General features: G+C 39.4%; 1 pseudogene; it reads right to left on the bottom strand.

Moving 5' to 3' along the window:
• Positions 1-13,087: 13,087 nt before the first annotated feature.
• On the bottom strand, positions 13,088-45,672 carry LOC107820114 (pentatricopeptide repeat-containing protein At4g33990-like; annotated as a pseudogene).
• Positions 45,673-72,089: the final 26,417 nt, after the last annotated feature.

The raw sequence follows: 72,089 nt of genomic DNA, 5'->3' as shown, positions 1-72,089 counted from the left end.
ACTTGGAGCTGATTAGGTAATTCTTAATGTACATAATACATGTTGTCTTCTGCATCTACCACGTTCAGATATATTTTTTACCTATATAGTAAGCATCCTTCCATCACATAACACCTCAATAGAACTTCTCCATTTTAACCATCTGATTTTAATCATACGATTAACATCTTTATTCATCATTTCATCCTCTTAAACAATGAATCTAAACATCTGAATTATTTGTATTTTGGCATTGCAATCCCATTTAATCTCACCAAAGTCGCTTGTCTCATATTGACTAAACTTGCAGTTTATGTATTTATCCTTACTTTACTTATCCTAACCCTTACTCTCTAACATGCTTCTTCATAGTTTATGCTTTTGGCAGACACCTTTGCTAGTTTTCGTCAATTGATACAAGGAGGTTGTTTTGACCCGATATTGACGAAGCAGAGTATGAAGAGTTGTCACAAAAGAGAAGGAACTCCCAAATTTTTTAACTTTACTAGTCTCTGAACCAGTGATCCAAAATACACCCAAGCCCATCGGGACCTCAACCAAATATACCAACAAGTCCTAAAACATCATACGAACTTAGTCAAAGCCTCGAATCATATCAAACAACGCTAAAACCACGAATCACACCTCAATTCAAGCCTAATGAACTTTGAACTTTCAAATTCTATATCTTGTGCAGAAATATATCAAATCAATCCGAAATAACTTCAAATTTTGCACACAAGTCATAAATGATATAACGAATCTATTCCAATTTTCAGAATCGAAATCCGACCTCGATATCAAAAAGTCAACCCCCGGTCAAACATCCCAAAAATTTAACTTTCGGCATTTCAAGTCTAATTCCACTACGGACCTCCAATTAATTTTTTGGAAATGCTCCTAAGTCCAAAATCACCATACAGAGCTATTGACATCATCAAAATTTCATTCCGGTGTCATCTTCACACAATTTCGACTACGGTAAAAATCCTAAGACTTAAGCTTCCGTTTTGGGGTCCAAGTGTCCCAAATTACTCCAAATCATCCGGTAACTGAATTCAACCATGCACACAAGTCAATATACATAATAAGAAGCTGCTTAGGGCCTTATACCACCAGACGGGGCTTAAATTCTTAAAACGACAAGTCGGGTCGTTCCAATTAGCAACTTTTAAAAGGAATTGTTCCGAATTGTTCAATAAGTTACAGGTACAATTGTTGTATAGTTCTGCCTATCACCCTGAAACTGATGGGCAAATTGAAAGAGTGAATAAATGCTTAGAAAATTATCTGAGATGCATGTCTCTGCATAAGCCTAAGGAGTGGAACAAATGGCTACATTTGGCTGAATTCTGGTACAACAGTAACTATCACTCATCCTTGAAAATTACTCCCTTTAAGGTAATGTATGGGTATGATCCTCCACAGTTATCATTTGAATTGGTTGATCAATCCCCTATAGCTTCCATTGATCAAGTTTTGAAGGAAAGACAACTGATGACTATGATTTTGAAGGGTAACTTGGAGAAAGCTCAGAACAGAATGAAATTATTAGACAAGAAAAGAACTGAAAGGGACTTTGAGGTAGGAGATTGGGTATTCTTGAAGCTTCAATTATATAGGCAGACTTTAATTGCAATTTGAAAGAGGTTGAAATTAGCTTCCAAATTCTATAGACCTTATCAGATTTCAAAAAATTGATCCAGTGGCCTATAAACTGGAATTGCCTCCTACTGAGAACATACATCCAGTGTTCCATATATCTCAGCTCAAAAAGAAGATAGGATCACATATAGTGCCTGCCATTGACCCTCCAGTTTGCTCTCTTGAAGGACAACAAATTAGTGGAACCTAGAGCTGTACTTGATAGAAGAATGATCAAGAAAGGGAACAAGGCTGCTACTCAAATTTTGGTTCAGTGGGCTAATTTGTTGCCTGAAGAAGCCACTTGGGAAGATTATAACTTCTTCAAGTGCAGTTTTCAGAATTTGAACCTTGAGGACAAGATTCTTAAAGGAAATGGATTTTCACAAGTCAGATTTTAGTATTATTAGAGTTTAATTAGTATTGTATAATCGAGTCCTTTGTTGAGGGCTTTAAATTATCAATTTAGTCCCTTATGTCTAGTTGTATTATTTCAATCAAGTCTCAATAGTTTATTATCAGAATTAGGACAGGTGTCTCGCTAAGGCATAATGCCGTTAGAATCGTAGGATAGATATTTATATAATGACGACTGCCTTGTACTGAATTCTTATCGAAATATGAAATAACATTTTTCCTTTTCTCTCTTATCTTCTCCCTTCTCCTCCTTTCTTATTTTGTGTGCAATCGCCATTGAAGTAACAAAGCTTGACTCTCGTTACACAAGTTTAGACCATAGTGAGGGTATAATTCTTTCGAATACAATATAGTCCTAGAAATTGAGAAAATTAAATTATCTACAATTTTTGCAACTTCTTAAGGTAAAGTGCGGTATAAAATGCATTATAGAAGCAAAGTTAATTATCTAAACACTATGATTCAATATTGAGACGAAAAGTTGACTTCACAATAATTTTTAAAGTTTAATTCAAATTAAATTTAGCTTAATAAAAATAAAAAACCCTAGTCCTCCCCCGCCACAATACCCCCCTCTTCGCCTACTAATTCCAGGTTGCTTGATTACTTATGCATTTTTGACTTATGTTTTGGTTGTTTAAAGTGCTCGGTCTAGATTCTCTGCCTATCCCTTTGAAACTAGAATGGTTCATTTTTCTTTTCTTTTTGGCCGTCAATGATTTTCAATTACAAATTGACCATACGTCTTACTATACTAATTACTAATAGCCTATGCGTTTCTAACTTTCTCTTGGTCTCTTCTCTCTTTGACTTCGTTACATGAAAGATCCGACTTTATCATTCTAAAAAGAATTTCAATTATATTGGAGGATTAGAGAAGAGGAAGAGGGACAATGAGAAATTTTTTTTCATAATAGTGACGATTATATAGGCATTTGTTATAATAGTATAATTGTTAATTACCGGGAAAAACAAGAGAAATGCTTTTTACTTTCAGGTTCTAAGACTAATTCTTTATTAACAAAAATTGATAAACATCGTCCGAGGTCGAAAAGAAAAAAGGAAAAAAAAGAAGAGAGTTTATTAATCACCACCACCGTCACCACAGTTAATAATCACCATTACTAGCTACCATTTACAATCATCACCACAGTTAATAATCACCATCACTAGCTACCATTTACAATCATCACCACTAACCACAATTACTATACAGCCACCAATCTCTATTGATGATCACTATCATGTTCAACCATGAGTCCGGAATCAAAATATGGTCTTTTTTTACTCAAACGACCGAAATGCGTGAAAACAAATTTAGTGACCAAAATACATATAGCGCCCTTTTAAAGGGAGCTATACCTTAACGTCTGTTTTGAACGTATAAAGCCTTTTATACACATGGCGTAGGAAAAGCAGATACATAGAGTTTAATGTATCAAAAAAGTGGCAGACAGCTAGGTGGTGCTATGGTTAAACACTTGATAATAAGTTTGTTTTTGTCCTTGAGGTCCAAGGTTCAATTCCCTCTAGCAACATTATTTAGTTTTCTTATTTCTTTTTTATTTTTCATTTCTTTTCATTATTTGGTTTAAGTATTTAGATATAAATACTTGAATATTTATAATTACTTTTCAATGTAATTAAAATAATTTAATATTTATTAAAAAATAATGATTTTTGAATTCATTTAAAGTAAAAAAAAAAAAAGAGAAGCCTCTTATTATTTCTTTAAAAAATCTTCCGACATTTTTAATAGTTGTTATTTTGTATTATACGTAAAATAAAATTATTTTTTATATTTTTTGATACAAAAAATATATGTATAGTTTAATCTACTTCTTGAATTTTTTTATTTTTTGATATCTTTCTTTTTAAATTTAGTTATTAAAATTTTAGTTATATTTACACTATATGAATTTTATTAATCAAAATTCTAATTATAAATCTTATAACTTTTTTATTATTAAATATAAATTATTATAACTATTTAATCTTTAAAATTATAATCAAAGAATTATTATTATCTAAGTAATGGATTATGATTTTCATATTCTTATCAGGACATTTAATTAAATGATTGTTCATAAACTAAATGGTTATAATATATTTTAGTTTATGAAAATTTAGTATAGAAAAATTAATTAAATAGTCTTCCATAAATTAAATGGTTATATTTAGTTTAGTTTAGGATAATTATTATTAGAAAAAAATTTAATCTATGAGAAACCATTTAATTAATTTTCCTGATAAGAATATAAGAATTATATTCCATTACTTAGCTAATAATAATCCTAATGGATTATAAGAACAACCAGATTCTTATTTAAAAGTTTTAAATGGATAATACAATTACAATAGCCAAGGAATAAAAGGAGAAATAAAAAATACATTTCAGGAAAAATATAAAAAATATAATAAGAATTTTGATTAATAACTAAAATTTTAATAAATAAATTTAAAAATAAAGTTATCAAAAAATAAAAAAAATCAAGCAATAGATTAAACTATAGTATCAAAAAATACAAAAAATAATTTTGCTAAGTAATGGATTATGATTTTCATATTCTTATCAGGACATGTAATTAAGTGATTGTTCATAAACTAAATGGTTATAATACAGTATAGTTTATGAAAATTTAGTATAGAAAAATTAATTAAATAGTCTTTCATAAATTAAATGGTTATATTTAGTTTAGTTTAGAATAATTCTTATTAGAAAAAAATTTAATCTATGAGCAACCATTTAATTAGTTTTCCTAATACGAATATAAGAATTATATTCCATTACTTAGCTAATAATAATTCTAATGGATTATAAGAACAACCATATTCTTATTTAAAAATTTTAAATGGATAATACAATTACAATAGCCAAGGAATAAAAGGAGAAATAAAAAAAAAATACATTTCAGGAAAAATATAAAAAAAATATAATTAGAATTTTGATTAATACTAAAATTTTAATAACTAAATTTAAAAATAAAGATATCAAAAAATAAAAAAAATTCAAGCAATAGATTAAACTATATATATTTTTTGTATCAAAAAATACAAAAATTAATTTTGTTTTACGTATAATACAAAATAACAACTATTAAAAATGTCGGTAGAGTTTTTAAAGAAATAATAAAAGAGTTCCCTTTTTTTTTTTTACTTTAAATGAATTCAAAAATCATAGTAATTTTTTAATAAATATTAAATTATTTTAATTACATTGAAAAGTAATTATAAATATTAGAGTATTTATACTAAATACTTAAACCAAATAATGAAAAGAAATGAAAATTAAAAAAGAAATAGGAAAACAAAATTATGTTGCTAGGAATCAAACCTTGAACCTCAAGGACAAAAACAAGTTATTATCTATCCTTTAACCATTGTACCACCCAACAGCTCCTCATTTGGTACATTAAATTCTATTTATCTGCTTTTTCTGTGCCATGTGTATAAAAGACTTTATACATATAGCGCCCTTTAAAAGGGTGCTATATGTATTTTGGTCGCTAAGTTTTCGTTCCACGCATTTCGATCGTTTGAATAAAAAAAAGACCATATTTTGGTTCCGGTCAACCACCCCTATATATCGTCAATTACTGTTATCAGTCACCATTACCATTAGCAATTGCTATTATCCATGACAATTATTACTTCCACCTGTAGGCATTTAAAATTTGTTGAATATTAGTCAATAAAATAATTTGAACTAGTAGTAGCTACAGAACTAGCCTCAGCCATACCTCCACTGAAACTCTATCTTGGAGCTGGGAAATTATTGTTTGTGTTGCCTTTGACACCACAAGTATATCATGCATCGGTACCATAACATCATACCAAAGTGTCAATTTCCATATTTTTCACAAGGAAGTCGTTACTGTGACTATGTTCCCTCACGACTTTAAACATATAGAGGAGGTGCTATGTTACTCTGACTCTGCCAATAATGGCTCGACTATCTCTGGCTAGGCCCCGATGACCATGTACTGAGAGAAGACTGAGCAGTTGACTGACTTTTCTATACAATTACTTTCCACTGCCACCACCATAAGAACCTCCACAGTTACCTGTAGGCTGAGGTTTTTTGTTTTTCTCCCTTTCCATCCTACTATTTTTCTTGTGCAACTCGATTTTGCGCTAAATCCACCATCTTAGAATATGTCATGTTGGAATTCTAAGGCAGTTGTATATGACTCATTGATAACATTAACCGCTAGCCTCCATTCTAAGCAACATGTAGAGAGCATACCTAGAAAGCTGGGTGAGCTTCAAGTGCTACTCCAACACCCTCATAGTCCCATGCTTTAAATTCTCAACTCTCAATAGGTAAGAATTTATCTATAAAGGCCTCAGTGAATTCATCCTAAGCCCCCGGAGGGGCATAGTTACCATGTGATTCTTCCCACATTTTATACCACGAGGAGGCCACATCTTTCAACCGATAGGAAGCCAGTTCCACAGCTTCAATCTCGGTGGCATGTATAACTCGAAGGGCCTTTCCTATTTCGTCAATAAATTTCTAGGGGTCCTCTTCGGGCTTGGCACCCATGAACACACTAAATGATCTAACTTTAGAAACTTTTCCACTCTATAACTTGCATGTGTAGTTATCTTGGTGAATAGGCGAAGACAATATGACATTAAATTGTTAAGCTTGGGATGCTACAATTTGGGTGAGCAATTGAATAACTCCCGTAAGATCCACATTAGAAGAACTTGGTTCGGAAGAGAAGACTAGAGGTGAATCATGAATGGCATTGGAGGAGATGGAGGAGGCACTTGCTAGAGCATTTCACATGATTCACATAAAGACTAAGAAGTACTAGATCGAGTCCCATGATAGGTTCATTTTATATCTATAAATTCATAACACTTTCTAGATTAAAATTTTGCAAGTTCTCAATGCATTTTACTGGTTTTACTACACGATTTAATATAAATTTTGATCATATAAATTACAAAAACACACTTATTCCGATAATATTGTTAATGACCCAAGAGGGGAAAAAGGGAGCTTTAAGATATATTTCCTGTTGAAGTCGATGCTATTAGTTATAAAGGAAGATCTCCAACAAGTTTTTTAGTATTCAAGTCCTATTAAACAAGTCAGATAAGTCAAAACCTCTAGGGGCTTGTGTATGATGATTGATGCGGTTTGGATAAATTAGAAGTTTCTTACTAATATCCCTCTCATTATGTAAGGTGCGGGGTATCGAACAGTTGTTTGTAAAGGGCTGTGCACCGCAATAGAGATAGTGAAACGTGGAACCTGTGAAGATTAAATGACAACATCACTTAATGACATTCTTGTTAACGTTTTCTTCTATCCTATTGCAACTGTAATTGGAGTTGAAACCCTTGTTTCGACACATTAAACTAATCTAACTTTTTTTATATATACGTACCCAGGAGGTACAAAATATGTAGAATAGGGGAGATAATCAACTCTTATTCAGCTCTTAAGGGGTCAATTAAATACAAAAGGTTCCCTAATTCCTTCACTGTATCCCCCATATTCTAAAAATACAAGTACTAAACATCTATCTTTTACAAATGCAATATGTTGTTTCTTTCCATCAAAACACCTATGATTTCTCTCTAACCAAATAGTCCAGATTATAAGGGAGGAATAGAAAGCCAGATCTTCTGCTTCTTCTTATCCATTCTCTGCCCCTGCTAACTGATGAGAGCTTGCTTCAAAGTACCTGGTACAACCCATTGTACTCCAAAAATGTTCAGGAACATGCTCCAAATTTGCCAAGTCTGACTACAAAGCAGCTAGATGATTTGCAAATTCCAGCGCACTTTCACATAAAAACATCTATTACACAACATGTACCCTCTTGTTTGCAAGTTGTATTTGGTTAAACACACTGTGAGTAGCAATCCATCCAAAACATGTAACTTTTGTAGGGACCCTCACTTTTCCAATCAACTTCCATGGCAATTTATTACTTTTAGTATTATCCTCTTCGAGCAGCCTTGCATAACAAGATTTAACAAAACAAATACCACTATTGCTTGCTGCCTGTCCACACAATGGCATTTTATCATTCCTCCATCAAATTCGCTGCGCCCAGCTTTTGTAAAAGAAGATTGACCCTGTCAATTTCCCAAACGTTAAAGTTCCTTCTAAAATGTGTCAAGAATCTGATCTTCCTCCCATTGCCAACCTTCTATCTGCTATGCCTGTTGAATTTTTTCCCACAAACTTCTAATTGACTTCCACATAGCAAGACCATGAGGAGAGGTAACTGTTTTGGAGCACCAATCCTATATTTCACATTAACGACCTTCTAAAGTTCATTTCTGCTATCATTACATCTCCATAACCACTTGATCAATATGCTTTTATTATGAATTTTTAAGTTATTGTCGTTTTGACTCCCATACCTCCATCTCTCATATCCTTAGTCACAATGGACTACTTCACTAAGTGCATCCATTTCTTTTCAGTATTGCCTTCCCATAAAATATCACTTCTTAACTTACTCAATATCTTCTCAATCTTGGCTGGGATTCGAATCAGTGACATCAAATGTGTTGGCATACCATCAAGTATATTTCAAACCAAAGTAAGCCTTCCTCCCAGAGACAAATACTGTTTTTTTGCACGGAGATAACTTCTTCTCGACCCTCTCCACAACACTTTGCCAAATACAGCAATCTTTATGTTTTGCTCCCAGAGGTAGCCCAAGATATACAATAGGGAACTTCTCAATGTTGCAGCCTCAACATCAGGGCCATATCTTGTACCACATAGTGTACGTTGACTGAGAATATACTGTTTTTGGAAAGATTAACATGAAGACCTGCGACAGCTTCAAAAGCTAAAAGGATTACCTTTAAATGCGGTAGTTGCTCTTATTTTGCTTCACAAAACACTAGTATATCATCAACATACAACATATGTGAATTTACAACCTCATTACCTTCTCTGCTTTACTTTATCACCCTTCAATCCATCCTAGCTCCTCTCTTCTTAACATAAGGCTAAAAGCTTCTGTTACTATTACTAATAGTCTATTAGGAATAGGAAGGGAGAGAGAAGATCTTCCTGTCTAATTCTTCTCTGGGGACTGAAAAAGCCTTCTGGTGAACCATTCACTACTATGGACAATTTAAGTGGATATACAAAACTTAGTCCATGGTATCCACTTCTCTCTGAAACCCATACACTAAGTTTTTTAAGAGAAAAGACCAACTAACGTGGTCGTAGCTTTTTCCTGATCCAATTTACATACTACACCTATTATGCCTTTCTTCAATTTATAATCCAAAGAATCGTTGGCTACCAACATGGCGTTCTCAGTAAGTTTTTTAGCAAGCATGTTGTAAACACTTCCTAAGAGACTGATGGGTCTAAAGTCTTTGATCTGCACAACCCCTTTTCTCTTCGGAATCAGTGTGATGAAAGTGGCGTTAAATGTTTTCAAAAACTTCACTGTGGAAAACCCCCATTGTTCTCAGAATATCACCTTTCACTATATGCCAGCAGGTTTGGAGAAAAAAAAGGCATATTGAACCCATCTGGACCAAGGGCCTTATCGCCCGCTATTGTTTTATAACTGATTCTAATTCCTTCTCATCAAAGGGCCTTTGTAGCCAATCCTTCTCTTCCTCTGTAATTTACGCTAAATTTTCATCGAACCAAACATGCCTCCATACCTCCTTTCCAGTAAAAAGCTTTTCATAGAACTCCAATATATGATCCTTAATCATTTCAGGATCCCCTACCAGAGAACCATCAATCAGCAACTTATCAATATTGTTATATCTTTTATGAGCGCTGACTCTCCGTGACAAAACTTGGTATTTCTATTGCCTTGTTGTAGCCAAGAACACCTAGCTTCCTGGTTCCACAAAAATTTCCTCTGTATTGGCCACCTCTTCAAGCTTACTGAGCAGTGCATCTTTAGTTAGAATTTTTTCATCAGCCAATGCTCTTTCTGGTTCATCATGATCCAATTCAGCTAGCTTATCCAGGATCTTTGTTTTTCTATCTTTGATTCTGCCAAACACTTTCCAATACAACTCCGTTAGTTCATTCTTCAATCTTTTCAACTTTGTGGCAAGAACTTTATCTGCTCTACCTTTTCAATCAAATGAACTCCACCATTTTGCAACCATATCAACAAACTCTTTTTGTTCTAGCCACATATTTTCAAATTTGAAGATAGATTTTGCTTTGACCAATTAACACATTTTAATAAGATGGGACAATGATCCTAAACAGGCATTGGAAGCACTCTTTGTTTCAAAAAACCGAAAGTTCCATCCCAAATGTTAGACACCATAAATCTGTCCAATTTGGAGGCTGCACCATTATTCTTGCCTCTAAACCATGTGAAACTTCCCCCATGTAGTGGGAGACTGGGCGATTCACTAAAGTCAGCTCATTAATTATATTTGTGAAATCCCTCATAGCTCTAGTGTTCCTTGAGCTTCCAAATCTTTCTTCAGCAAACCTGAACATGTTGAAATCACCTCCAACCACCTAATTGTTTCCACCCATCCCTTTAATTGTTGCAAGCTCTTCCCATAGCTCCTTTCCATCTATTCTATCGCAAGGTACATACACCACAGTGAAGTCAAATTTGAAACCTGATATCTCTTACCAAAGTGTCAGCTTGATCTTTTCTCTCTTGTTTTTGTCATTTAACTCTCTTATATTCCAGCTAAGTAACTTTAACTTCATTTCTACTATCAGGATCCCTCCTGTCTTCACCTTTCCCTTCCACACTATCTGAAATTTAACATTGATTTTTAACAAATTTAATTACCTCTGGCAGCACAGTTTTGCAGATGGAGTGGAAATCTTTTTGACTCTTTCATTCTAAATTCTCGACAATAATTCAAGGATATCTTGTTCGCAGCCTTGTGACTGTGCCCTTAACTGCTCGCACATTCTCAACATATGTCTCTTGACCCACTTCAAGATTTTACATTTCTTTGTAGCTCGGCCCTTCCTCATTCCATGGCAACATGAGGATTTCTGTCGGAAGATCTTCCGAATTAATAGATGTACTCTCCTAATTTTTGATTAGGTAGCAAACTTCTAACATCGCACTCTGTTCAGGACCATCAACAATCTCTCCCCGGACTTCTTCAAGCTCTTGCGCATGAGTGTTGACGGTGAGAGCTTCCTCATACTGTAGATCGTAAGTGAAATTTCTTTGTCGCCAATCTGAGTTTTCCCCAAAATCTTCATTAATTCTAAGAGTTCTTTGACTCGTCTGAGCTTCCAATCCATTTGTCATAGCAGGAGATAAATCGATCAACTAACCAAGAAGTTAGCAAAGTTCAAGTATTTCCAATTACAATAAAGGCATACAAATCTGAGAGTCTCTTAATTACATAATTCTAAAATGGTAGATGTACATGAACAGATAACACTTGTACAAAATGAAGCCCTTGACAATAAAGGAAGAAAGAGCACATATACACTTGCACAACATGAAGCCTTGACTATAAAGGAAGAAATAACATAAATAGTACTTGAAAGAAATATCGGGCTCAATCTAAAAGAAGACATCAAAGTTCAATAAGTAAAAGTCCAAGAGTTAACTTCTTCAGAAAAAAGAAAAAAAAAGTCCAAGAGTTAGCTAAAAGGACTCAACAGGTGACAATTGTTATAGGTTAGATTTTTTAATTCTTTTCTTATTCATTTTTGTTTTTTGATTTTGTCGTGAGTAGGTAGTAAAAGGGAAAAATGCCTGGACGTCTCCAGGTGCAACCATTTAAGAACATCAAAAGAAGGCCAGTAAAGCATTTGAGATTACATGTTCGAGACTACAGAATACAAATCCTACATATCAGCTACTTACAGCACAGGGTAAAATCATAAGCAATAAGTTTAGGCTTTAGCCCATTCGCATGACCTAATATCAAATGTTTCATGAGACATACACAAATTCAATGAATGGTTTCAAAAAAACACAGATAGCTTCTTCATACTCAGTAAATCACAAAATTCTTACCACCAAATTCTATTGTATTCTCTTCTGCAGAGCTGGTGAATTGAAGCATAAACAATGTTTGAGTTGGTCGCGAGGACCAGCACAAACAAGGGACGGATATACAGTACATGAATCTGTCCAGTCTGCAACACGAAATATAGAAAGTAATGATATAAGTGAAATCTCAATTTCGTGGTTTTCTTTTTTAATATGCCCCACATTTCTCAGGCACACAAATTCTTAAAAGGTAATTGATAAATTATATATTAGTTTGAAATTGGAAAAAAATGAGCATGTCACTGCCTCACAGTAGACAAGCATATCAATTAATTTTAGAAAACTTAGCTTACTTAGAAATATTTGGTAAGACCTTAAAACTAACAAATAGATACGTACTCTTGTTTCCAAGAGAGAATTTGTTATGGTGATTTAAAAGAGTCTAAAATTTCTAACTTTACTTGCATCAAATGACAGTTATGTAACTACATCCACTAGAGAAAAGTAAATATTTAAAAGAATGAAAGAATTGCCTTCATAAAAATCTCTGTTCCATTACAGAGTTCGGGATTCATCATTCACGGGACAGTACAATAATTTGAGAAGAACAAATAAATTTCCTACAACACCTATCCTTGAACTATGGGCACATGTTACCAGTAACTGTCATTACTGTCCAGAACTATGGGCACATGTTACCAGTAATCCCCACATGAACAAACACCATCCTTGAAGTGATGAAAGCGATTAGAGTCCCTCACAATAATCTCTCTCTCTGTTATCTTAGAAATAAGTTTAGTCACATTGTGGCAGTCTCCACAAACCCGCAAGTTTTTATAGATCCGTAAAGGACTTCTATGAGGAGTGTTAAGAATTCCATAAGCAATAGCCAATCTCTCACTATGACTGGTAAGGATTTGTTCCTTTTCGTCATCCTCAACATCTTGTAATACCAAAGTATAGTCTGGAGTATAACCTAGGGTCTTCATCTTAGCAGTTTAAATACTTAATTCCTTGTATATCTCATGGAACTGCGGATGAGATTGATTTCCTGTGTAAATGACTTCAATCTTATTGTTCAGTTCAATTGAGCTCTATCCAGGAGCTGACAATAGAGATAAAAATGTTACATGATCTGGTTTAACACCTTCACCCAGCATATCATCGAATAGTTTCAGAGAAACCCTGCCATTTACATGAATACCATGACATGATATTATGGCATTCCAAGGGACTGTACTTATCCTAGGCACCTCGTAAATCAAAAACATGGCATCATCCAGTTTTCCACATTTACCATAAAGGTCAATGAGGGAGGTACCAACAAAGACGTCCAAATTAAGAGCTACTCTGAAAACATGCCCATGAGTTCTCATTCCTTCTCGTAACGCACCTAGATGAGCATAAGCTGGCAAAATGCTAACCCAAGTTCCTTGGTTTGGTGCTACATCATCACATTTTTTCATCATGTTGTAAATTTCAATAGCCTCACTTGCAAGACCATTTTGAGAATAACCTGAGATCATTGAGTTCCAGGACACCACATCCTTAACCGGTATCTCGTCAAAAATCTTACGACTACAATGAATAAAACCCAATTTTGCATACATATCCACAACAGCATTACACACAATAACATCCTCCTGAATCCAATATCTTCTCAACATAAATCCTTGAACAGATCTGCAGCAATGGAAACTTTTGGTCTGAGCTGTACTAGAAGCTAAACTCAATATCGTCAACAAGTCAGGCTGAATCTCATTTACCATCATCTCATGAAAGTATTTCAGTGCCTTTTCAGGTACATTATTTTGCTCATACGCAGAAATTAAAGAGTTCCATGATATTAAATCTTTTACAATCATATCATCAAATAATTTTTGTGCATGTCTTAACTCACCAAATCTGGCGTACATGTTTATTAAGGCATTTGATACAAAGACATATAATTTTAGGCCATGCTTTATAACACACAAGTGAATTAACATCCCGTGCATAATATCATCAAGCTGGGCACATATAGGAAGTACTGTTGTGATAGTCACTGAATCCATTTTTATACCCTCTAATCTCATCTCATTCAACAGGCTCAATGCCTCTATAGCATTTCCATTCTAACAAAATCCAGAATTCATAGCATTCCAACAACCCATCTCCCGAAAAGGCATATTCTTAAAAATTTTAAAGGCAAAAGTAGATGATTGGAAACGGCAATACATATGCACCAAGGAGGCAGCTACAAACACATCCCACTTTAAGCCAAGTTTCGAAGCCCAGCAATGTATTCTTGCACCATCAAGTATATTACCGCAAGCTTTCAACACTGGAGGGAAAGTGTAAAAGTCAGGCTTAACATCAGCCGTGGACAACATGTCATTCAAACAATTCAGAGATTCACGGAAATGGCCATTACGAACATAAGATGATATCATGGAATTCCAGGTATAAGCATCTTTATTCTCTATCATGCAAAAAGTCTTCTGAGACAAAGAAACATCACCCAAGTGAGCATAAAGATTCCCAAGTCTAGTGCCGATAAAGATACTCTGAGCCTTCCCTGACACAGCAAGAAGGGCATGAAGGCACTTCAAAATGTTGATTTTGGTACAGGATTTGAATAAATGCTCAAAGTCGATCTCTTTTTTCCTGCCTGCAACACCATTTGATAACACCTCATTGTTGAGTATAACTTGCAACAGAAAGAGGAGAACGGTAGAGATTTTGTGGAACGCCCACCTTTGAACGACAGTAATAATCTGCACAAACAAAGCCAAAAATGAAATCAATATGAAGACCCAAAGATTACATGTTGGAATTCTTCCCCTCTTTGGAAAGTACAATAGGAAGAAGAAAACATCATATCAGTAGTCAAAATGCCATGACAATATAAAGAACAGAATGGTAAGTTGAAGCCACCACTAATGCAAATAGGATAATAAATAAACAATTGAATTATAAGCTCCTCAAGATAACATGCAGAATACCCAAATTGAGGTTAGAGATCACATGGAGCTAATGTACATGCGGTAGATTTTGAGGCTAGACTTAATAGTTACAGCTGGGAGTTCATAATGAATACCTCCTTCAAAAGCTATATCTATTGGGTTAAGTAGTGCAACCAGGTATGCGGACAAATTACCTAAATTAATAGAATTTGAGACAGTAAAATTCTTCTTAGGTGTAAATGAGACATACTTTGTTTGTAAATTAGACTGTAGGCATTTGAATGACTAAAATATTTGCTATCAAAATAACACTAATATCCTTCTATGATCCCAACTTTATCCTAAAGGATACATAAACCATAAATTTCAAGAGGACTCATAGGATGTGCATATTTCTTGACAATCTACATGTTCCGATGCTTCCCAACTTATAAATCTTGGGATATGAATCTTTTTTCTTTCAATTATTCACTTCTTTAAGAACTTAAATGAAAGAGGTGAACAATCTCGGACTCTCTTTGGCTTCTTGAGACCATACCCAACTATCAAGACACTTGCATTTGAAACTCGTATTCGACCAATTCATCACTTCACTATAACGATCCGGCCGGTCATTTCGAGAGTTGTAGCCTCGTTCCCCCATTTACTATTCATTTTGTACTTTATAGCTATTATGTGACTTGTCGGGGTAGTCGGTTCGAGTCAGGTATAATTTCAGAATGAAATGAGACACTTAGTCTCAAGGTTGAAAGCTTAAGTTGAAATGATTCCGCTGATGTTGATCCTTGAGTAAACGACTCCGGAAAGGAGTTTTGATGATTCTGTTAGCTCCGTTAGGTGATTTTGGACTTAGGAGCGAGTTCGGATTGTGATTTAGAGGTCCGTAGTGGAATTAGGCTTGAAATGGCGAAAGTTGAATTTTTGAAAATTTTAACCGGGAGTGAACTTTTTGATATCGGGGTCGGATTCCGATTCCCGAAGTTGGAGTAGGTTTGTAATGTCATTTGTGACTTGTGTGCAAAATTTGGGGTAATCGGATATGATTTGATAGGTTTCGGCATCGTTTGTAGAAATTGAGAGTTTAAAGTTCATTAGGCTTGAATCTATGTGTGATTCGTATTTTTGATGTTGTTCGAGGTGGTTTGAAGGCCCGACTAAGTTCGTATCGTATTTTAGGATCCATTGGTATGTTTGGTTGAGGTCCCGGAGGCCTCGGGTTGATTTCAAATGGTTAGCGGATCGATTTGAAGTTTGAAGGAAGTGCTGAAGCTCACCAGATTCTAGTGTAATCGCATATGCGGAGTGGGAATCGCAGGTGCGATCTCGTAGAAGCGAGAGGTGAACCGCAGAAGAGGCCAGGGAGGAAGTGAGAAGAGGTTTCAGGTGAAAGGTCATTTCCGCACCTGCGATGCTGCAGATACGGTTGGGTTTACGCAAAAGCGGAGCTGGGCTGGCCTGGGTAGGGCGCAGATGCGAGGAATTAACTGCATCTGCGAGCCCGCAGGTCCGAGCGAGGCTCCGCAGATACGGAATCGAGAGAGGGGTCCGTTTCCGCAGAAGCGGATGGAAGGCCGCAGAAGCCGCTCTACAGGTGTGGAACATGGAGCACAGATGCGGGCCTGAGAAATTTAAGTGGCTTCCGCAGAAGCGGGGAATTGACCGCAGAAGAGGTTCCGCAGGTGCGAATATATTGCCGCAGGAGCGAAAAGCCTGGGCAGATTATTTAAACAAGGGTTCGCGATTTTGGCTTCATTTCAAACATTCAAGCACGGTTTAGGCGATTTTTTAGAGGGTTTTCGAGGGGATTCTTGAGGTAAGTCCCTTGTGCTTATTTTTTATCAATAATATTGCTTCCCCGTTGATTTTCCCACCTAGTTGGTATGTATTTAAGGTGTAGATTGGGAGTTTGAGGCTAGGAATTTGGAGAGTTTGATTTGGGAATTTGGGTGATGATTTGGTATCGGATTTTGATAAATTTGATATAGAAAGACTCGTGGTTGAGTGGGCTTTTGCGTTTTATGACTTTTATCGAATTTCGATACGTGGGCTCGGGCGCTGGCTTTTGAGCCGATTTTTTTATTTTGATTAATAACTTAGCATTTTCTTATGGAGTTGATTCCTTTAGCCCGTATTGATTTCATCGCATTATTTATGGCTAGATTCGAGGCATTCAGAGACCGTTTCGCGAGGCAAGGTGTGTTGGAGTAGAGATATTAACCAAATTCGAGTTAGAATCACTTACCCCAATGAATTTCTTGAAAATCCCACGAAACATCGCCACAAACCAAGCTCCCAAAGTCTAAATATGAAATAATTCTCTAACCCTCATTAATATAGTACAAAATCTAAATCCCTCATTATGCTGACCGCAAAAGGTTTGTGCGTTCCGCACATTCCAGGTTCTGCGGCCGCAATCCAAATTGTATGGCCGCACTTCAGCAGCCACTGCACTACCATGCTTCAGTATATTGACTTTCACTTTAGGTAAAAATACCCAAATGATAATTGGTTTAATTTTCTGAAAACTAGACTCAAAGGGCTACAACTTCCATTTTTGGATCATCTCCAAATTCCTTGTAGATCAAAAGATATAAGCTTCTACAGACAGACCATCGAACCTGCAGAATCCTCTTTCTGCGACCGCAAGAGGATTTCTGCGGTCCGCAAGAGGATTTCTGCGGTCCGCAATTCTCCTCTAAGGTCCGCGATTTTCCTCTAAGGTCCGCACATGAGGCTTTGCCTCAGTACTCCAAAAGGTTCCCCCGCACTCCTACTATTCCCAGAACATCATCAGAGTGTCGAAATGCCCAAATTCGTTCAAAACTCGCCCCAGAACACACCCGATCCAATCGGGACCCCATTCGAATATTCCAACAAGTCTCGTAACATAACACGAACCTACTCGTGGTCTCAAATCAAACCTAAAAAAGATTAAAACATGAATCGCTCATCGATTCAAGCCTAAGAACTTATGAACTTCTAAATTTCACATTCGATGCTAAAACCTATCAAAGCACGTCCGATTGACCTCAAATTTTGCACGCAAGTCCTAAATGACACTATGTACATGTTCCAATTTCCGTAATCGGAATCCGACCCCGATATCAAAAAGTCCACTCCCGGTCAAACTCATGAACTTTCCAAACCTTCAAATTTTTAACTTTCGTCGATTGGTATCGAAATATTCTAGAAATATCCAAATGAAATTCCAGGAATATGCCCAAGTCCCAAATCGCCATTCGAGCCTAACGAAATCATCAAAGCTCAATTCCGGAGTCGTTTAAACATAAGTCAATATCCGGTCAACCTTTCTAGTTAAGATTTAAACCTTGAATTTTATTCTTTCAAACTAACTCTGAAATACTTGAAAACCAAAACCGAGAATTCACACAAGTCATAATACATCGTATGAAGCTATTCAAGAATTCAAATAGTAGAAAGGAGCGTAAATTCCCAAAATGGCCGATCGAGTCGTTATAAATACCCAGCTCTGCACAAAAATATGTAGAAGTATAGTATGAGTACACCACGATCGGTACCCAGTAAGTATCAAAACTAACCTCGGTGGAGTAGTGACGAGATACAATCAAGTCACTCACTAGTCAAATATCCTCTGCAATATAGCAGTATATAATAGTACTGGAAACCAACTAGCAATGATAGCAACAAAAATCAACCAATGATATAAACAACAAGGCAACAAGAACACCATAATTATTGCTCAAACCAATAAGGAACACAAGTGCAACCAATTAATCAAGTCCTTCAAATATAAATCTTTCACATATGATTCTTTCGACTAAGTACCTTTCGAATATACTTTTTCAAATAAATATCTTTTAAATATAATTCTTTCCAATAAATATCTTTTGAATATACTTCTTTCAAATAAATAATTTTTGAATATAATTCTATCAAATACATATCTTTCTAATATACTTCTTCAAATAAATATCTTTTGAATATACTTCTTCAAATAAATATCTTTCGAATATAATTCTTTCAAATAAATATCTTTTGAATATAAATTCTTTCAAATAAATATCTTTCGAATATAAATTCTTTCAAATAAAAGTCACTCCATGACATGTCATTTCATAATCATAAAATACGGGTCTCAACCCACTTTTATATTTTCGTAATACGGGTCTCAGCTCACTTTCATATTTTCACGGCACCTCGTGCCCAAATTTCTATCATAACCGCGCGAACAACTCACATGCCAAAATATTAATATATAAGATCCGCACGGATAATTCACGTGCCAATAATAAAATCATCATTTACTCACGGCAACCCATGCCCACATATTATTTCACAAATGCACGGACAACTCACGTGCCAATATCATAATCATTATATACCTACGACACCTCATTCCTACATTTCATATCACAATCGCACGGACAACTCACGTGCCAATAACATATTTCGCCCGACAATAGCCACAAGCTCACAATTTCAACATGTATCAAACTATTATTAAATTTATTGAATTAACAAAACAAGTTGCATAAGGTATAAAAGTAATCACAAGAAAATTACAACATCACGTGAAAATCACCAGCACAATAACCTCACATCATCATATAAAAATTACCAACACAATAACCCCACATCATCACATATTATCCCTGACAATAGCCACACTTATCTCTCCTATAGCCACCCTTATCACTTGTCACGACCAAAATTCAACTAGCTGTGATGACACCTAACCTCACCCGCTAGGTAAGCCAAATAACAACAATCCTATTCAAATAATATTTAACTGGCTCTAATACACTCTCCAAGGACTGGTAGTACAAATCATAAGCTTCTAAGATTAGAATTTACAAAATTGGTATGAAAAAAAATATGTCATGTGTTTGAAATATACATGAATAGATTTAAAAATTCTAAAGCTACCTAGAACAAGAGGCAGTTGTGATTGGATCGCACATACATCTTCAATGCTAGGTCCCGCCATGTACAGTAGCATCAACATCCAAAATCTTCACGCAAGGTGCAGAAGTGTAGTATGAGTACAACCGACCCCATGTACTCAATAAGTAACAAACCTAACCTTAGGTTGAAAGTAGTGACGAGCTTGTTCCAAGGTCAGAGTCCACACCAATAACCAATAACATCTCATAACAGTACAATTTAAAGTAACACAAGTAATAACTCAATAATAAAATGCTTAGCTCCTATACAGTTCTGGAAAATTAAAATTTTCTATTCAAGTATAATAGTAAAACTCAAATCTTTTGCCGAAAGTAACCAAAATATGAGTAAGTCTGAGATCTGTGATTTATTTTTTCTCAAAAAACTTTAACGACAGATAAGAAATTTCATTATCAGATGGCATAAGGAATAATACTTCTCTATGCCTACATATCAAGTATGCATGTCTAATGTAATGCAGCATAGTGATGAACTCATGTACTCACACTCTTAGAGTACTCAATCACTCAGTACTGTATATAGCCAATCCAGCCCAGGGAAGTTCCATCTCATATATATACGTAATAACTGACATTCAGTCACTCAGTACTGTACAGGGCCAATCAGCCTAGAGAACTCCATCTCAAATATAATAAATGATTCAGGCAAGATCCATGCCCAGAGAAGTCCATCCCAAAAATATAAATCAACTGCGCTCACTGTGAGGGGTGCAGACTCCGGAGGGGCTTCTTCAGCCCAAGCGCTATAATCCGCACGGACAACTCACGTGCTATAGTATCAATATCTGGATCCGCACGAAAACTCACGTGCTACACGGACAACTCACGTGCTATAGTATCAATATCTCAAAAACAGGCCGTCGGCCTCACTCAGTCATCAATCTATCCAGTCTCTTGGGCTCACAATGTCATGAAACTAACCCAAAAATGATAATATGATGTATCAATAAATAACAACAATGACTGAGATATTACATGCAATGAATGTATATGACTGAGTACGAAACTACAATTTTAACATGTAATTCGACAATAGAAATGACCTCAGTGGGTCCCAATAATTCAAATATTTGCCTAAGCATGATTTCTAATATGAGTCATAGCTCTGTTTCTCTAACGCATAAAAATACATGGAAAAATACAAATTAATTGACTATACAACTCTACGGAATCAACTGAGTTTCAATTTCTACAGTGCACACCCATACGGCCATCACCTAGCAGGTTCGTCACCTCCAAACAATTCACATAACATGTATAATCAGGGTTCATACCCTCAACTCCAAGTTTAGAAGTGTTACTTACCGCGAACAAGCCGAATCCGATGCCGATCAAGATAAACAATACTCCAAAAATTCCATTCTGCGCCTATCAACCTCCAAGCGCCTTCCTATCTCCTCAATTCAAACCAAACGATATGTATCTATTCAAGCCACGTGCAAATTAATCAACATATACTCCAATACTTACAATTTAAAAATTTATAAAAATTCCCAACTCTACTCGAAAAGTCGGTAGTGGGGCCCACGTCTCGGAATCTAACAGAACTCACAAAATCTGATAACTCATTCAATTACGTGTCCAACCATACTATTTTCACTCAAATACGACTCCGAATCGACATTCAAATCCCAATAATTCATTTTATGAAATTTCTACAATTGTTCCCAAATTTCCATCTCAAAAATACTAATTAAATGATGAAAACAATGATATATTCATGTATATTAACCAAATCCGAGTTAGAATCATTTGCCCCGATGAATTTCTTGAAAATCCCATGAAAATTACCACAAACCGAGCTCTCAAAGTCCAAATATGAAATAATACTCTAACCTTTATTTATAAGGTACAATAATCTGATCTCCCATTGTGCTTACCGCACTGTTTTGTGCAGTCCGCACATTCCAGGTTCCACAACCGCATTCCGAATTATGCGATCGCACTTCAGCAGTGACTGCACTACCAATCTTCAGTAAATTAGCCATAACGTTCGGTACAAATGTCCAAATGATTAATGGTTTACCTTTAGAAAACTAGACTCAAAGGGCTACAACTTTTGTTTTTGGATCATCTCCAAATTCCTTATAGATTAAAAGATATAAGCTTCCGAAGTTAGACTATCAAATCTGCAGATTTTCCTTTTTGTGGCCGCAAGAGGATTTCTACGGTCCGCACATTTTCAATTGCGGTCCACATATTTTTCACTGCCTCCGCACTTTGGGAGTTTGCATCCACACATCCGCACTCCAAAAATGTGCCCTCCGCACTTCAACTGCTCCAGGACATCATCAAAGTGCTGAAATGCACAAACTTGTTCAAAACTCACCCTGAAATACACCCGAGCCGCTCGGGACCCTGTCCGAATATACCAACAAGTATTGTAACATAATACAGACCTACTTGAGGACTCAAATCACACCTAACAATATCAAAATCATGAATCACACCTTAAATCAAACTTAATGAACGTTGAATCTTCCAACTTCCAAAATGCATGCCGAAGCGTATCAAATCAATCCGGAATGACTTCAATTTTTTCACACAATCATAAATGACATAACGAAGCTATGGAAATTTTCGGAACCACAATCCGAACCTGATATCATCAAAGTCAATCCCTGGTCAAACTTATGAACATTCCAAACCTTCAAATTCCTAACTTTCGCCAATTGGTGTCGAAACCTTCTAGAAATATCCAAATGAAATTCCGAGCATACGACCAAGCCCAAAATTTCCATTCAAACCTAACAGAATCATCAAAACTCCGATCCGAGGTTGAATACTAAAAAATTCAAACTTGGTAAACTCTTTCAACATAAAGATTCAAACATGAAATTCATTTTTCTGAACTAATTCCTAAACAGCTGAAAATCAAAACCGACGATTCACACATGTCACAATACATCATATGAAGCTATTCAAGAGTTCAAATAGTTAAAAGGAGCGTAAATACTCAAAACGACCGGTTGGGGCGTTACATCACTCCTGTAATGTCTACGTGTCTTAAATGCTTATTTGAAATCTGTGCGGTATGTTTAGTTGAATTCTTATCTTTACCTAATTTGTATCAAACCTTACTTGTAGAACTCTTGCTGTTAATTGTTGTTCTCCATCGATTCGAGCTGTCTGTTTGCTTTTTAGACTACGAGGCGGTACCTCGGAAGATCTACCTGCATATTTACTTTTGGGACTATGGGGCGGTACCTCGGGAGATCCTCCTACATATTTACTTTTGAGACTACGAGGGGGTACCTCGAGAGATCTCCTTGCACATTTATTTTTGGGACTACGAGACGATTTCTCGAGAGATCCCCTGCTGAGTATTTACTTTTGGGACTATGAGACGGTATATCGGGAGCGCCCTTGTCGTTTATCTCATTGTGCTATGTTGTTATTTCTCCTTGAATTCCTTTTTGTTAAATTATCAGTCTTTTCACCTTATTATATCTTCTGTCTTATTATTATTTCCCAGTAGGGCCCGGACCTGACCTCGTCACTAGTCTACCGAGGTTAGGCTTGGCACTTATTGGGTACCGTTGTGGTGTACTCATACTACCCTTTTGCACATGTTTTGTGTGCAGATCCAGGTACCCCTTACCAGTCCCGCTATTAGCTGAGAGTACTTGTTGTTTCGACGGAGACTTCAAGGTACATCTGCAGTGTCCTCAGACCTCAAAGTCCCCCTCCAATACCTTCTATGTTGTTTTCTTTCTGTATTATCATTAGACTTTGATGTAAAAACACTTAGTTATTCCGCAATTGTTAGGCTAACCTAGTCGTTGCGACTAAGTGTCGTCACGATGCCTTACGGAGGGAGAATTGGGTCGTGACAAGTTGGTATCAGAGCTCTAGGTTCATAGGTGTCATGAGTCACAAGCAGGTTTATTAGAGTCTCGCGGATTGGTACAGAGACGTCTGTACTTATTTTCGGGAGGCTATGGAACTATTAGGAAAATTACACTTCTTGAATTCCTTGTCGTGCAAAATTCTTGACTTCAAAATTCTAAACTTCTGTCTTCTATTCTCTCACAGATGGTGAGGACACGTACAAGCGAATTTGATGACCAGGCACCCGTGCCCTCTGCTACAGCCACGAGAGGGTGAGGCTGGGGTAGAGGCCGAGGACATCCATGTGGTGCACCCAGAGCACCTGCATGAGCTGCTACAAAGGAGCCCTTGGTAGCTCCAGCTGGAGGGTAGGCACTTGAGGTACCTGTTGCTGCACCAGCCCTCCAGGAGACTCTAGCCAAGTTTTTGAGCATGTTCAGCACCTTAGCTCAGGATGGAATGATTCCACTTGCTCATGCCATATCTCAAGCCAGGGGAGGAGCATAGACTCCCGCCGCCCGTAACCTAGAGCAGCGGGTTCAGGTCTACCAGGTTCCATAGATCATATCGATGCAGCCGGTAGCTCCAGTTCAGCCCGTGGTCAAGGCAGCAGTTTCTGAGGCAGAGCAGCTCAGGCTTGAGAGGTATAAGAAGTACCACCCTCCTACATTCAGTGGATTGGCGTCATAGGATGCCAAGGGATTCCTTGAGGAGTGTCATCGTATCCTCCGTACTATGGGTGTAGCGGAGTCGAGTGGGGTTTCTTTTACTACATTCCAGCTTAGAGGAACAACCTATCAGTGGTGGCGTGCTTATGAGTTGGGTAGTCCGGCTGAGGCAGCTTCACTTACATGGACTCAGTTCTCAGATATGTTCTTGATAGAGTATGTTCCCCAGAGTCTCAGAGACGGATGGCGCGCAGAAGTTGCGTCAGGGTTCTAGGAATGTGTCAGAGTATGCAGTCTGCTTCAGTGATTTTGCTAGACATGTACTAACCTTGGTTGCTACAGTTCGAGGGAGGGTCCGTTTATTTATCGAGGGGCTCAACCCAAGTATACGACTTAGCATGGCCCGGGAGTTAGAGATGGATATTACATAGCAGCAGGTTGTGGGTATTGCTAGGAGATTGGAGGGTATACTTGCTCGGGAGAGAGAGGGGAGGGAGGCCAAGAGGTCTCGAGATTCTGGCACTTATAGTGGTACTCGTGCCCCAGCTGAAGTTCCTCATAGTAGGGGCTATGTGAGTCACCCCGTTCATTCATCACTTCCATCCGCTAGTGGTATTGCGGCCCCTTCTTGGCCCAGGAGCCTTATTATGCACTGCCAGTATCTAGTGTACCTCTTGCATGGGGTGCTTGCAGCGGTCAGTCCAACAGACCTGGCCCGAGCCAGCCACAACAGCCACGCCCTCCAAGAGCTTGTTTTGAGTGTGGTGACATACGCCACGTAGTGAAAGATTGCCCCCGACTTAGGAGGTGTGCAACTTCATAGACATCTCAAGCACCGCGTACTCCACCAAGTCCATGGGCTATGATTATAGCACCAGCTACCACTCCACCTGCTCAGCCAACTCAAGGTGAAGGTTGGACAGGTAGAGGTCGCCCTAGAGGGGGAAGCCAGGAAAGATATTATGCTCTTCCTACTCATACAGAGGCAGTTCCTTCCAACTCTGGCATTACAGGTATTGTTCTGGTCTATCATAGAGATACGTCGGTTTTATTTGATCCAGGCTCCACTTATTCCTATGTGTCTTCTTATTTTGCCCCATATTTTGGCGTATCTCGTGAATCTTTGAGTTCTCCTGTTTATGTGTCTACACCTGTGGAAGATTTTATTATTGGTGACCATGTGTATCGGTCGTGCTTGGTGGTTCTAAGACCAGAGCTGATATATTATTGCTCAGTATGGTAGATTCTGATATTATTTTGGGCATGGACTGGTTTTTGCCCCATTATGCTATTCTTGATTGCCACGCCAAGACCATGATGTTGGCTATGCCAGGATTATCATGATTAGAGTGGAAAGGTACCTTAGAGTATACTCCCAGCAGAGTTATTTCCTTTCTTAAAGCTAAACGAATGGTTGAGAAGGGGCATGACGCGTATCTAGCTTATGTGAGAGATGTCAGTATTGATACCCCTACAGTTGAGTTAGTTCCAGTAGTGAGGGATTATCCTTATATGTTTCCAGATGATGTTTTGGGCATGCCGCCTGACAGGAATTTTGACATTGGCATTGATTTGTTGTCGAGCACTCAACCCATCTCTATTCCTCCATATCGTATGGCTCATCCTGATTTGTAGGAATTGAAGGAGTAGTTATAGGAATTCCTTGATAAGGGATTCATTCGGCCCAGTGTGTCACCTTGGGGTGCTCCAGTCTTATTTGTGAAGAAGACGGATGGTTCTATGCGTATGTGAATTGATTATCGCCAGTTGAACAAAGTTACAATGAAGAACATGTATCCATTGCCTCATATTGATGACTTATTTGATTAGTTACAGGGTTCTAGAGTATTTTCCAAGATTGACTTATGTTTAGGCTATCATTAGTTGAAGATTCGGGAGCCAGATATCCCGAACACTGCTTTCAGGACTCAATATGGTCACTACGAGTTCCTTGTGATATCATTTAGGCTGACCAACACCCCAACAACATTTATGCATTTGATGCACAGTGTGTTCCGGCCCTATCTTGACTCTTTTGTCATTGTGTTTCTTGACGACATTCTGGTGTACTCCCGGAATTAGGAGGATCATGGGCAGCACTTGAGGACTATGCTTAAGACCTTGAGATAAAAGAAGTTATATGCAAAATTCTCCAAGTGTGGGTTCTGGCTAGATTTAGTGGCATTTTTGGGTTATGTAATGTCGAGTGAGGGGATCAAGGTGGTTCTGATGAAGGTGGGAGCAGTGCAGAGTTGGCCTAGATTGTCCTCAGCTATGAAGATTCGTAGTTTTCTTGGTTTGGCGGGGTATTACCGTCGATTTGTAGAGGGTTTCTCATCTATTGCAGCACCTATGACCACTCTGACCTAGAAGGGTACTCTGTTCAGGTGGACAAGGGAGTGTGAGGAGAGCTTTCAGAAGCTCAAGACAGCTTTGACTTCATTCCCAGTATTGGTATTGCCTACAGGTTTGGGGTCTTATACTGTATATTGTGATACGTCACGGGTTGGTCTCGTCGCGGTGCTGATGCAGGACGGTAGGGTGATTTCCGATACAGCTGAAGGTGCATGAAAAGAACTATCTTGTCCATGACCTTGAGTTAGCAGCTATTGTTCATGCCGTGAATATTTGGCGGCACTATTTGTATGGTGTCCCTTATGAGATCTACACCGATCACCGGAGTTTGCAACATCTGTTCAAATAGAAGGATATTAACTTGCGTCAGCGGAGGTGGTTGGAGCTGCATAAGGATTATGATATCACCATTTTGTACCATCCAGGGAAGGCCAATGTGGTGGCCGATTCCTTGAGTCGCCGGGCGGAGAGTTTGGGGAGCTTAGCATATCTACCAGTACTAGAGCGGCCATTGGCGTTGGTTATTCAGGCCTTAGCCAACCAGTTTGTTAGATTGGATATTTCTTAGTAGTGTCGAGTGTTGGCTTGTGTGGTCTCTCGGTCTTCTCTTTATGATCGTATCAGGGAGCGTCAGTATGATGACCCACATCTGCTTGTCCTTAGGGACACGACTCAACACGATGATGCTAAGGAGATCACTATTGGAGATGATGGTGCATTGAGGATGCAGGGCAGGCTATCTGTGCCCAATGTAGATGGTTTTCATGAGTTGAATCTCCAGGAGGATCACAGTTCGTTGTACTCCATTCATCTGGGTGTCGCGAAGATATATCAAGACTTGAGGCAACATTATTGGTGGAGGAGAATAAAGAAGGACATCATGGAGTATGTAGCTCATTTTCTAAATTGCCAGAAGGTGAAGTATGATCATCAAGGAACAGGTGGATTACTTTAGAAGTTAGAGATTCCGGAGTGGAAATGGGAGCGGATCACTATGGATTTCGTTGTTGGGCTTCCACGGACTCGGAGGAAGTTTGATGCAGTTTGGGTGATTGTGGATAGGCTGACCAAGTCAGCTCATTTCATTCATGTGATGACTACTTATTCTTCCAAGTAGCTGGCTCGAGTTTATTTCCACGAGATTGTCAGACTTCATGGCATGCCGGTATCTATCATCTCTGACCAGGGAACGCAATTTACATCACGGTTTTGGAGGGTAGTACAACATGAGTTGGGTACTCGGGTTGAGTTGAGCATAACATTTCACCCTCAAATAGACGGACAGTCCGAGCACACTATTTAGATACTGGAGGATATGCTCCGTGCGTGTGTGATGAAGTTTGACAATTCTTGGGATCAGTTCTTTCCACTTACGGAGTTTGCCTACAATAGCAGTTATCAGTCGACCATTCAGATGGCACCATATGAGGCTTTGTATGGTAGGCGGTGTCGGTCTCCAGTGGGTTGGTTCGAGTCGGGCAAGGCTAGATTATTGGGTACGTACTTGGTTCAGGATGCTTTGGAGAAGGTTAAGGTGATTCAGGATTGAATTCGCACCGCCCAGTCCAGACAGAAGAGTTATGCATATTGGAAGGTTCGTGATGTTGCATTCATGGTTGGGGAGCGAGTCTTGCTCCGGGTGTCACCCATGAAGTGTGTTATGAGGTTCGAAAAGAAGGGCAAGCTGAGCCCAAGGTTTATTGGCCAATTCGAGGTGTTGCGACGTGTTGGGGAGGTTGCTTATGAGCTTGCCTTGCCTCCCAGTCTAGCAGGAGTGCATCCAGTATACCATGTTTCTATGGTCCGGAAGTAACACGGCGATCCATCTCATGTGTTGGATTTTAGTTCAGTCCAGTTGGACAAGGATTTATCTTATGTTGAGGAGCCGGTTACTATTTTGGACAGGCAGGTTTGAAAGTTGAGGTCAAAGAACATTGCTTCAGTAAAGGTTCAGTGGAGGGGTCAACCAGTCGAGGAGGCGACTTGGGAGATCGAGCATATTATGTGCAGCCGTTATCCATATCTTTTCACCACTTCAGGTATGTCTCTATACTCGTTCGCGGACGAACGATTATTTTAAGAGGGGGAGGATGTAACGACCCGGCCGGTCGTTTTGAGAGTAATAGCCCAAATCCCGTATTTACTACTTTCCCCATATAGTTTTCTGCTTATGAGACTTGTCGGGAGGTTTTGTCTGTGGTTTCGGAGTTATTTGGGACGCTTAGTCCCTAAAACGGAAGCTTAAGTTCTAGGATTTTGACCGTAGTTGGAACTGTGAGAAGATGGCTCAGGAATGGAGTTTCGGTAGTTCTGTTAGCTACGTTGGGTTATTTTGGACTTAGGAGTGTGTCCGGATTGTGAATTAGAGGTCTGTAGCTGAATTAGGCTTGAAATGGCGAAAGTTGAATTTTTGGGAAGTTTAACCGAAAGTGGACCTTTTGATATCGGGGTCGGATTCCAATTTCAGAAGTTGGAGTAGGTCTGTAATGTCAATTATGACTTGTGTGCAAAATTTGCGGTCAACCGGACGTGATTTGATAGGTTTCGGCGTCGGTTGTAGAAGTTTGAAGTTTCAAAGTTTATTAAGTTTGAATTGGAGTGCGATTTGTGTTTTGTCATTGTTTGATGTGATTTGAAGGCTTGACTAAGTTCGTATGATATTTTAGGACTTGTGGGTATGTTTCGTTGAGGTCCCGGGGGCCTCGGGTGGATTCCAGATGGTTAACGGACTAGTTTGGGACTTGTTGAAGTTATAGAATTTCTGGTGTTTCCAGTTACTGATTTCCTTCTTCGCGTTCGCGAGGGGAATTTGCGTTCACGAAGAGGAACTGGAGGCAGGAGAGGATTTGTGTTTCGCATTCGCAATGAAGGTCCTGCATTCGCGAAGCTCTGAGGTAATAAGTCTACGCGTTCATGGTGAGGATCCCGCGTTTGCTTAGAGAAAGCTGGTCGACTGAGTCTTGAAGCTATTTGCCTATGCGTTCGCGATGATGGTCCCATGTTCGTTTAGGGTCGATCTGAGTAAGCTTCGTGTTTGCGATGAAAAAATTTGAACTGAAGCAATTTTGTGCTTCGCGAACGCGAGGTTTCTTCCGCGTTCGCAAAGAAGGGATCGCCGGGTAGTTATAAACATTTCCAAAACGAGGGTTTAGCTATTTTTATCAAAACTTGAGATAGAGAGCTCGGATTTGGATGAAAATTTGGGGGATATTCAAAGGAAGCTATTAGGTAATGATTCTTGACTCATTTATGGTTATATTCTATTAATCTATAGTTAATTCTATCCTTTAATTTCGGATTTGGGTTGAGAAAGATGGGAAAAAATGGGAAAAGTTCTTGAACCAATTTTTGGGTTTTGATTGAGATCTTGACATCGGATTTGAGTAATTTTGGTACACGTGAACTCGTGATTGAATGGGTATTCATATTTGGTGGCTTTTACCCGATTCCGAGACATGGGCGCGGGTCGACTTTTTGAGGCGAATTTCTAATTTCTTGCTAAAGCCTTGATTTTATTAATTAGATTAGTCTCTTATAGTTATATTTATGGTATGTAATTGCTTTTGGCTAGATTTGGGCCATTCAGAGTCGGAAAATCGTAGAAAAGACATTTTTACTGAGTGATTGAGCTTGGTTCGAGGTAAGTGGATTACCTAACCTTGTGTGGGAGAAGTCCCCTTAGAATTTGGCATTGTTGTAATACTTCTGTGATTTGTGAGCACCGTGTATGTGAGGTGACGAGTGCGTACACAGTCTATTTGTTGTAAAATTCGGTTTTTCACTAAGTAGTAGCCTGTTACATCTTAATTAAGTTATACCAGCATGTGTAGTTATCCTGTTCAGTCTAATGTCGCATGTCTACGTGTCTTAAATGCTTATTTGAAATCTATGCAACATGTTTAGTTGGATTCCTATCTTTACCTGATTTGTATCGACCTTACCTGTAGAACTCTTACTGTTAATTGTTGTTCTCCATTGATTCGAGCTGTGTGTTTGCTTTTCGGACTACGAGGCGGTACCTCGGGAGATCCTCCTTCATATTTACTTTTGAGACTACGAGGTGGTACCTCGGGATATCTCCTTGAACATTTACTTTTGGGACTACGAGACGGTATCTCAGGAGATCCCCTGTTGAGTATTTACTTTTGGGACTACGAGATGGTATCTCGGGAGCGCCCTTGTTGTTTATCTCATTTTACTATGTGGTTATTTCTCCGTGAATTCCTTTTTGCTAAATTCTCAGTCTTTTCACCTTATTATATCTTTTGTCTTATTATTATATCACAGTAGGGCCCGGACCTGACCTCGTCACTACTCTACCGAGGTTAGGATTGGCACTTACCGGGTACCGTTGTGGTGTACTCATGCTACTCTTCTGCACATGTTTTGTGTGCAGATCCAGGTACCTCTTACCAGCCCCCCCTATTAGCTAAGAGTACTTGATGCTTATACAGAGACTTTAAAGTACATCTGTAGGGTCCGCAGACCTTGGAGTCCCCCTCCATTCCCTCTTATGTTGTTTTGTTTTCGTATTATCCTTAGACTTTGATGTAAAAGACACTTAGTTATGTCCTAAAAGCTTGTGACTTATGACTACCGGATTTTGGAAATAGTTGTTATACTCGAGTGTTTGTCTTTCTTGTACATGTCAAGTGGCATTTTATCAGTATATAGTTATCTGTTGAAGTTTAGTTGTTAATTACTGCTTTTATTTCCGTTATTCAGCAATTGTTAGGCTTACCTAGTCGTAGCAACTAGGTGCCGTCACAACGTCTTATGGAGGGAGAATTGGGTTGTGACACATTTGCGACATGACCATACTCACTATTACACGTCTCTTCTAATTCTTTTATCATGAAAAGACAGATATAGGTTGGGAAATGCACCCTCTTCTGTCGGTCTGCTCATAAAAATCATAAAGTTACATAAAAAAACATGACTCATATTTAGGCACTTGTCTCTTGTTTTTCTTTCTCGCAAAAGGTTTAGGGAGATTGAGACTTCCCCTCTCTTTTCTTCTTAGAGTAGATGTACTTCCCTTATAGACCACACATTTATAATATACCACATTTCTCGCAACCTCAATCTCATGGTGTTATTCTTCCACATAGGACTGTTGCTAACCTTTAATCGTTTATATCTAACATTCCTTTTATCTATTTTGGGTCTTAGGATACCACTTATCTTATCAGTTTCTCTATATCAATATGTCCACTCGGCTCTCTGCCCACTTGATTGTTACGAATAGAACTACTTCTAAACTTGTGACAATATCTAACTTTGTGAGTTACATGCTCTACGGATGGGTTATTATCCATCTTCATATAACTTGTGACAAGTGTTGCAACATAAACTCTAGAACATCTATATATATTCTTCATCTTCTCATCTTTTCTAATTTTTGGGAACCACCCAAACACATGATGGTGCTCTTCTGCTATGATTGGGATTACTGCAGTATAACGCCTGCCATGCCCCACTTATTGACACCATTCTCAAGTTTACCATGCAATCCACTGCATGATATACACATGTGAAGGGTACGATATCACATAGCTTAGGCGCACTAGTATACTCTGCTTTAGTTTTTGCACCAAAACTTTTATATACTTGTATGCATCCTCACATAACTCTTTAACGAATAATACTCTAGTGCTATTGTAGCCTCTCATACTATTAACACTTTAAGAACTCCACTCCTTGGTCTTGATCTATATGTGCGCTCATGATATCCCTTTTTTGTGGCATTCCTCATCTGGCTCTCTTAGTCCCTTGATACACTCTAATCTACTACAACTTCCATAGTGCTATTATATTACTTTTTGTATTTAATCTGCACGATACAAGCACCTTCAATATTTGTGTACATACTTCGACCTGTCCTATGTTTCGATGATTGTTTGCTATCCAACGATAAATAACTTTGGCCTTGATCCTTAAAGAGGATGTTAATTCGCTTTCTAGTATGAGACTATATATAGTTCTGACACCACAAACATTACAATTATATGTACTTACTATCTATTGGTTTCTCAGATGGATGAGGTCTTTTCTTGTTGGGACAATCTCATATTGTTTTTACTTATCACGATTCACCTTTGAAAGGATTGTGCTTGTTCTTTACCCTTATTTGTGCTTCATAGGATTCTTCCTTAATTGCATATGTTTCACTTCAGTAACCTAGTAATCAATTACTATTCTCGTAAGGAGATATGCTCTTTCATGCATCCATCTTCTTGGAGAAAATTGCTCTATATTTACTTTGATAATAACCTTGCATATAGTTATGTCGAGTACTAACCATTGGTCTAGATTTATCCTTGTATCATCAACATCTCTTTAAATTTTCTTTCCACGCGCATTTAATCCTTTCAGAATATTCAAGACTTCTTTGAATGCTTTGTAAATAAACCCCTTCCTGATTCATTACTCGTATATCTTAATACCACTAGTTAGTCATGATCTCATATAGTGGCCCTTTTTCTTTTTGTTATCCTTCTCTTTAGGATATATCTTCTTATTTCATAGTCTAGCTCGTACAATACCTCATACCTGACAACTTATTTGATCAATTGGCTCACACATCCTTGGCCCTCTTGGTTCTTATTGAATTCGAACTTTAAGACACTTCAAAACTACTAATCTTATGTCTAAACATCATATACCATCCAATTTATTGTATTAGGTTACACACTTCACATGCAAATCATCGTGAACTATTTCTTGTAATGTTCAATTCTATTTTGAGTCACATTTAGTCGAACTTGAGAAAATGAGTCTCTTCGAGATACTCATATGCCAACTCTCAAAATCTATATTGAATTGATACAACTATTTGTGTTCACCATGGAAAATATATGTTTTATGTAATCTCACCCCTTTGATATCATACATTTACAAAATTTCTTAGGGTATCTCGAAATTAAACTTCTAGCGCGAAGGCTAATATTTATGATATATTTCCCCTTTGGGCTTGACTTTTCTGAATCTTTCTATGATACTATGGTACCTTAGCCAGACTGAACATCTATCTTATTAAAATATATAAAATTATATATTCTTATTATGTATATGCCTACATGCTATAAATTTTGGTCTTAGCTTGTTGACGTGCAATTATTCTCAAGCTCAACCTTAATTCATATTAAGTACATCTGGCGACGATCTAAACATTATATAGTTGAGATTCGAGTCCCTTTATCCAATATATCTGAATATTTCATAACTATGCTAGCTTCAAAATGTTTCGGTATCACTTTAAGAACTCTAGGGCCTTTCACTCTTGTATCTTGTTGGAAGTATATTCTTCACTTCATCCCATTGTCTGTAGCATACGTTCTCTCCATAATGCAAGGATGACTTTCTGAGTTTTGTGAGTTTTATTTTCCCTTATGTAATGACCTGAGTAGTCCGTAATGTTGAATATGATATGTGTGCAAAATTTGGGGTCAATCGGACGTGGTTTGGTTGGTTTCGGCATCGATTGTCGAATTTGGAAGTTTCAAGTTCTTTAAGTTTGAATCGAAGGATAATTTATGATTTTAGCATTGTTTGATGTGGTTTGAGGGATCGACTAAGTTTGTATGGTATTTTAGGATTGGTTGACATGTTTGGTTGAGATCCCGGGGGCCTCGGGTGAGTTTCGGGTGCTTAACGGGTGAAAGCTTAGACTTAGAAGAATTTCTGACATGCTGGTTTCTAGTGTTTTCGCACCTGCAGTGGGAAGTCCGCAGGTGCAGACAAGCAGAAGCGAGGCTGGGATCGCAGGTGCGCCTTTAGGCCTGGGAGTCAGTGGTCGCAGATGCGATGAGTGAGCCGCAGAAGCGGAAGGGTAGTCGCAGGTGCGGAGATGAGAAGGACCCAAGGTTCCGCAGAAGCGGACGAGTAGACGCAGAAGTACATCCGCAGATGCGGACTTAGACGTGCAGGTGCGGACTCTGGAGTTTTAGTGAAAACTCGTAGGCACGGAGTCCTATCCGCAAGAGCGGTACCGTAGGTGCGACGATGAGATCGCAGGAGCGGGTTCACTGGGCAGAAAAGAGAGAATTTTGAGGGCTTGACTCATTCCTCCATTTTTGGACTTGGGAGCTCGGAAATTGGCGATACTTTGAGGGATTTTCAGAGAGAGCTTTGGGGTAACGATTCTTAACTTGATTTTGGTTGTATTTCATTAATCTATAGTTGTTTTCTCCATTTAATTTCGGATTTGGATTGAAAAGTTGGGAAAATGGGGGAAATGTTCCGTAACCGAATTTCTAAGTTTTGATTGGGATTTAGACATTAGATTTTGAAAATTTTGGTACAAGTGAACTCGTGAGTAAATGGGTGTTCGTATTTTGTGACTTTTACCTGATTCTGAGACGTGGGTCTGGGTCGACATTTTTGGGCGAATTTTGGAATTTTTGTTAAAATATTGATTTCATTAATTAGATAAGTCTATTATGGTTGTATTCATTATATGCAATTGTGTTTGGCTAGATTTGGTCCATTCGGAGTCGGATAATCGAGGAAAGGGCATTCTTACCGATTGATTGAGCTTGGTTCGAGGTAAGTGGCTTGCCTAACCTTATGTGTGGGAACTCCTCATAGGATTTGTACTGTTTTGATATATGAGCGCCGTGTACGTGAGGTGACGAGTACGTACACACGACGTCATAAGGAGGGAAAATTTGGATCGTGACAAGTTGGTATCAGAGCTCTAGGTTCGTAGGTGTCGTGAGTCACAAGCCGGTTTATTAGAGTCTCGCGGATCGGTACAGAGACGTTTGTACTTATCTTTGGGAGGCTATGAAAATGTTAGGAAAATTTCACTACTTTGATTCCTTGTCGTACGAAAATTGTTGACTTAAAAAAATTCTAAACTTCTGTATTCTATTCTCTCACAGATGGTGAGGACACGTACAAGCGGATCTGATGACCAGGCACCCGCGCCCCCTGATAGAGCTGTGAGAGGCCAGGGCTGGGGTAGAGGTCGAGGACATCCACATGGTGCAGCCAGAGCACCCGTACGAGCTGCTACAGAGGAGCCCCAAGTAGCTCCAACTGGAGGGCAGACACTTGAGGTACCTGTTTCTGCACCAGCCCTCCAGGAGACTCTAGCCCAGTTTCTGAGCATGTTCAGCACCTTAGCCCAGACTGGATTGATTCCACTTGCTCCTGCCACATCTCAGGCCGGGGGAGGAGCACAGACTCCCATCGCCGGTACTCCAGAGCAGCGGGTTCAGATCGACCAGGTTCCAGAGATTGTACCAATACAGCCGGTAGCTCCAGCTCAGCCCGAAGTTAGGGCAGCAACTTCTGAGGTGGAGCAGCTCAGACTTGAGAGGTACAAGAAGTACCACCCACCTACCTTCAGCGGATTGGCTACAGATGATGCTCAGGGTTTTCTGGAGGAGTGTTATCGTATTCTCCGTACTATGGGCATAACAGAGACGAGTGGGGTTTCTTTTACCACCTTCCATCTTAGAGCAACAACCTATCAGTGGTGGCGTTCTTATGAGTGGAGTAGTCCGGATGAGGTAGTTTTACTTACATGGACTCAGTTCTCAGATATGTTTTTTAGAGATTATGTCCCTCAGAGCCTCAGGGATGCATAGCGCGCGGAGTTTGAGCAGTTGCGCCACGGTTCTATGATTGTGTCAGAGTATGCAATCCGCTGCAGTGATTTGGCCTGACATGCACCGGCCTTGGTTGCCACAGTTCGAGAGAGGGTTCGATGGTTTATTGAGGGACTCCACCCTAGTATCCGGATTAGTATGGCCAGGGAGTTGGAGATGGATATTTCTTATCAGCAGCTTGTGAGTATTGCCAGGAGATTGGAGGGCATGTTTGCCCGGGATAGAGAGGAGAGGGAGGCCAAGAGGTCTCGAGAGACTGGTTATTATTCTGCAGCTCGTGTCCCAGTAGTTCTCCATGGTAGGGGATAATAATATGTAGAGCCTGGGTCAAATAATACCGACGCATCTTTATGACAGACCAGAACAATACCTGTAATGATAGAATCAGAAGCGACTGCCTCTGTATGAGCAGGAAGGGAATAATATTTGGCCTAGCCTCCCCCTCTAGGGTGACCTCTACCTCTCCGACCTCTACCTCGGGCTGGCTGAGTAGGTGGGGTGGCAGATGGTGTTGTAATCATAGCCTGAGGACCCACTGGAGCACGCTGTGCCTAAGAAGTTTGTAGAGGTGCACCCCTCCTAAATCTGGGGCAATCCCTCACCATATGGCGATTGTCGCCACACTCAAAACAAGCACTGGGAGAGTGTGGCTGCTGTGGCTGGCTCGGGCCAGGTCTGTTGGACTGGACTCTAGGAACACCCCATGCAGGAAGCACACTAGATACTAGCGGTGCATAATAAGGCTCCTGGGGCCTAGAAGGAGCTGGAATACCACTGGCGGCTGGAAGAGATGAATGAACGGAGCGATATTTTGCCCCGTATTTGGGCGTATCTCGGGATTCTTTGAGTTTCTCTGTTTATGTATCTACTTCTGTGGGAGATTCTCTTGTTGTGGACCGCGTGTATCGGTCATGTTTGATTGCTCTTAGTGGTTTTGAGAACAGAGCCGATTTATTATTGCTCAGCATGGTGGACTTTTATATTATTTTGGGCATGGACTGGTTGTCGCCCCATTATGCTATTCATGATTGTCACGCTAAATCCGTGACGCTGTCTATGCCAGGTTTACTGCCATTAGAGTGGAGAGGTACCTTGGAGTATACTCCCAGCTGAGTTATTTCATTTCTTAAAGCTCAATGAATGGTTGAGAAAGGGTGTGATGCATATCTAGCTTATGTGAGAGATGTTAGTATTAATACCCCTATAGTTGAGTCAGTTCCAATAGTGAGTGACTTTCCAGATGTGTTTCCAGCTAATCTTCCGGGCATGCCGCCCGACAGAGATATTGATTTTGGCATTGATTTGTTATCGGGCACTCAGCCCATCTCTATTCCTTACAGGAGTTGCTTGATAAGGGCTTCATTCGGCCCAGTGTGTCACCTTGGGGTGCTCATGTCTTATTTGTGAAGAAGAAGGATGGTTCTATGCAGATGTGTATTGATTACCGCCAGTTGAACAAAGTCACAGTGAAGAACAGGTATCCATTACCTCGTATTGATGACTTATTTGATCAGTTACAGGGTGCCAGAGTGTTTTCCAAGATTGACTTGCGTTCAGGTTATCATCAGTCGAAGATTCGGGAGCCAGATATCCCGAATACTGCTTTCAGAACCAGATATGGTCACTATGAGTTTCTTGTTATGTCTTTTGGGCTGACCAATGCCCCAACAAATTTTATGCACTTGATGCACAGTGTGTTCCGGCCTTATCTTGACTCATTCATCATTGTGTTTATTGACGACATTCTGGTATACTCCCGAAGTCGGGAGAATCATGAGCAGCACCTGAGGACTGCGCTTCAGACCTTGAGAGAAAAGAAGTTATATGCAAAATTTTCAAAGTGTGAGTTTTTGCTAGACTCAGTGGAATTCTTGGGTCATATAGTATCGAGTGACGGGATCTAGGTGGATCCGAAAAAGATTGAAGCAATGCAGAGTTGGCCCAGACCGTCCTCAGCTATAGAGATCCAGAGTTTTCCCTGTCTGGCGGGGTATTACCGTCGCTTTGTAGAGGGATTCTCATCTATTGCAACACCTATGACCAGGCTGACCCAGAATGGTGCTCCGTTCAGGTGGACAGAGGAATGTGAGTAGAGCCTTCAGAAGCTCAAGGTAGCTTTGACTACATGCCCAGTATTGGTATTGGCTACAGGTTCGGGGTCTTATACTGTATATTGTGATGCATCGTGGATTGGTCTCGGCGCGGTGTTGATGCGGTACGGTTGGGTGATTGCCTACGCATCTAGATAGTTGCAGGTGCATGAAAAGAACTATCCTGTCCATGACCTTGAATTAGCAGCTATTGTTCATGCCCTGAAGATTTGGCGTCATTATTTGTACGGTGTTCCTTGTGAGATTTGCACTGATCACCGGAGTTTGCAGCATCTATTCAAGCATCCATTTTGTACCACCCTGGGAAGGACAATGTGGTGGACGATACTTTGAGTCACCGGGTAGAGAGTTTGGGGAGCTTAGCATATCTACCAGCAGCAGAGAGGCCCCTGGCATTGGATGTACAGGCCTTAGCCAGCCAGTTTGTGAGATTGGATATTTCTGACCGAGTCGAGTATTGGCTTGTGTGGTCTCTTGGTCTTCTCTTTATGACCGTATCAGGGAGCGTCAGTATGATGACCCCCATCTGCTTGTCCTTAGGGACACGGTCCAGCACGGTGAGGCTAAGGAGGTCAGTATTGGAGATGATGGTGCATTGAGGATGCATGGCAGGCTATGTGTGCCTAATGTAGATGGTTTGCATGAGTTGATTCTCTAGGAGGCTCACAGTTCGCGGTACTCTAATCATCCAGGTGCCGCAAAGATGTATCAAGACTTGAAACAACATTACTGGTGGAGGAGGATGAATAAGGACATAGTAAAGTATGTGGCCCGATGTCTAAATTGCCAGCAGGTGAAGTATGAGCATCAGCGGCCAGGTGGGTTGCTTGAGAAGTTAGAGATTCCGGAATGGAAATGGGAGCGGATCACTATGGATTTTGTTGTTGACTCCCATGTACTCAGTCGAGGTTTGATACAGTTTAGGTAATTGTGGATAGGCTGACCAAGTCGGCTCATTTCATTCATGTGATGACTACTTATTCTTCCGAGCAGTTGGCTGGAATTTATATCCGCGAGATCGTCAGTCTTCATGGCGTACCAGTATCTATCATCTCTGACCGAGGTACGCAGTTTATATCACGGCTCTGGAGAGTTTTATAGTAGGAGTTGGGTACTCGAGTTGAGTTGAGCACAACGTTTCACCCTCAGACAGACGGACAATCCGAGCGCACTATTCAGATACTGGAGGATATGCTCCGCGCTTGTGTGATAGATTTTGGGGGTGTTTGGGACCAGTTTTTGCCACTTGCGGAGTTTGCTTACAACAACAGTTATCAGTCCAGCATTCAGATGGCACCGTATGAGGCTTTTTATGGTAGGCGGTGTCGGTCCCCAGTGGGTTGGTTCGCGCCGGGCGAGGCCAGATTATTGGGTACATACTTTGTTCAGGATTTCTTGGATAAGGTTAAGGTGATTCAGGATAGACTTCGCACAGCCCAGTCCAGACAGAAGAGCTACGTGGACCGAAAAGTTCACGATATTGTATTCATGGTTGGAGAGCGGGTCTTGCTCTGGGTTTCTCCTATGAAGGGCGTTATAAGGTTCGAAAAGAGGGGCAAGCTGAGACCAAGGTTTATTAGTCCCTTTGAGGTGTTTCGGCGAGTTGGGGAAGTTGCTTATGAGCTTGCCTTACCTCCCAGCCTAGCAGGAGTTCATCCGGTATTTCATGTTTCGATGCTCCGGAAGTATCACTGTGATCCGTCTCATGTGTTGGATTTCAGCTCAGTCCAATTGGACAAGTATCTATCTTATGTTGAGGAGTCAGTGGCTATTTTATACAGGCAGGTCAGAAAGCTAAGGTCAAAGAAAGTTGCTTCCGTGAAGGTTTAGTGGATGGGATAACCGGTCGAGGAGGCGACTTAGGAGACCGAGCAGGATATGCGCAGTCGTTATCCTCATCTTTTCACCACTTCAGGTATGTCTCTATACTCGTTCGAGGACGAATTATTGTTTTAAGGGGGAGAATGTAACGACCCGACCGGTCGTTTTGAGAGTAATAACCCTGATCCCCTATTTACTGCTTCTCCCATATCTATTTCTGCTATTGTGACTTGCCGGGAGATTTTATTTTGGTTTTTGGAGTGTTTTGGGACACTTAGTCCCTTAGTGGAGGTTTAAGCCTTAAGATTTGGACCGTAGTCAGAACTATGTGAAAACGACTCCGGAATGGAATTTCGTCGGTTCCGTTAGGTGATTTTGGGTTTAGGGGCATGCCCGGATTGTGTTTTGGAGGTCCGTAGCATATTTAGGCTTGAAATGGTGAAAGTCGAATTTTTGGAGATTTGGACCGGTAGTGGAAATTTTGATATCGGGGTCGGATTCCGATTTTGAAAGTTGGAGAAGGTCCGTAATGTTGAATATGATTTTTGTGCAACATTTGGGGTTAATCAGACGTGGTTTGAGTGGTTTCGGCATCAGTTGTCGAATTTGGAAGTTTCAAGTTCTTTAAGTTTGAATGAGAGGATGATTTGTGATTTTAGCATTGTTTGATATTGTTTAAGATCTCGACTGAGTTCGTATGGTGTTTTAAGATTGGTTGGTATGTTTGATTGAGGTCCCGGGGGCATCGAGTGAGTTTCGGGTACTTAACGGGTGAAAGCTTGGACTTAGAAGAATTTTTGACATGCTGGTTTCTGGTGTTTTCGCACCTGCGGTGAGGAGTCCATAGGTGCGGCTCCGCAGAAGCGAGGCTGGGATTGCAGGTGCGCCTTTAGGCCTGGGAGTCAGTGATCGCAGATGCGGCGAGTGAGCCGCAGGAGCGGGGCCGCATCTGCGGAAGGGTAGTCGCAGGTGCGGAGATGAGAAGGACCCAAGGTTCCGCAGAAGCGGACGAGTAGACGCAGAAGCGCATCCGCATATGCGGACTTAGGCGCGCATGTGCGGACTCTGGAGTTTTAATGAAAACTCATAGGTGTGGAGTCCTAGTTGCAGAAACGGCACCGCAGGAGCGGGTTCGCTGGGCAGAAAAGAGAGAATTTTGAGGGCTTGATTCATTTCTCCATTTTTGGACTTTGGAGCTTGGAAATTGGCGATTCTTTGAGGGATTTTCAGAGAGAGCTTTGGGGTAACGATTCCTAACTCATTTTTGGTTGTATTTCATTAATATATAGTTGTTTTCTCTATTTAATTTCGGATTTGGATTGAAAAGTTGGTAAAATGGGGGGAAAATTCCCTAACCGAATTTCTGAGTTATGATTGGGATTTAGACATCGGATTTGGATAATTTTGGTATGAGTGAACTCGTGAGTGAATGGGTGTTCGTATTTTGTGACTTTTACCCAATTCCGAGACGTGGGTCTGTGTTGACCTTTTAGGGCAAATTTCGGAATCTTTGTTAAAATATTGATTTCATTAATAAGATGAGTCTATTATGGTTTTATTCATGATATGCAATTGTGTTTGGCTAGAGTTGGGTCATTCGGAGTCGGATAATCGAGGAAAGATCATTCTTACCAATGTGGGGGAACTCCCCGTAGGATTTGTACTATTTTGATATCTGAGCATCGTGTACGTGAGTTGACGAGTACGTACACAGGCTAATTGTGGAAAAACCCGATTTTTCTACTAAGTAATAACCTGATTTCCTTCTTATTTAAGTTCCATCAGCATGTGTAGTATCTGGCTAGACTAGAATAGCATGCCAACTTGCCTTTACTATTTACTTGAACTACGTGCAACATGTTTAGTGAATTTACCTGTCTTTCCTTAACTAGTACTTAGGTTGAACTGTAGAATTTTGTGTCGTAACTATTGAATTCTATTGTTTAGCTGCATATTTACTTTGGGACTACCGAACGGTATTTCGGGATATCCCCATGTACTGCATATTTACTTTGGGACTATGGAACAGTATTCCGGGAGATCCCCTTGTACTGTATATTTACTTTGGCACTACAGAACAGTACTCCGGGAGATCCCCCTGTACTGCATATTTACTTTGGGACTACGGTACGGTATTCTGGGATATCCCCCTATACTGCATATTTACTTTGGGACTACGGAATGGTATTCCGGGAGATTCCCCTGCATATTTACGTTTGGGACTACGAGACGGTATCTCGGAAGATCTCCTGTTGTATTTCTATGTACTGGGCTGTTACCTTCTATGAATTCTTTCTTGTTAAATTTCAGTCTTTATTTTACTACAATATTTCATTCCTGCCTTGCATTATTATTATATATACCAGTAGGGTCCTGACCTGACCTCGTCACTACTCGACCGAGTCTAGGCTTGGCACTTACTGGGTACTGATTGTTGTATACTCATGCTACTCTATGCACATGTTTTTCGTGTGCAGATCCAGGTGCTCCTTATCAGCCACACTATCAGTGATCCGGGACAGCTTTGGAGACTTCAAGGTATATCTGCTGCGTCCGCAGACCTCGGAGTCCCCTTTACTCTTTTCCATGTCCATTATCTATTGTATTTGTCTTTTGTTAGATTCTGATGTATTGAGACACTAGATTTTCCTTCTATAGTTTGTGATTCACGATGTTCTGGGTTTTGGGATTACTGTTTATTTTTTAATAGTTGGTTATTGTACATGCCAAGTGGCATGGTACCTAGCCATGTTGTTAAATTTATGTTTTTATTTTATTATTTCACAAATGTTAGGCTTACCTAGTCGTAGAGACTAGGTGTCGTCACGACGTCATAAGGAGGGAAAATTTGGGTCGTGAAACCTTAAGAGGACTCCTTATAATATATATATATATTTCCCCTCTCTTCTATCTCCTCTTGTTCTTTTGTACTCGTGACCATACATCGTATCTTTAAAAGCTTGGTGTTGCTATTCTACCGTGGTTCTCTTCATGGTGGTGATTTATCTCAACTTTCAAATCCTGAGTCATGTCTCTTTGTAACTCTTAAACTCTAGTAGACCATGCATGCGCTTCAAAATATCTATTCATTGTGTTACTCATTGGTTCTCATAAAAATAATAAACTACCCATTTTTTCATACCAACTTCATCATCTAAAGGACATTCTTTGATAGGAGCCACAAAGTACTCGCTGCAACTACCATAAGTTTCATCCTAAGAGTATGTACAATTCTTATCTGACCCCCGTACATAACTTGTTATCCTCGTTGTTTTGAACAAAATTTGATCTCAACTCAAGGACGAAATTCGGATATGTATTTCATCTGCCTAATCTCTCCACATTAATAGTAGCATATGCCATGGCTGACCTCCTTGGTATATAAGTTAAATCTCGACATAACTTAGGGATATAGTCTTTCGTCGTGTTACTGCTAACCTTACTAGTACCAACTCCTCGTGAGTTTCATGATAACTCAGACCTTATTGAAGACATCATCACCTCATCTCTTCAGTATAAAGTCTTTGGCACATTTATGATAGCTCTATTTATTAAATCTTGAATTAGGGCATCTAGGTATTACCTTATTCTCCCTTTTGGGATACACTTTTCTTGGTCAGTTCCCGACTTAGCCTTGAATTAGGTCATCTAGGTATTACCTCATTCTCCCTTTTGGGATACACTTTTCTTGGTCAGTTCCCCACTTAGCCTTCATTCTCCCTTAAAGGCAATTAGCATCGTAAATTACCTCATTTATGGACAACGATGTCTCGCTAGCTTTTCTTCTTAAAGTGTCTAATTGAATCGGTATGTTAATCATTCTATTGATTGACGGAAATAGGAGTCTGATTCTCACATTAAGCTTTAACGCATGATCTAGAGTAAGGAAGAATGGAAAACTTTTCTAAAATATCTGTAGACCCTCATTTATAGAAGTGGGGCCCTCACAACAATAAACGAGACTCTACTGATACGGCTTCATAGACCCCTAAGACTCTTTAAACCTGCTGCTCTGATACCAAGTTTATCACTACCCGATTTCTTACCAAGTCGTAACCGGCACTCGGTGCCTTAAATTGACCGAGCGAACCATTTTGGCTTCTCTATTATTTTTTATTTCTATTACGCAATGCATCTCAATACAATTCGATATGATTTAAAGTAAATATTTTTCTAAAGCTTCAAATGAAATAATATTCTGAAAAGAAATTCATTCTTTTATTTTGAATACATTGAAAAACAAATATAATGCAAAGTGCACACCCATGACTATGTTCTGACTCTGTCTATGAAGCCTCTAAGAAATACTGAAATAATAAGACAAAATTCTGGAATCAACGAACTTCACGAACTACAATGGAGCTCACCAAATCTTCTGGTAATGGAAGGAGAATATCCTAGCTCGTAGCCTGCTTACCTGCAAAATCTGTGCCTACATTGACATAGGTCAGTGTAAATTCCCATGAAGAGAATGTCAGTACACCATGACGGTACTCAGTAAGTAAAGCAATCCTCCCACTAAAGCTGGAACGAGACTCTGAAAGAATGTATGCATGATATAAGAAAATTCTAAAAGCTTTTGATGAAGAGTTGAAACAAACAACTCATATATCTAGTATAAAGTTCTTCTTGATGCCATTCATAAAAATTCTCTTTTCTTCTTTTCTCTTCTTTTCTGAAAAGAAATAATAAAAAAATTCAAATTTGATAGATATATAAACTTTCTTGAAACAATCCTTGTAAATTTTCCTAGGCATTTTATTTACTTTTCTGGGGAGTTCTGTTGATTCTGACATTCTTTTTTATTCTGATTCTGAAAATGTCACCATATGATCAGTATAGTGGACGATCCCATCCCGATCGCCTGGACCCCATTCCTGCGGTGCCTCACAGTTTAATGTTCTAGCATGCTCGCGTTCTTGTGCCTTACCAAGGCACTTCTATTATAGTGCCCTAACCAACGGTATACTAATCTCCTACTCTGGCACGAGTAGTTTTGGGGTAACATAAACCAATAGAGGCTATGAACCCTTCTTAGAGATCTAAGGAACCTCCCAAAACGTTCTTCTAAGTAATTCTTGCATCACAAAAATTAAAACAATGATATATCTTCATAGTTCTCATCAAAATAGTTCCATAAAATCATGTAAAAGAAATTTTCAATATAGTCTATACATTAAATAAACATGCAAGTCATTAACCATGATAATCATCTAAGATCTTTTCTACAATTCTAATGGATAATGTGAGTCCACTCATTCCATTCAGAGCCCACTTTAACACTAAATACAGTCTAATAATAACTTATGGCATGATCTTTGAGAGAAGACAACTTTAGTAAAAGCATTGTCTCTACTCACCTTGATTCCTTGCTTTTGAATACATTGGTTGCTCCAATCCAATGGGTTCAACTCACCAAACAAATCTATGCATAGTTAATTTAAAGATCAATACTAGAAGTTCCAAGATTTCCAAAATATAGAAACCCTAGGTTTGATTCTTCTCTCCTTCTAGGATTCATCGTTAATCTAAGCTCTTGTAGTAGTTTATAGCAGCAAATATTAACCATAAACCTCTTTAACAATCGTGGTTGAAAACGGTTACGAAACTTACCTTGAATCGTAAAACCCTAGGTTAGTGAAGAGACTTTGTTCTTGAGTTCTTTTTCAGAATCTAGCGATTTTGAGATGGAATATTGTTAGAATTGGTGTTTGGAAGTAGTATTCTAATGCTAATCGCATTGAAAACTCACCTTAGGTAGTATGAGAACCCTTGAATGACTTGAGGATGAGAGGAGAGGTTTAATCTTTACAAAATGATGTTATTTTCTCTCCCCGTCCCTTTTATTTCAATTCACGCCTTCGGCATCACGGTCCACGCCCAGTGCCACCCAAACCACCCCAAAAATTTTACTTCTAAGTTTGGCGATCTGATTCATGCCTAGCGCCCTCCTGGGCACCCAAAAAGCGACCTATTTTTCTAATAGGATAGTTTTCAGTAAAACGCCAATAACGTTTATAGGATCATCGAAATGATATGCTTTTGATATATAACTCTAATTTCAATTCATTATATATTGATAGATATGCTCATTGAAACTTAAGTCATGTGCGGCTAAGGTCATTTTCATCCCCTAAACAATTCCAATATATTCCAATTTACTCCTCTCCTCTTATAACAACCATCCATTCTGTCACGACCTGAAATTCTCACCTTCGGACCGTGATGGGGCCTAACATTTTACTTGCTAGACAAACCAACGTTAAAATAATATTAACCAATTTTTAAACAATCTTTAAATTATTAATAATCAAGAAACAAATGCGAAAGTAAAGTTTGAAATATGGTGAAATAATCCATAAAAATAACGGTGTCTAAATACCATCCCATAATTTGGTGTCACAAGTGCACGAGCTTCTAGAATAAATACAAATAAAGGTCTGAATAAAATATAGTTGTCTGGAAATAAACACACAGCTAAAGTAAAATAGATGGGGACTTTAGAACTGCGGACGCCATGCAGTTATACCTCAAGTCTCCTCTGGTAGCTGAAATCCGAGCAAGTCTATGGTACGCCGCTGGGACCAACTCCAAAATCTGCACAAGAAGTGCAGAGTGTGTATCAGTACAACCGACCCTATGTACTAGTAAGTGCTGAGCCTAACCTCGACGACGTAGTGATGAGGCTAAGGTGGTTAACTTACATTAACATGTACGCAATATTAATAACAACAACAAATAATAAAAATAAATCAGATAACTCATTTATAATAATTGAAGCCAACTCAGCAGTTATAATCCATTATTATTTTAACAAATTCTGTTGCAGCGTGCAATCCGCTCTCACAATATATTCACATTCAATTCTATTGCAGCATGCAACCCGCTCTCCCAATATATTCCTTTTAATCAAGTCTGTCATGTATTTATTTCGATCAAGTATATATATAGACTTTTAAATAAGTCTGCTGAGGCGTGCAATTCGATCCCCCAATATTGACTTTTTAATAAGTCTGTTGCGGCGTGCAACCCGATCCTCCAATATGGACTTATTAATAAGTCTGTTGCGGCGTGCAACCTGATCCTCCAATATTGACTTTTTTAATAAGTCTGTTACGACGTGCAACCCGATCCTCCAATATATATCCATTTCAATCAATTCTATTTGCGGCGTGCAACCCGCTCCTCCAACATATTCATTTACCAATTCTTATAGAAGAAATTTTCCCGATAATTGCAACAATTAATATAAAACTATAAGACAACAAGCATACAATAATTATTATTTAATTATGAAACAAACAATGACAAATAGCAAATTATTATCGAAATCAGGGAGAAAATAGCCTGTTTAATATTTAATATACTAAATGTCAAATAACAATTAAGACACATAATTCAAATAGCATGAAACAATTAATGCAAGAATTCAAGGATTAATATTTGACAAAGAATAGGAGAGAAACAATTATTATAATAATTAATTTATGATTTAAAACAATTTATGATTTTTCAAGTAAGCAGGCAAACAATTAATTTGACGACGTATAGACACTCGTCACCTCGCCTATACGTCGTTCACATGCATTTCACATAACAAATAATTTAAGGGTTTTATTCCCTCAAGTCAAGGTTAACCCCGACACTTACCTCGCTTTGCAAATTCCAAATCAATTATTCAACCATGGCTTTTCTATTTAAATTTGCCTCCGAAAGCTTCAAATCTATTCACAAATAATTCAATATATTCAATACTAATCATAGGAATTAATTCCATATGAATTTACAAATTTTCCGGATAAAAATCCGAAATTTATTAAAATATTCGGCAGTGGGACCCACGTCTCAAATCCTGGAAAACTTACGAAATCCGAACACCCGTTCCGATACGAGTTCAACCATACACAATTTATCCAATTCCGATATCAAATGGACCTTCAAATCTTATTTTTTTTATTTTTGGAAAGTTTTACAAAAATTTCAATTTCTTCCATCTAAATCCTAAATAAATGATGAATATAGGCTTAGATTTATGAAACAATCACTATATGATAAAGAACACTTACCCAGTTCGAAATAGTAAAAAACTCCTTTGAAATCGCCCCTAAGCCGAGTTAAAATTGAGGGTTTGTGAAAAATGAGAAAAATCCCGTTTTGGTTTTGTTTTAAGTCACAGGGGTCAGGTCTTCTTCGCGTTCGCGAAGGGCATGTCACGTTCGCGATGAGTAGCAACCCATGGCTTTCGCGTTCGCGAGTCCTCCTTCGCGTTTGTGAAGGCTTCCCCCCCTGGCCTTCGCATTCGCGAGGCATTGCTCGCGTTCGAGATGAAGGAATGATCAACCCGCCCCCAGGTGTGCCTAACACTGCGCGTTCACGAGGAGCTGGTCGCGTTCGCGAAGGGTAATGCCCCCATCGCTTCGCGTTCGCAACCAAGCCTTCACTTTCGCAAAGAAGAAAACTTCAGCTACCCAGTTTACTCTTCGCGTTCGCAAGAGTACCTTCGCGAACGCGAAGAAGGACATGCCAGAACACCTGCTGCAGCAAAATACCAGATTTTTAAAGTCCAAAACATCCCGTAGCTTATCTGAAACTCACCCAAGCCCTCGGGGCTCCAAACCAAACATGCACGCAAGTCCTAAAGCATCATACGAACTTGCTCGCATGATCAAATCGCCAAAATAACACCTAGAACTACGAATCGGACACCAAATCAAAGGAAGTTTTCAAGAAAACTTTAAAACTTATATTTTTACAACCGGACGTCCGAATCACGTCAAATCAACTCCGATTCTCACCAAATTTGGAAGACAAATCATAAATATTATAGTGGACCTATACCAGGCTCCGGAACTAAAATACGGACCTGAGGTCAATAAATCCAACATCAGTAATTTCTTAGAAATCATTAAGCTTTCAAGCTTTTAATCTTTCATCAAAATTCCATATCTCGAGCTAGGGACCTCAGAATTTGATTCCGGGCATACGCCCAAGTCCAAAATCATAATACGGACCTATCGGAATTATCAGAACACTGATCTGGGTCCGTTTGCTCAAAATGTTGACCAAAGTCAACTTAGTTGAGTTTTAAAGCTCTAATTCATATTTTAATCCATTTTTCACATAAAACTTTCCGGAAACTTGTACGGACTGCGCACGCAAGTCGAGGGATGATAAATGGTGCTTTTCGAGGTCTTAGAACACAAAATTACTTATTAATTTAAAGATGATATTTTGGGTCATCACATTCTCTACCTCTAAAACAAACGTTCGTCCTCGAACAGAGTTAGAAAAAAAAGTACATGAGCTGGTGAATAAGTGTGGATATTTACTCCGCATGTTCGACTCGGACTCCCAAGTAGATGCCTCTACCGGCTGACTTCTCCATTGCACCCGAACTGAAAGATAACTCTTTGACCTCAACTGTCGGACCTACCGGGCTAGAATAGCCACTGGCTCCTCCTCGTAAGTCAAATCTTTGTCCAATTGGACTGAACTGAAATCTAACACATGGGACGGATCACCATGATATTTTCGGAGCATAGACACATGGAACACCGGATGAACCGCTGATAAACTAGGTGGTAATGCAAGCCTGTAGGCTACTTCACCCACCCTTTCAAGAATTTCAAAGGGTCCGATATCAACTTGCCCTTCTTTTCGAACCTCATTACACCTTTCATAGGTGAAACCCGGAGCAATATTCTTTCTCCAACCATGAATGCAATATCATGAACTTTTCGGTCGGCATAACTCTTTTGCCTAGACTGAGCTGTGCGAAGTCGATCCTGAATAATCTTGACCTTATCCAAGGCATCCTGTACCAAATCGGTACCCAACAACCGAGCCTCTCCCGGTTCAAACCAACCAACTGGCGATCGGCATCGCCTTCTGTATAATGCCTCATATGGAGCCATCTGAATGCTCGACTGGTAGCTATTATTATAAGCAAACTCTGCAAGTGGCAAGAAATGATCCCAAGAACCTCCAAAGTCTAAAACACAAGCGCGGAGCATATCTTCTAATATTTGAATAGTGCGCTCTGACTGTCCGTCTATCTGTGGATGAAATGTTATACTCAACTCCACCCACGTGCCTAACTCATGTTGTACAGCCCTCCAGAAATGTGAGGTAAACTGCGTACCTCGATCTGAAATAATAGACACAGGCACACCGTGAAGGCGGACAATCTCACGAATGTAAATTTTAGCTAACCTCTCTGAATAATAGGTAACTGCCACTGGAATGAAATGTGCTGACTTGGTCAACCTGTCCACAATGACCCAAACTGCATCAAATTTTCTCTGAGTCTATAGGAGCCCAAAAACAAAATCCATAGTGATACGCTCCCACTTCCACTTAGTAATTTCTAACTTCTGAAGCAAACCACCAGGTCTCTGATGCTCGTACTTAACTTGCTGACAATTCAGACACCGAGCTACATATGCAACTATATCTTTTTTCATTCTCCTACACTAATAATGTTGCCGCAAATCTTGATACATTTTGGCGGTACCTGGATGAATAGAATACCTGGAACTGTGTGCTTCTTCAAGAATTAATTCACGAAGTCCATCCACATTAGGCACACAAATACGACCCTGCATTCGCAGAACCCCATCTTCCCCCACAACATCCTGTTTGGCATCATCGTGCCACACCGTGTCCTTAAGAACAAGTAAATGAGGATCATCATACTTCCTCTCTCTGATGCGCTCATATAAAGAAGACTGAGCGACTGTGCAAGCTAGAACCCGACTGGGTTCTGAAACATCTAACCTCACGAACTGATTAGCCAAAGTCTGAACATCTGCAGCTAATGGCATCTCACCAACCGAAATATACGCAAGACTGCCCATACTCACAGCCTTTCTACTCAAGACATTAGCCGCCACATTGGCCTTTCCGAGGTGATACAAAATGGTGATATCATAGTCTTTCAACAACTCCAACCATCTTCTCTACCTCAAATTAAGATTTTTTTGTTTGAACAGATACTGAAGGCTACGATGATTAGTAAATACCTCACACGAGACACTGTAGAGGTAATGCCTCCAAATCTTCAGCGCATGAACAATGGCTACCAATTCTAAGTCATGAACAGGATAATTCTTCTCGTGAACTTTCAACTGCCGCGACGCATATGCAATTACCTTGCCGTCTTGCATTAATACTGCACCAAGCCCAATGTGAGATGCATCACAATATACCGTATACGATCCTGAACCTGTGGTAATACTAACACTGGCATCATAGTCAAAGCGGTCTTGAGCTTCTAAAAGCTCAACTCACATTTGTCTGACTATCTGAATGGGACACCCTTCTGGGTTAGTATGGTCAATGGGCTTGCTATAGATGAAAACCCTTCCACGAACCGACGATAATAACCTGCTAAACCCAGAAAACTCCGGATCTCTGTAACTGAAGTAGGTCTAGGCCAATTCTGAACAGCCTCAATCTTCTTAGGATCCACCTCTATGCCTTCTGCCGATACAACATGCCCCAAAAAGGCAACTGAGTCTAACCAAAAATCGCATTTTCAAAATTTGTCATATAACTGATTATTCTTCAAGGTGTGAAGCACACTTCGAAGATGCTGCTCATTCTCCTCTCGACTACTGGAGTAAATCAAGATATCATCAATGAATACAACCACAAAAGAATCCAAATAAGGCTTGAACACCCGATTCATCAAATCCATAAATGTTGCTGGAGCATTTGTCAACCCAAATGACATCACTAGGAACTCGTAATGCCCATACCGAGTCCGAAAAGCTGTCTTAGGGACATCAGATGCCCTAATCTTCAACTGATGGTAACCAGATCTCAAATCAATCTTCGAAAATACCTTGGCACCTTGAAGCTGATCAAATAAGTCATTAATTCTTGGCAGCAGATATTTGTTTTTGATAGTGGCCTTGTTCAACTGCCGATAATCTATACACATCCGCATCGAGCCATCTTTCTTCTTTACAAATAATACTGGTGCACCCTAGGGCGAGACACTGGGTCTAATGAATCCCTGATCAAGCAAGGCTTGTAACTGCTCTTTCAATTCTTTCAACTCTGGCGGGGCCATACGGTATGGTGGAATAGAAATGGGCTGAGTGCCCGGAGCCAAATCAATACAAATGTCAATATCTCTGTCAGGTGGCATCCCCGACAAATCTGCAGGAAATACTTCTGGAAATTCACGAACAACTGGTACTGAGTCCATAGAAGGGACATCCGCACAAGGATCGCGAATATAAGCCAAATAGGCTAGACACCCTTTCTCTACCATACGCCGAGCTTTCATATAAGAAATAACCTTGCTGGCAGAATGGCTAGGAGTTCCTTTCCACTCTAACCGAGTTAACTCCGGCATAGTTAGGGTCACTGTCTTGGCATGGCAGTCCAATATAGCATGATAAGGAGACAAACAACCCATACCCAAGATGACATCAAAATCTACCATATCAAGAAGTATAAGATCCACACTAGTCTCAAGATTACCAATAGTAACCACACACGAATGATAGACATGATCTACTATAATAGAGTCTCCCACCAGTGTAGATGCACACACAGAAGCACTCAGAGAATCACAAGGCACAACCAAATATGAAGCAAAATAGGAGGACACAAAAAAATAAGTAGATCCTGGATCAAATAGAACTGAAGCATCTCTATGGCAAACTGGAATAATACCTATGATCACAGCATCAGATGACTCGGCCTCAGGCCTAGATGGAAAAGCATAAAATTGGGGCTTGGCCCCACCACTCTGAACTGCATCTCTGGGACGACCTCTAACTGGCTGGCCTCCACCTCTAACGGCCTGACCTCCACCTCTAATAGCCTGACCTCCACTTCTAGCTGCCTGACCCCTACCTCTAGCTGGCTGAGCAGGCGGTGAAGCAATCGGTGCCGGTATGATAGCACAAGAATCCTGCCGAGATCTGTTACTTACTAATCCAGGGCAATACCTCCTGATGTGACCAATGTTCCCACACTCATAACACCCATCCTGATGTCGTGGATGCTGAAGCTGAAGCTGACCCAAATGGGCCGGATAACCAGTAACTCTGGAGTGGTAGTGCACTGATAGGAGCTGAATGTGCACTGAATACTAGCTGCCCAGAGTAAGGCATAATAGGACCGTGACTCCCTGAAGCACCGGGAGATGCATGAAGTGCTGAATGAAACGGTCTGGGAGGATGACCCCTACCAAAATTACCCCTGCCTCTAGACGAGGCACCACTAAAACCACCGAACTGACGAGGCCTCTTATCAGACCTCTGCCCTCTCTCCTATGCAAGAACCATCTCGATCCTCCTAGCGACATTAGCAGCCGCCTGAAAAGAAATCTCACTTCCGATTTCCTTGTCCATCTGAAGTCTGATAGGGTGAGTGAGTCCCTCAATAAAACTCCTCACTCTCTCTCCCTCTGTAGGTAGTAAAAGGAGAGTATGACAGGCCAAATCCACAAAACGGGACTCATACTGAGTAACAGTCATACTGCCTTGCTGTAGACGCTCAAATTGCTTGCGGAATTCCTCTCTCAATGTGATAGGGATGAACTTCTCCAAAAATAGCTGAGAGAATTGCTCCCAGGTAAGTGCAGGTGATCCGACTGGTCGGGTCAATGTATAATCTCTCAACCACCTCTTGGCAGAACCCGTCATCTAGAATACAGCAAAATCAACTCCATTGGGCTCAACTATACCCATGTTCTGCAGCACCTCATGACAGCGTTCAAGATAATCTTGTGGGTCCTCAGAAGGTGGACCACTGAAGTGAACTGGAAAGAGCTTAGTGAACTTATCCAGTCTCAATAAGGCCTAAAAAGATATGGCAGTCCTATCACCGATCTGTACCGCAACAACCGGCTGAACTATCCCAACTGGTGGGGTTTCTGGAGCCTGATTCTGGGGAGCCATCTGCTCTGGAGCGGGAGTAGTGGGAGTTTGTGCTCCTTCCCCAGCCTGTGAGACGGCTGGTGCCACTGAAAATGTACCATTCTGGGCCACGCTCTCCATATGACTTACCAAACAGACTAGAGCGTCCTGAAGTACTGGTGTGGCTATGAATCCTTCTGGGACCTGAACTGGTCCAACTGGTACATTCTGAACTGGAACCTCCTCCTGAAGGTCCACCTGAGGTTCTACAACAGGTGCAGCTGCTCGAGCTCTGGACTGAGCTCTACCTCGTCCTCTGCCTCGACCTCTAACACGACCTCGGCCTCGACCTCGACCTCTACCCCTGGCCATAGTTGCCACCGGGGGTTCTGGTCCCTGTCCATCAGTAGAGGTATTACGTGTTCTCACCATCTGCGAGAGAATAAGAGTAAAATGGTTCAATCATCGATGATAGAATAAAATCGCACGACAGAATAAGAAAGAAGTGATATTGTTCCCAAACTTCATAGCCTCTGAGAGATAAGTACAGACGTCTCCGTACCGATCCTTCAGACTCTACTAAGCTTGCTCGTGACTCGTGAGACCTATGTAACCTAGTGCTCTGATACCAACTGTCACGACCCGAAATTCCCACCTTCGGACCGTGATGGCGCCTAACATTTCACTTGCTAGGCAAGCCAACGTTAGAATAATATTAACCAATTTTTAAACAATCTTTAAATTATTAATAATCAAGAAACAAATGCGGAAGTAAAGTTTGAAATATGATAAAATAATCCATAAAAACAACGGTGTCTAAATACCATCCCAGAATTTGGTGTTACAAGTGCACGAGCTTCTAGAATAAATACAAATAAAGGTCTAAATAAAATATAGCTGTCCAAAATCTGCACAAGAAGTGCAGAGTATAGCATCAGTACAACCGACGACCCCATGTACTGGTAAGTGCTAAGCCTAACCTCGACGAAGTAATGACGAGGCTAAGGCAGTTCACTTACATTAACTTGTACGAAATATTAATAACAATAACAAATAATAGAAATAAATTAGGTAACTCATTTATAATAATTTAAGCCAACTCAGCAGTCATAATCCATTATTATTTCAACCAATTCTGTTGCAGCGTACAACCCGCTCTCACAATATATTCACATTCAATTCTGTTGCAGCGTGCAACCCGCTCTCCCAATATATTCCTTTTAATCAAGTTTGTCATGTATTTATTTCAATCAAGTATATATATAGACTTTTAAATAAGTCTGTTGCGGCGTGCAATCCGATCCCCCAATATTGATTTTTTAATAAGTCTGTTGCGGCATGCAACCCAATCCTCCAATATGGACTTTTTAATAAGTTTGTTGCACGCTGTCTGTTGCGGCGTGCAACCCGATCCTCCAATATAGACTTTTTAATAAGTCTGTTACGGCGTGCAACCCGATCCTCCAATATTGACGTTTTAATAAGTCCATTGCGGCATGCAACCCGATCCTCCAGTATAGACTTTTTAATAAGTCTGTTGCGGCGTGCAATCCGATCCTCCAATATATATCCATTTCAATCAATTCTGTTGCGGCGTGCAACCCGCTCCTCCAACATATTCATTTACCAATACTTATAGAAGAAATTTTTCTGATAATTGCACCAATTAATATAAAACAATAAGACAACAAGCATACAGTAATTATGATTTAATTATGAAAAAAACAATGACAAATAGCAAATTATTATGGAAATCAGAGAGAAAATAGACAGTTTAATATTTAATATGCTAAATGTCAAATAACAACTAAGACACATAATTCAAATAGTATGAAATAATTAATGCAAGAATTAAAGGATTAATGTTTGACAAAGAATAGGAGTGAAATAATTATTATAATAATTAATTCATGATTTAAAATAATTTATAATTTTTTAATTAAGCAGGAAAACAATCAATTTGACGACGTATAGACACTCGTCACCTCGCCTATACGTCGTTCACATGCATTTCACATAACAAATAATTTAAGGGTTCTATTCCCTCAAGTCAAGGTTAACCCTAACACTTACCTCGCTTTGCAAATTTCAAATCAATTATTCAACCACAGCTTTTCCTTTTAAATTTACCTCCGGAAGCTTCAAATTTATTCACAAACAATTCAATATATTCAATACTAATCATAGGAATTAATTCCATATGAATTTATAAATTTTTCGGATAAAAATCTGAAATTCATTAAAATATTCGACAGTGGGACCCACGTCTCAAATCCCAGAAAAACTCATGAAATCCGAACACCCGTTCTGATATGAGTTCAACCATACAAAATTTGTCCAATTTCGATATCAAATGGACCTTCAAATCTTATTTTTTTTATTTTTGGAAAGTTTTAGAAAATATTTAATTTCTTCCATCTAAATCCGAAATAAATGATGAATATAGGCTTAGATTTATGAAATACAATCACTATATGATAAAGAACACTTACCTAGTTCGAAATCATGAAAAACTCCTTTGAAATCGCCCCTAAGCCGAGTTATAATTGAGGGTTTGTGAAAAATGGGAAAAATCCCATTTTGGTTCTGTTTTAAGTCACAGGGGTCAGGCCTTCTTCGCGTTCGCGAAGGGCCTGTCGCGTTTGCAATGAGTAGCAGCTTGTGGCTTTCGCATTCGTGAGTCCTCCTTCGCGTTCGCGAAGGCTTTCCCCCCTGGCCTTCGCGTTCGCGAGGCATTGCTCGCGTTCGCGATGAAGGAATGATCAACCCGCCCCCACGTGTGCCTAACACTATGCGTTCGCGAGGAGCTGGTCGCGTTCGCGAAGGGTAATGCCCCCATCGCTTTGCGTTCGCGACCAAGCCTTCGCGTTCGCGAAGAAGAAAACTTCAGCTGCCCAGTTTACTCTTCATGTTCGCGAGAGTACCTTCGCGAACGCGAAGAAGGACATGCCAGAACACCTGTTGCAGCAAAATACCACATTTTCAAAGTTCAAAACATCTCTAGCCTATCCGAAACTCACCCGAGCCCTCGGGGCTCCAAACCAAACATGCACACAAGTCCTAAAACATCATACGAACTTGATCGCGCGATCAAATCGCCAAAATAACACCTAGAACTACGAATCGGACACCAAATCAAAGGGAGTTTTCAAGAAAACTTTAAAACTTATATTTTTACAACCGGACATCCGAATCACGTCAAATCAACTCCGATTCTTACCAAATTCGGCAGACAAGTCATAAATATTATAGTGGACCTATACCGAGCTCCAGAACCAAAATACGGACCCGAGGTCAGTAAATCCAACATCAGTAATTTCTTAGAAATCATTAAGCTTTCAAGCTTTTAATTTTTCATCAAAATTCCATATCTCGAGCTAGGGACCTCAGAATTCGATTCCGGGCATACGCCCAAGTCCCAAATCATGATACGGACCTACCGAAATTATCAAAACACTGATCCGGGTCTGTTTGCTCAAAATATTGACCAAAGTTAACTTAGTTGAGTTTTAAAGCTCTAATTCACATTTTAATCCATTTTTCACATAAAACTTTCCGGAAAATTGTACGGACTGCGCACGCAAGTCGAGGAATGATAAATGGTCCTTTTCAAGGTCTTAGAACACTGAATTACTTATTAAATTTAAGGATAATATTTTGGGTCATCACACATTCAACCTTCTAAACATAAGATTTATGTATTTTATGCCTTCATAACTTTTCTCACATCTTTGTGTCCCACTTAGAGCTTGAGCGAGAACATACTACTTAGCAAAAGTTTTTTTTTCGAGGCTTTACAATTGGAAATAATTTTGAATAATAAAATGTTGACATAAAATTTTATTCTAAAAAGTCAACGCGGGGCTCGCCTCTCGGAATCCGGCCGAATTTTCACGAAATGCGAACACCCATTTTGATACGAGTTTAACCATACCAATTTTATCAATTTAAGGTATAGAATATTTCTACCATTTTTATCCAATTCCCTAATTTCATGATTAAAACAATAATATAAGCATGTATTTTAACCAAAATCGAGTTAGGAATTTTTTTTTACCCCCCGAGCTTCCTTGGTCCAAAAATGGAAGAATGAGACGAATTTGGACTTTATTCTGCTGCCCAGGGGTTTGTTCTTCGCGTTCGCGACCCTCCCCTCGCGTTCGCGATGAACAAATTCTTCAACAACCATTTCCAAACTCTTCCCAGGTAGCCTATAGTATAATAGTCATAATGTTTTGTACAAAACTCCAAATGACAACTGGTTTAACTTTTTGAAAACTAGACATCAAGGGCTACAACTTTCATGTTTTGATCATCTCCCAATTCCTTATAGATTGCGAGATATAAGCTTCCAAAGTAAGCCATGTGCAGCAAAAATTTCTTTTTCACGATTTCCAAACTCTTTCCAGACAGTATATAGTGTATCAACTATACCTTTGTTTATTCAACTCCAAATTCCAATCGGTTTGAGTTTTTGAATACTAGATACAAAGAGCAACAACTTTCATTTTTGGATTATCTCCAATTTTCTTACAGATTATAAGATATATGCTACCAAAGTCAAGCGACAGACATATGGAATTCCTTCTTCGCTAACGCGAAGAACAAAATCCCAGAAGCCAAATCTTTCTTCGCGAACATGATAGGCTCCTCGCGAACGCGAAGAACAAAACCAGACATCAAAAAACCAGCATCCAAAGTAGCCAAAAATGATTCGATAACACCCGAAACACACCCGGGATCCCAACCAAATATACCAACAAGTCCTAAAGCACAATATGATTTCTCAATACTGATTGAACTTTTCTACTCATATTCTCTCTTAGATGGCAAGAACACGTAACACTTCCTCAGCTGAGCAGCAGCCAGAGCCTCCAGTGGTAGCTCCTACGCGGGGCAGAGGTCGAGGCCGTGCCAGAGGCCGAGGCAAGGTCAGGGCTCAGCCTAGGGCCCGAGCAGCAGCCCCAGCAGTGGAGCCTCAGATAGAGCTTGACTAGGAGGTTCCAGCCCAGACTGTTCCTGCCGGACCAGCTCAGGTCCTTGAGGGGTTCATTCCTACCCAGTACTTCAGGACGCTTTGGTCCGTTTGGTGGGCCTTATGGATAGTGTGGCCCAGACTGGCGTATTTCCCATGGCACCAGCAGTCTCTCAGGCTAGAGGAGGAGCCCAGACTCCTACCACTCCCGCTCCAGAGCAGATAGCTCCCCAGTATCAGGCTCCAGCAACTCAGCCAGTCAGATTAGTTCAGCCAGTTATTGCGGCACAGGTCGGAGATTCATCTTCCAAATCGTTGCCTTTTATGGCACATGTGTAAGAGGTGACATATTCGTTAGGATCGGTCGTACCGTTATATTTGAAAATTTCGGGCATACGAAATTTTTTGGGGATTGTCTTTGGTGCCGCACTCGACGAAAAAGGCTTTTGTATGAATTGTTTTGAATCAAGCCCTTTTATCATTGGTGGAGCCCCTGGGATTTGGTCGACCCTGGCATTGTACGTTTCCACCCTCTTGTCGTTGGCTTCGACTCGTTTTGTGAGTTCTTCGAGCAATTTAGTAATTCCGGGAGTAGTCCCCAATTCTTAATCGTTAGATTTCACTATGGCAGGCTCTGTTCTGTGGGTATATAACTTGTGCCGAAATATATCAAATAAATTCGGAATGACCCCAAATTTTGCACACGAGTCATAAATGACATAATGAAACTATTTAAATTTCCGGAATCGAAATCTGAGCCCGATATCAACCAAGTCCACTAGCGGTCAGACTTATAAATATTTCAAAACTTTAACTTTCCGATTTTTCGTCGAAATGCTTCAAATTATTCTACGGACTTCCAAATCCAAATCCGGACATATATCTACGTCCGAAATCACCATACGAAACTATTGGAATCATCGAAATTCCATTATGGAGTCGTTTGCTCAAAAGTTAAACTCTGGTCAACTCTTTTCGTTTAAGCTTCAAAAATAAGAATTGTTCTTTCAATTTAATCCTGAATCATCCGAAAACCAAATTCGACCACACACGCAAGTCATAATACGCATCACAAAGTTGCTCAGGACCTTAAGTCGCTGAACGAGAAGCTAATTCACAAAAGGACAAGTCTCAGTCGTTACAAAATGCTTCTACATTAATGTGTTTTTGTGATAGATAGAGTATATAATGAACCAGATGTTGCAAAAGGACACATAAAATGCAACAAAGCACTCATTACCCCATAAAATACATATACGTGTACAACTGCCATTTTGTACACACAGCTTTAGACAATACTAGTAAATTTGATCGATGAAAAAAGCTCAATTATGTAAAACACAGCTTTAAGTGAAATGACTAATATCATTATGGTACTTTTGCTCATATTATATCTTAGTCTTCTTGGAATAGTAAATGGAAACAAATCTGAAACAACAAAATATTTCTACTCAAACATCAGTCAAAATTTCTCTCGCATAACTAACATCTAGGAGTGATGAATGTCAAAGCATTAAGACATGACTTGGTGAGACCATCTAATAATAGTTTACTTTTCACTATATAAAAAGAGATAACATAGAAAATATATCTAAAGAATTTTACCGTTACTTATTTAAAATTAATTTTAGTATTTTGCATATAATTAATTTATATGTCAAAATTTTATTTTAATTTCTTAAATTTTGTCGTCAAATACCTTCACATATAATGAAACAGGTGAAGTAATTAATTGTGACAGACAAACATAAAATTCTATCCTATTAACTATACCTTCTTATTTCAAAATTATTTTTTCGGAGGGGTGATCAAGAAATAAAGAAAAACAGAAATGGAGACAATTATTTTTCAACTGTCGGTACATAAGAAAATTACTTTGGTGCTTGGTTGACAGAAATTATTTTTCAAGCAAATTATTTTCTGTAATGAGGAAAAATGATTACCTTCAGTTATGCGAGAAAATTATTTTCCTTACAACTATTTAGATTTTAAGTTTAGTATTACTTGTTTCAACTAACACAACATTGTTATTCATCTTTAGTACTCACAAATTTAATCAAAACATCCACACATTTGCTAGTAATATTGTTACTCCATCCATTTTTCTTTATGTGTACTGGACATAGATTTTAAGAACGTAAATAATACTTTTGAATTGGAGAAACAAATTAAAGGTGCGTATATAATATATCAAAAAATATTCTTTAGATCTTGTGATCCTAAACATGTCATATTAATTATTCTTATATATAAAATGAGACATCAAAAGTAAAATTGAAATATTGAAATTAAGAACTTACTAAATATAAAAATATGACTTTTTTTTTTCAAACAGATTAAAGAAAAGTAAGACACATGAGCATTTGAACAAGTAACCATTTCACTCTCAAGAAATCATAAATTCCTTCTTCTCCAATCAGGAGTAGTTTAGGTGGCTGTAGATCTCGGACCGTAGTGATCTTTGGTTTTGTTCTTTATGTAGTCTGTTATTTCGCAGACTCTTAGGGGTTATTTGTTTTGTACAGAAATATTATCTCTGGTAATGAAAAAAATTAATTACCAAAAAAAATAAATTGGGATCAACTAATTAAACAAAGATAACACCAATTAGTCAATACAATCCTAAGGTGTAAGAGCATCAACTAAACAAGTTAACAGCTAACAACTAGTTTGGTGTTTATAAATAGGTTTTATATTGGACATTGTAAATTGACTTGCTCTCGCTAGAAATTGTAAGTTAAGACCTAACTCTTCCTATTTGTACTGTTCCGTTTAATTTTTTTCGTAGTTGATAAAATAAGTCACTAAAGAACACCATTTGGCTCTACATTAACTGAAAATAATAATCGTGCATTGTAGTTACAACATTCGCATCTAAACTAATAGAGACTTCTTGCCATGTTAACTTGGTTTTACTCCATATATAATACGCTGTAAAGTATAGAAAGAAGTAAATTTATCCTTCCATTACGCTCGATTTAGGGATGGGCGTTCAGGCAGTTCGGATTGAATATGAAAATTTCGGTTTGGATATTTGATTTCCGAATTAAATAAATTACAATCCAAATCTAATCCAGATAAGCTCGATTGGGTCGGATTTTTTAAGTTTGGTTTTGGATTAGTCGGTTTGGATATTTCGAATTTTCGGTTTTGAGCCTATAAGTTTACATGTTTCTTCTTCTTACAAAAATAAACATCCAAATAAAGTATTCATGTTAAATTACCTAAAAGGTTCCTCGTTCTCACTGCGAACATCCAAATAAAGTATTCAAGTAATAAAATCATTATCAAGGAAATACAACAAAGACATTAATAAGGCTAATAAAAAGTAGCAATAGTAAAACTATATCCAAATAGAAAGTATTCTGACAGTAAATTAATAATTAGTATTCAATATATGAAAAAATATCTAATGGGTAAAGTCTTGGACTTATAATTATTAGCATATGGATAAAGAACTAAATATAAAGTATATAAATTTTGAATTTTCGGATATCCACTAATCTGAAGTACCAATGTAACGACCCAACCGGTCATTTAGAGGATTTGTATTCCGTTAAGATATTTGAAGTCTTGAACAACATCGAATGATGTATTATGACTTGCGTAAATCGTCGTTTTTGGTTTTCAGGTTATTGGGAATTGATTTAGAAGAATGATTCGCAATTAAGAAGCTTTAAGTTGGAAGAGTTGACCAAGTTTGACTTTTGAGTATTTGACCTCGGATCGGAGTTTCGATGGTTCTGTTAGGTCCGGATGGTGATTTTGGAGTTGGGCGTATGCCCGGATTCGCATTTGGATATTTCTAGAAGGTTTCGGTACATCTTGGCAAAAATTGGAAGGTTAAGGTTTGGAAGGTTGAAAGGTTTGACCGAGAGTTGAGTTTATTGATATCGGATTCGGATTTCGATTCCGATAGTTGGTATAGCTTTGTTGTATCATTTGGAACTTGCATGCAAAATTTTACGTCATTCTGGGTTGATTTGATATCATTCAGCGCGAGTTGTAGGAGTTGAAAGTTCCTAAGTTCACTTTGTTCGATTTGAGGTGCGATTCGTAGTTTTGACATTTTTTTATGAGATTTGAGGTCTCAAGTAGGTCTACGCTATGTTATGGAACCTGTTGGTAAGCTTGGACGGGGCCCCGGGTGTATTTCGGACGAGTTTCGAATCATTTTGATGCTTTGGGCATGTCTGGTTCTGATGCATCGCAACTGCGATATTTTGGAGGCAGGTGCGGCTTCACTTCTGCATTAGTCTGGTCACTTCTGCGATGATTTAGGCTTGTGAGGAAGGTTGCTTCTAAGGAGTTTTGATGGACGCTTTTGCGGCCCAGTGATCGCATATGCGAAGATGTTCGCTTTTGCGGCTCATTTTATATTTATGCGTTGTCGCTGGTGCGACTGTGTTTTCCACAGATGCGGATCCTAGCCTGGATTTGGGAAAGTTGGAAATTTGGGGAAATTAGTAAAAATCTTTCAAAATGTAAAATGAGGATTTGAAGGGCGATTCAATATCAGAATTTGATAATTTTGGTATGATTGGACTCGTATCGGAATGGGTGTTCGGGTTTTATGAATTTTATCGGGTTCTGAGGTGCAGGCCCAGAATTTGACTTTTGGGTTGACTTTTTAGTTTTAATTTAAGATCAAAGATTTATTATCCAAAATTATTTTCTATGGTTTTTATTTATGATATTAAGTTATTTTGGCTAGATTTGAATCGTTCGGAGGTTGTTTCACACGAGAGGGTCATTTTAGATTATTGGTTTAGCTTCTTTACGGTAAGTATCTTGTCTAACTTTGTGGGAGGAAAACTACCCCTTAGGATTCTAGTTGAGTGTGCTATTTGTTTTATGTGAAAGCCGTGTACGCAAGGTGACTAGTGGGTACGCGGGCTATATGTGGTATTTGACCGGTTTAGGTTATCTAGAGTCTTTCCATGCCTTTAATTGAATTGTCATGACATGTTATATCTCTCATTGTTAATCTACTCTTATATGCACTATTTGATGTTGTTAGCCCTTATTGTACCTCTTACTTGTTATTTTGCCCTTATATACTTGAGTTAAAGTTATTGCCTTCCTTATTGTCTTGTTAACTCTTAATTGTTGAGTCCCTTCCATGACTCCGTGCCTATTTGCTACTTGTCTTAACTGTTTTACTTGCACACATTAGTTGTCACATGCTTTACTTGTCCTGTTATTTTTGTAATATTTGTTGCATTCCTTTGATTATTAGTTGGTTCCTTTATTGTTGTGTACTCATACCCTTTGATTGTAGAATTTTTTTTTAAATTGAGTATTGGATTATTGATGTTATTGATTTATTTATGGATCGTATTGCACGCCACAACAAGTGAAATACGGGTGGATTTATATTGATACGGTAGGATCAGGTTGCGCGTCGCAACAAGTGAAATAAGGGTGGATTGATATGGTGAAATAAGGGTAGATTGATATGGTGAAATAAGGAAGAATTATGATATTGACTCTGATTATATGGTGGAATCGGGTTGCGTGCCGCAATATAGATATTTACTTATTATTATTGATATTTAGGCGTTAAAATAAAGGATGATCGTATTGTACGGTAGGATCGAGTTGCACGCCGCAACATATATATTTACTTATTATTATTGATATTACATGGTGGAATAAGGGAGGATCATGTTGTACGGTGGGATCGGGTTGCGTGTCGCAACAGTTTACATGTTGGTATTCCTTGTTGTACTGTGTTGGTTTCAGTTCTTTCGTACGAGACTTTGAGGATTGGTATTCCCGATTTTTACTGATTTTTCGAGGATTGAGTTATTTTCATTAGTTACTGCTTTGCCTTCATTTTCTGTGGTAACGATCCAGTCGGTCATTTTAAGTATTCCAGCCCCGTTCCCCAATTTACTGCTTATCCTGTGTTAAATTATAATTATGTGACTTGTCAGAGATGTTTAAGAATGAATTAGAACACTTAGTTTCAAGATTTAAAGCTTAAGTGGAAATAGTTAACCGGATGTTGACTTATGTGTAAACAACTCCAAAATAGAGTTTGATGACTCCAATAGCTCTGTATGGTAATTTTGGACTTAGAAGTGTGTCCGAAAAATAATTTGAAAGTTCGTAGTTAAATTAGGCTTGAAATGGCTAAAATAGAAAATTTAAGTTTGAAAGTTTGACTGGGGAGTTGACTTTTTGATATCGGGGTTGGAATCTGATTCTAGAAATTGGAATAGGTTTCCTATGTCATTTATGGCTTGTGTGCAAAATTTGAGGTCAATCGGACTTGATTTGATAGGTTTCGGTAAGTTGGAATTTATTAGTTTCATTAAGCTTGAATTGGGGTATGATTCATATTTTTAGCGTTGCTTGATGAGATGTGAGGCCTTGACTAAGTTCGTATGATATTTTTGAACTTATTGGTATATTTGGTTGAGGTCCCAGGGGTTTTAGGTGAGTTTCAAATGGTTAACAGATCAAAACTTAGACTTAGAACAATCCTGAAAATTTCAGTCTTCTCGTGCAATCGCACCTGCGAAACTGTGGTTGCAGGTGCGAGTTGTGGAGTGTAAAAGAGGAAAAGGGAGAGAGGGGCAGCTGCCGCAGGTGCGAGGGAAAATTCCGCACCTGCGTGATTGCAGATGCGAACGAAGGGTCGCAGATGCGCGTGTGACTGCAGAAGCGGATTACTTCTCGCAGAAGCGGGAATGCGACCGCAAAAGTGGAGGAAGGCCAGCCTTGGCAAAAAACCGCAGATGTGGGATTCTCCGTAAATGCGGAACCGCAGATGCGGTTATGTGTCTGCAGGTGCGAAAGCACTGGACAGATTACAAAACAGAGAGGTTCCGACATTTTTATCATTTTGGACCTTTCAAGCACGATTTGGGGTGAATTTTCATAGGGAATTCATGGAAAAACTTGAGGTAAGTCACTTGTGATCATTGTTAGTCAATAATATTGAACTATCATCGATTATTCCGACTAGATTATGTATTTTTGAGGTGTAATTCGAGGAATTGGGCCTAGGAAATTCAAAATAAGAATTTAAGATTTGGAGGTCGAGCTGATGTCGGAATTTGGAAAATTTGGTATGGTTGGGCTCGTGGTTGAATGGGCGTTCATATTTTGTAACTTTTGTTGGGTTCCGAGATGTGGGCCCTAGTGACGATATTTGAGTTGAATTTTGAACTTTGTTGGAAAATTAGTATTTTCATATGAAATTAATTCCTATAATTTGTGCTGACAGTATAAAATTAATTGTGACTAGATACGAGGCTTTAGGATGCCAATTCGCGAGGCAAAGACATATTGGAATAAAGAGTTTCACGGTTTGAGGTAAGTAACACTTCTAAACTTGATTTTTGGGGTATAAACCCCGAAAATAGGTGTTATGTGATTTGTTTAGAGGTGACGCACATGCTAGGTGACGGGCGTGTGGGCGTGCACCATAGAAATTGTGACTTAAATAAATTCCGTGGAGTTGTATAATTAAAGAATCATGTCATTATCCACATATCCTCCACGTGTTAGAGGAAATTGAGCTGAGACTCATGTTAAAGATCATGTTTAGGCTACGTGCCGATATTTTGGGACCCAAAAGGTCATGTTGATGTTGAAATTTTGTTTGAATTGTAATTTTTGTACTCAGTCACATCCATCATTTGCATATCATATCTCAATCTATGTTGTCATTCATTGATACATCATATCATCATGTCGGGTTGATTTTTATGTCATTGAGAGCCCGAGAGACTGGAGATTTTGAGTGATATTATATGGGATCGGGCTGCACACCGCATCATGTTTTATTTATGTATGCTTGGATCTAGCTATTATAGCGCTTGGGCTGAAGGAGCCCTTCCAGAGTCTGCACCCCTCCACAGTGAGCGCAGTTCATTTATATTAAGGTATGGATCTTCCCTGGACATGGATCTTGTCCGAATCATTTATATCTGGGGATGGATCTTTCCCTAGGCTAGATTGGCTTTATACAGTACTGAGAGACTGACTGTCAGTTGATGTGTGTATATATATGGGATGGATCTTCCCTAGGCTGGATTAGCCATATACAGTATTGAGTGATTGAATATTTTGGGATTGTGAGTACACGATGTTTCCACTGAGGTGCATCACATACAGCATGTACATTATCATGTAGATATAGAGATGTCATTGTCCTCATATTATTCAGAATTGATCTATTTTATTTGTACTGAGTTTAACTGTTGAACTTGAAAGCATGCCTACATTTTTGTACTAATATTTCTATATTGGAATGTACCTGTTGAGTTTGTCACTACTTTCAGCCCAAAGGTTAGTCTTGTTACTTATTGAGTACATGGGGTTGGTTCTACTCATACTATACCCTACACTTCGTGTGCAGATCCAGGTACTTCCGGACACGACGGTTGCTAGTTTTTGGGAGATTATCTGTTGGAGACTATCGAGGTAGTTGTTTGACGTCGGCAGACCTTGACTCCCTTTCCTTTCAGTTATTTGTATTGTTCTACATTTCCAGAAAATGTTTGTATTAGTCAGACAATTTTATCATTTAGATGCTCATGTACTCAGTAACACCATGTTTTGGGAGTGTATCTATATCCGTATGTGTGGGGGTTTTCTATTAAATTTAAATATTATGTTTCCAAACTTATAAAAATCATGGCTTATTGAGGTTGTCGGCTTGCCTAGTATTGAGATAGGAGCCATCACGACATGGGGATTTTGGGTCATGACAAGTTGGTATCAGAGTCCAGGTTACATAGGTCTCACGAGTCATGAGAAGGTTTAGTAGAGTCTTGTGAATCGGTACGAAGACGTTTGTACTTATCTTCGAGAGACTGCCGAACACTTAGGAAATTTCACTTTCTTGTATTCTATCATGCGAATTGTTTGATTCCGGAAAATAAAATTGATGTTATTCTATTCACTTATAGATGGTGAGGAAACATACTACCGGATCGGATGGTCAGCCATTAGTGCCACCAGTTAGGGCCGCTAGAGGTCAGGGCAGTGGTAGAGACCGGGGTCGTGGTAGAGGTCAAGGTTTAGCTCGTACAACAGTTAGAGCAGCAACTATAGAACCACCAGTTGCTCCAGCTCAGGAGCAGGTTCTAGATATAGTCAAGCCGGCGGGGCCAACTCAGGCACCAGTTATGCCTATTGTGATTCCAGGCCTTCAGGAGGATTTACCCTAAATATTGATTATTTACACTGCCTTGCTTAGGAGGTTTCGGCTAAGGCCACACCAACCACTTCTCAGGCCGGGGGAGGTACTCATACCCCTATCGCTCGTACTCCATAGCAGGTAGTGCAGGGACTTCAGATATCGGGGGCACTACCAGTCCAGTCGGTTGTAGCTGCTCAGGCCCAGGTGGGTCCTATTATGAATGACTAAGAGCAGAAGAGATTAGAGAGGTTTGGGAGACTCCATCCTCTAACTTTCAATGGAACTGAGTTAGAGGATGCTCATGATTTCTTGGATAGATGCTAGTAGATGCTTCATACAACGGGTATTCTGGAGACCAGAGGAGTCTCATTTACTACTTTTCAGCTGACCGTAATAGCCTTCAGATGGTTAGAGACTTATGAAAGGAGCAGACAAGTTGGTGCAGCACCACTATCATGGCATAAGTTTTTTGTATTATTTATGAAGAAGTTTGTGCCATAGACCCGCAGAGAGGAACTGCGCAAACAGTTCAAGTATTTACGTCAGGAGGACCTGTCTGTGATCCGGTATGTGATGCAATTTTCAGAATTGGCTCGTCATGCAGTTTGGTTGGTTCCCACAGAGAGGGAGAATATTAGGAGGTTCATTAATGGACTCAACCATCAGTTCTATTTTGTTATGACTCTGGGGAATGTAGGAGGTGCTAAATTTGACGAGGTGGTTGACAGTTCTCGACGGCCAGAAATAGTCAGTATTCAGGAGCATGAGGAGAGGGAGGCGAAGAGGTCTCGTGGTTCGGGTAATTCCAGTAGTGTTTCTTCTAGGGGAAATCCCTATCACAATAAGGGTCGACCTTATAGGCCTGCTCAGATGGCTCATCCTCAACGTGGCGCATCAGCTAGCCATGGTTCATATAGTGCTCGACGGAGTCAGTCTTCTCTTAGTGCACTTCCATCTTAGATTTTATCTCATGCACCATCAGTTCAGGGTTCATCTGTACCAGGTTCTTCTATTAGTTATTCTGGTTCTCGGGTTCCACCTTAGTACTTGCCGACATTTTCAGAGAATGGTTGTTTTGAGTGTGGAGGTTTGAATCACATAAATAGATATTGCCCCCGCCTTACGGGAGGTTCAACTCAGAAGAAGAGTCAAACTACGACTTCAGCACCAGTTTCTTTACCACCCGCCCAGCCAGCTCGGGGTGGGGCTCAGTCAGCAAGGGGTCGCCCAAGAGGGGGAGGTCGATCAGGTGGTGGTTAGGCACAATTCTATGTTATTCCTGCTAGGCCAGATGTCGTTACTTCAAATGCAGTTATCACATGTATTGTATCAGTGTGCTACAAGGAAGCTTATATATTATTTAACCCTGGTTCCACATACTAGTATGTTTCATCATATTTTGTTCGTTATCTAGATATTCCCTGTGAGTCCTTAGTTTCACTTGTTCGTGTATCTACACCAGTGGGCGATACTATTATTGTGGACTGTGTGTATCGGTCGTGTATGGTAACTATTGGGGGATTGGAGACTAGAGTTCATCTCTTATTGCTTTGTACAGTTGATTTCGATGTAATCTTGGGTATGGATTGGTTCTCTCCATGTCATGCTATTCTGGACTATTATGCAAAAACTGTGAAGTTAGCGATACCGGGATTGCCGAAGGTCACGTGGAGAGGTTCTCTAGATTATGTTCCCAGTAGGGTAATTTCTTTTTTGAAGGCCCAACGTATGGTTGAGAAGGGGTGTTTGTCATATTTGGCCTTTGTGAGAGATATTGATGCAGACACTCCTACTATTGATTCTGTACCGGTAGTATGAGAATTTCGGATGTATTTCCTGCATAACTATCGGGTAAGCCACCCTAGAGGGATATTGATTTCGGTATTGACTTGGTGTAGAGCACTCAGCCCATTTCTTTTCCTCCGTATCGTATAGCACTAGATGAGTTGAAGGAATTACAAGAGCAACTTCAGGAACTTCTTAATAAGGGGTTTATTAGGCCTAGTCTGTCGCCTTGGGGTGCACCGGTTCTATTTGTGAAAAATAAAGACGGTACTATGTGAATGTGCATCGACTACAAGAAATTGAACAAAGTTACAATTAATAACAAGTATCGTTTTCCAAGTATTGATGATTTATTTGACCAGATTCAAGGAGAAAGGGTGTTCTCCAAAGTTTATTTGAGATCTGGGTATCACCAGTTGACAATTTGGGATTCGGATATTCTAAAGACGACATTCAAGACCCGTTATGGTCACTATGAATTTCAAGTGATGCCTTTTGGCTGACCAACACCCCAGCAGTATTTATGCACTTGATGAGTAGGGTATTCCAGTTGTATCTTGATTTGTTTGTCATAGTATTTATTGTTGACATCTTGGTGTACTCACGTAGCCAGAAGGAACATGCACATTATTTGAGTATTGTACTATAGAGGCTGAGGGAAGAGAAACTTTATGCCAAATTTTCTAAGTGTGAGTTCTGGCATAGCTCAGTGGCATTCTTGGGACACATAGTGTCTAGTGAGGGAATGAAGGTGGATCCGAAGAAGATAGAGGTAGTTCAGAGTTGGCCCAGGCCATATTCAGCTATTGAGATTCAGAGTTTTCTCAGCTTGGCCGGGTATTATTGTCGCTTTGTAGAGGGATTCTCATCTATTGTGGTGCCTATGACTAAATTGACCCAGAAAGGTGCTCCATTCAGGTGGTCGGATGAGTGTAAAGAGAGCTTTTAAAAGCTCAAGACTGCCTTGACCACAACTCTTGTTCTAGTTTTGCCTTCAGATTCAGACTCTTATACAGTGTATTGTGATGCCTCTAGGATTTGTATTGGGTGTATCTTAATGCAGAATGGTAGAGTGATTGCTTATGATTCGCGTCAGATGAAGCCACATGAAAAGAACTACCATGTTCATGATTTAGAATTGGTAGTCATCATTAATACATTGAAGATTTGGAGGCACTATCTCTATGGTTTTTCTTGTGAGGTATTTACAGATCATCGGAGTCTTCAACACTTATTTAAATAGAAGGATCTAAATTTGAGGCAGCGGAGATGGTTGGAGCTACTAAAGGGCTATGATATTACTATTTTGTATCATTCTGGGAAGTCCAATATGGTGGTTGATGCCTTGAGTAGGAAGGCGGTGAGTATGGGTATACTTGATTTTATTCATGTAGGGGAGAGGCCTCTTGTAGTTTATGTTCATGCCTTGGCTAACCAGTTCGTGAGATTAGATGTTTCGGAGCCTATTCAGGTTCTAGCTTGTGTGGTTTCTCGGTCTTCCTTATATGACCGCATCAAAGAGCGTCAGTGTGATGATCCCCATTTGCTTGTTCTGAAGGAAACAATTCAGCACGGTGATGACAAAGATGTTACTACTGGAGATAATGGGATGTTGAGGATGCAGGGTCGGATTTGTGTGCCAAATGTAGAAGGGTTGCGTGAGTTGATTCTTGAAGAAGCTTATAGTTTGCGGTATTCCATTCATCTGGGTGCCGCTAAGATGTACCAGGACTTGAGAAAAATGAAGAAATATATAGTTGGGTTTGTAACTCAGTGTTTAAATTGTCAACATGTGAAGTACTAGCATCAGATATCGGGAAGATTTCTTCAGAGACTTGAAATTTCGGAGTGGATTCGAAGTTGGACTCCTACAGACTTTGAGGAAGTTTGTTGCTCTTTGGGTGATTGTGGATCGGTTGACCAAGTCCGCGCATTTTTTTCTAGTCGGTACTACTTATTCTTCGAAGCGGTTGGCCGAGATTTATATCCGCGAGATTGTTCGCCT

The sequence above is a fragment of the Nicotiana tabacum genome, chromosome 13 (genome assembly GCF_000715075.1).
Source record: "Nicotiana tabacum cultivar K326 chromosome 13, ASM71507v2, whole genome shotgun sequence".
Lineage (NCBI taxonomy): Eukaryota > Viridiplantae > Streptophyta > Magnoliopsida > Solanales > Solanaceae > Nicotiana > Nicotiana tabacum.
The sequence above is the reverse complement of the archived record's forward strand: the minus strand, read 5'-3'. Positions and strand labels throughout refer to the sequence as shown.